This window comes from Sciurus vulgaris, assembly GCF_902686455.1.
Source record: "Sciurus vulgaris genome assembly, chromosome: X".
Classification (NCBI taxonomy): Eukaryota; Metazoa; Chordata; class Mammalia; order Rodentia; family Sciuridae; genus Sciurus; species Sciurus vulgaris.
The window spans coordinates 1,685,124-1,752,197 of NC_136471.1; the positions used below are offsets into that span (position 1 = coordinate 1,685,124).

General features: G+C 53.1%; 5 protein-coding genes and 1 long non-coding RNA gene across 13 annotated transcripts in view; 5 read left to right on the plus strand and 1 right to left on the minus strand.

Annotated features, from left to right (window-relative positions):
* The first annotated feature begins 1,524 nt into the window (after positions 1 to 1,524).
* Positions 1,525 to 7,356, plus strand: LOC306651867. The gene is made up of 3 exons (XR_013761225.1): positions 1,525 to 2,387; positions 4,278 to 4,425; positions 4,542 to 7,356. It is a non-coding gene; the product is annotated as an uncharacterized lncRNA (long non-coding RNA).
* Positions 7,357 to 10,162: 2,806 nt separating this feature from the next.
* Positions 10,163 to 16,944, minus strand: TMEM187 (transmembrane protein 187; the record flags this gene model as incomplete). The annotated part of the gene is given in 8 exon segments (XM_079123589.1): positions 10,163 to 10,456; positions 10,460 to 10,494; positions 10,754 to 10,819; positions 10,822 to 10,953; positions 10,956 to 11,040; positions 16,128 to 16,239; positions 16,403 to 16,462; positions 16,820 to 16,944. Coding segments are annotated over 8 exon segments (762 nt in total). The 3' UTR covers positions 10,163 to 10,309.
* HCFC1 (host cell factor C1) lies at positions 16,061 to 42,920 on the plus strand. Of its 5 annotated transcripts, none has more exons than XM_079124760.1 (26): positions 16,061 to 17,525; positions 24,348 to 24,496; positions 24,727 to 24,887; positions 25,594 to 25,802; positions 26,734 to 26,818; positions 27,377 to 27,483; positions 28,890 to 29,069; positions 29,156 to 29,515; positions 29,825 to 29,985; positions 30,577 to 30,774; positions 31,137 to 31,361; positions 31,502 to 31,606; positions 31,871 to 32,090; positions 32,405 to 32,547; positions 32,696 to 32,837; positions 33,067 to 33,197; positions 33,911 to 35,414; positions 35,685 to 35,848; positions 36,378 to 36,954; positions 37,331 to 37,657; positions 37,888 to 38,006; positions 38,106 to 38,243; positions 38,742 to 38,927; positions 39,893 to 40,193; positions 40,803 to 40,866; positions 41,034 to 42,920. In XM_079124760.1, the coding sequence occupies exons 1-26, from the start codon at positions 17,333 to 17,335 to the stop codon at positions 41,071 to 41,073; spliced, it is 6,189 nt and encodes a 2,062-aa protein (XP_078980886.1). In that variant the 5' UTR covers positions 16,061 to 17,332; the 3' UTR covers positions 41,074 to 42,920. The 5 variants fall into 5 exon arrangements, with proteins under 5 accessions (XP_078980886.1, XP_078980884.1, XP_078980885.1 ...); XM_079124758.1 differs by having other exon boundaries at positions 16,062 to 17,525; positions 33,067 to 33,287; XM_079124759.1 differs by having other exon boundaries at positions 16,062 to 17,525; positions 33,067 to 33,287; positions 37,334 to 37,657.
* A 2,286-nt stretch (positions 42,921 to 45,206) lies between these two features.
* Positions 45,207 to 51,212, plus strand: RENBP (renin binding protein). 4 transcript variants are annotated; one of them, XM_079124772.1, is made up of 11 exons: positions 45,207 to 45,328; positions 45,576 to 45,685; positions 45,851 to 45,926; positions 46,085 to 46,160; positions 46,294 to 46,466; positions 46,804 to 47,028; positions 47,475 to 47,556; positions 47,851 to 48,026; positions 48,476 to 48,607; positions 50,768 to 50,855; positions 50,935 to 51,212. In XM_079124772.1, the coding sequence occupies exons 1-11, from the start codon at positions 45,302 to 45,304 to the stop codon at positions 51,069 to 51,071; spliced, it is 1,302 nt and encodes a 433-aa protein (XP_078980898.1). In that variant the 5' UTR covers positions 45,207 to 45,301; the 3' UTR covers positions 51,072 to 51,212. The 4 variants fall into 4 exon arrangements, with proteins under 4 accessions (XP_078980898.1, XP_078980900.1, XP_078980899.1 ...); XM_079124774.1 differs by having other exon boundaries at positions 45,219 to 45,298; XM_079124773.1 differs by having other exon boundaries at positions 45,230 to 45,353.
* Positions 51,213 to 51,378: 166 nt separating this feature from the next.
* NAA10 (N-alpha-acetyltransferase 10, NatA catalytic subunit) lies at positions 51,379 to 56,111 on the plus strand. Its single transcript, XM_079124784.1, has 8 exons — positions 51,379 to 51,538; positions 51,957 to 52,055; positions 52,462 to 52,520; positions 53,217 to 53,262; positions 53,350 to 53,465; positions 53,668 to 53,712; positions 55,037 to 55,121; positions 55,798 to 56,111. The coding sequence occupies exons 1-8, from the start codon at positions 51,518 to 51,520 to the stop codon at positions 56,032 to 56,034; spliced, it is 708 nt and encodes a 235-aa protein (XP_078980910.1). The 5' UTR covers positions 51,379 to 51,517; the 3' UTR covers positions 56,035 to 56,111.
* Positions 56,112 to 60,794: 4,683 nt separating this feature from the next.
* Positions 60,795 to 67,074, plus strand: part of ARHGAP4 (Rho GTPase activating protein 4) — a 17,622-nt gene continuing 11,342 nt past the window's right edge. The window contains exons 1-7 of the mRNA XM_079124043.1: positions 60,795 to 60,954; positions 64,511 to 64,718; positions 64,806 to 64,968; positions 65,182 to 65,244; positions 65,553 to 65,750; positions 66,761 to 66,889; positions 66,990 to 67,074. The exon at positions 66,990 to 67,074 is cut by the window's right edge and continues 137 nt beyond it. Coding sequence (XP_078980169.1) covers positions 60,888 to 60,954; positions 64,511 to 64,718; positions 64,806 to 64,968; positions 65,182 to 65,244; positions 65,553 to 65,750; positions 66,761 to 66,889; positions 66,990 to 67,074 — 913 coding nt within the window. The 5' untranslated portion in view covers positions 60,795 to 60,887. The remainder of the gene's footprint in view (positions 60,955 to 64,510; positions 64,719 to 64,805; positions 64,969 to 65,181; positions 65,245 to 65,552; positions 65,751 to 66,760; positions 66,890 to 66,989) is intronic.

Here is a 67,074-nt window from a genome sequence, read left to right on the forward strand (position 1 = left end):
TAGTTTCAGTGGAGTGGTTGCCTAAGATAGCTGTAGATTATAATCTATTTTATCACCATAAAATATATACAGATCTATTATAAAAAGTTAGTTTATCAAAATTCATACACACATTTACAGCCCATTAAGTGTAGGGCTGCTTGTGGCTTGAGATACAGATAATTGGCTCATGAAGTTAGCAGAGTTCACTTTCTGAAAGTGGCTAGACTAATGTTTCCCCTGTCACTTGTTGTTCCAGAACATTTCCTTGAATCTGGGTGGGCCTCTGTGTCCTGCCTCTGTTTACTCTGGCAGCAGTGACACTAGTGACTTCCAAGGCTAGGTCATAAAAGACAAGAAAAGCTCCCTCTCCTGAGATTCACACCCTTGAAAGAAGACATCCCGGTGATGGCTGCTCCCACCTCCTCTAACTTCCCTGCTGATGCCACCTGAGCAGAGATGAGCTTCCCTGTGGAACCTGCTGGAAGCTGCAGTTTGTTTGGGGTTCATTTTGTTTGTTTGTTTGGTCTTGGAATTGTTTTTAGTCTTGGAGGTAGTTTGGTTTGGCAATGCTGGGGAGTGAAGACAGGGCCTTGCACATGCTAAGCAAGCACTCTACCACTAAGACACATTTCTAGCTGCTTAGAGGTAGTTTTTTTTTTTTTTTTGGGGGGGGGGTGCTGGGGATCGAACCCAGGGCCTTGTGCTTACAAGGCAAGCACTCTACCGACTGAGCTATCTCCCCAGCCCCAGAGGTAGTTTTTTTTTTATACAGTAATCATTAATCATTAAGTAGGACATCATCTATTCCAGTGCTATTCCCATGTTACGCTAATTAAAGTTTAGCTGGGCATGGTGGTGCGGGCCTGTAATCCCAGCGACTCAAAGTCAGCCTCAGCAACTTAGCAAGACCCTGTCTCTAAATAAACATAAAAAGGACTGGGGATGTGGCTCAGTTGTTAAGCACCCCTGGGTTCATTCCCTGGTACAGAGAGAGAAAGAGAGAGAGAGGGAATTGAACTTTATCAAACACCTTTTTTCCTCTTTATCTTATTTTATTGTGCTAAAACATACATGTAAAAGTTTCTATTTTGCAAACTTAAAAGCTTCTGTACAGCAAGGGGAAGGATACTCTGGTAGAGCTCCATTCCCAGCCATTTTTATTTTTTTATTTTTTTGACAGGGCCATACAAAGTTGCTGAGGCTGGCCTTGAACTTGCCATTCTCCTGCCTCAGCCTCCCAAATGACTGGGTTCACTGGCATATGCCACCTTGTCCAGCTTGAAACACTTTTTGACATCTACTTATGTCATGTTTCCCTCCTTTGAGACATTACTATTGTGATATATTTTCTAATGTCTGCATTCTTGAACTATCCTCCATTTCATGGTGGTATATTCAATTCTTAATCCCCTTTGGATTACATTAGCTAATGCGATTCCAGAAGTATGCACCAGTGTGTATAAATGATACTGATCCGTAGTTTTGTTTTTGTGCACGAGCATGTTTGTTTGTGTTATCCTTGTCAAGTTTGGAAACTTTCTTTACTCTCTTTAAAACACTGGAGTTACCTGTATCATGTACTTGATTTGATTATTAACGTACTTCTGAGTGTTTTTAACTTCTCAGTGTGTTTTCATTTTCAGTTGCAACGCTTGGAGAGTGTGCTGATTTCAAGGCCGTCTTACCTTACTGCTGCTCGTGGGTGTGGGAAGGTGTGTTTTGCACACTTGCAGGAAGCGTGCCTTTAGTCACATGCAGCTCACGTTTTATTTCTTCAGGGAGCACTTAGTTGTCTGCTTTACCAGAATACCTTTGAGGGAACCCTGTAGGCAGAAACCTCCCTCTCTGGTGCTATTATTTATCTATTTTCATGCAGTGCTGAGAATCGAACCCAGTACCTCACACACGTGAGGCAAGCACTCTACCACTGAGCCCCAGCCCCAGCCCCAGCCCTGCTCTATGGTGCTAGATTTGTCAGTTTCTCCCTAAAGAGAACTTTTGCTTGAGCTATTTTGGGTGTATTTTAACATTATTCCTAAAATGCTTTTGTTTAGTCCCAGACTCTGTTCTGACTGGTGTCAATATAGCTGTGCCAGCCTCCTATGGTAAGTAGGTGACTAGTGTATCTTTTTTCTCATTCTTTCTCATGTGATCTTTCCAAGGGCGCGTGTCTCTAGTCCACAGCATTCGCCTGAAGGCTGCTGCTTTTGATCCAGTCTCGGACAGTTCCCCATCAGAATGCCCCAAGGAGCTACTGTGGTCATTTGTTGTACCTGTCCTGGCAACAGCCTCCCAGAGGGGCCAGCTCAGCAGCCCCACATGTTCCTGTTCATTATGGGTGCCACAGACTCAGCTCCTCTACCTGTTTGGAACAATCTGGAAAGAAGCCCATGTGAAATGCCCAGGTGAAGAGTATCAAATGGCAAATATTTCTCCGCACAGCATGCCAGTCAAGGGCAGGGAATTCCCTAGTAAAGCTGAAATGCAGGGACACCGAGGCGTCCCTGTGTCCACACTCTTATTTATTTATTGGTGCCAGTCAAACACGCTATGGCTGAGCCACATCCACAGGTTCCTGTGTCCACACTCGACCTGTGATGCATTCGAAAGTAGTGTAAGGGCTGGAGGGAGTGGGAACTGGGGAGTTAGGGTTCAGCGTGGCCGCAGTTTCAGTTTTACAAGATGATAAGAGTGATAAGAGTGGGTAAAGTCACACATTGTGAACCTGTAAATAAACCGTATTTACTGTTTGTTTATTCATTTTGGCGCTGGAGCCAGGCATGGTCATGCACACCTGGAATTCCAGCTACTCAGGTAGCTGAGGCAGGAGGATCATAAGTTGGAGGCAGCCTGGGCAAAACCCTGTCTCAAAATAAAATTTAAAGGGCTGGGGATGTGACTCAGCAAGAGAATACCCCTGGGCTCAACACACACACACACACACACACACACACACACACACGTGTTTTCAAAATGAAATTTGGATCCAAAGTTCTTACAGCAAGGGCTCCCTGGAACACAGTTACAGAAAAGAGCGACAGGGAAATCCAAAGCCCCAAGGCAAACCACACCTTGGCCACTTCCTACCTCCATGAACATGAAGGTCATTCAGCTTCTCTAAACTTACTTTCCTCTACAGTAAGCCTTCTATAACTGCCAGCTAATGCCAGTGGGACTTGTGTCCCCTCATCTGTAATACAGCTGTGACACTGGAATGGTTCTTCCTTGCAACGTTGGTGTTGCCCAGCCTCAGCCTGTTACCCAGGCGTCACCACCAGCCTGCGTCCTACGAGAGAGGAAATTGAGACACCAGAAACCTCACAGTTAGTGAACAGCTGGGATCAACCTCAATTTAAAAAAAAAATCTCGTGGTTAATGGGACTGGGGGTGTAGCTCACTGGCAGAGCGTGTGCTTAGTATGTACAAGATCCTGGCTTCCATCCCCAGCACTGCAAAAAAAGACTGTGCTTAAATACATACAACATAAAATTCACCCTCTTAACCTATTGATTGCAGTGGTGGGGATTGAACCCAGCCCTTTCAATATTTTATTGAGACAAAGTCTTGCTAAGTAGCTGAGGCCAGCCTCAAATTTGCAATAGGCCTACCTCAACCTCTGAAGTGGATGGAATTTTAGGCATGTGTCTTTTTCTTTTGTACCAGGGATTGAACCTAGGGGTTCACTGAGCCACATCCCCAGCCCTTTTTTATATTTTATTTAGAGATGGGGTCTTGCAGAGTTGCTTAGGACCTGTCTAAGTTGCTGAGGCTGGCTTTGAACTCGTGATCCTCCTGCCTTACCCTCCTGAGCCACTGGAATTATAGGCATGTGCTCCCGTGCCTGGCTGGCATGTGCCATCTTAACCATTTTTAAGTGTACAGTTCAGTGGCATTATGTTCAGTGTTGTGCAAATGTCACCACTATCCATCTGTAGAAGCTTTTCATCTTGCAAAATTGAAACTCTGTGCCCATTAAATGCTAAGTCCCTGCTCTCCTCCTTCCAGCCTCTGTCACCCAGCATTCTACCCTCTGTGTCTGTGGATTTTACTACTGTGGGAACCTCCTATGAGTGGAATCATACAGTAATTGTCCTTTGGTGCCTGGTTTCTTTCACTGAGCATCATGTCCTCAGGGGTCATCCATGTTGTAGCATGTGTCAGAATTCCATGTATGTGTGTGTGTGTGTGTGTGTGTGTGTGTGTTGCTAGGGATGGAGAGCAGGATTCTGTGCATGCTAGACAAGCACTCTACCACTGATCTACATTCCAAGCCCAGAATTTTCATCCTTTTTAAGGCTGAATAACATTCCACTGTGTGGCTAGACTGCATTTTATGCATCTACTCATCCACTGATGGACACTGGGCTGCTTCTGTCTCTTGGCCAATAGCTGCTCTCAAATCTTTTGTGGTTGTACCTGGATGTAACAGTATTGGATCATATGGTAAGACTAATTTTATTTTTTTTTAAATTTTTTTGTGTGATACTGGGGATTGAATCCAGGGACACTTTATCACTGAGCTACATCCCCAACCCGTTTTATTTTCTATTTTGAGACAGGATCTTACCAAGTCGCCTGGTCTGGCCTTGAACTTGAAATCCTCCTGCCTCAGCCTCCAGAGTCGTTGGGATTACAGGCATAGCCACCACATCTGAGTATTTTTAGTTTTCTGAGGCAACCTCAGTTTTAAGCTGGGAAAGGTAAACAAGAACAAAAGGGAAATGTAGGTTATCCTGAGCAGATCAGCACGTAGCAAACCTCATGACCACACCAAGGCTCGTGGGGCACTTATTCAGCGCCTCGGGAAGCACATGGCACTAAGAGGCATGCATGGGAGCGTGCCCAAGGACAGCTATTCTGAGCAACAGCACATGAGAAACTACCCGACAGCCTCTGGAGACTAGGAAAACCTGCCATTGATCCAGTCCTTTAATGGGTTTGACAAGGCTCTGGACAGGGTGTGGCATGTAGACAAGGTCACATACCACAGGAAGGAAAGGAGCCATGCATGCTGGATGGTGGTCACCTCTGGGGCAGGAGGGCAGGGTTGGAGTCCAGCTGAATCTGTTAGGCTTCCTGTCTTTCGAGGAAAGAGACCTGAGCTGGCTGCAATGGTGGCCGCACAGACACCCTGGCCAAGGCTCCAGTCGGTGGAAGTCAGGAAAGGCAGAGAAAAAAGAGGCAGAAGTATAACCAGAAATCAGCAGCAAGTGTTCTGAAGAGAAACAGAGAAAAGAGCAAAGTGAAAGGTGGCAATGGAAGAAATGACCAGAAAAACATGAGAACGTTAGAAGGACCTGGCCTGCCACAGCAACCGGTTGCTCTCCAGACCCACAGAAGCCCAGTCCTGGGGACAGGATGGCCACACACTGCACAGAGGCACCTGCTGGTCACCTGGACAGTTAGTAAAGGAGCACCTCATACGACAGCATTCTGTCAGCACCAAAATAGAACAAGGCTGGCGGCACCTAGGACCCAAAGCTTCCATTCCAAAAGGGGAGACGTGCTCCCCAAGCACATGACTATTGAGGGGCTCACTCGAGGACAGAAACCACTCAGTTTATATTTATTCAGTGCTTTTACTAATGGACACCTTCAAAGGGGGAAGGAAATGCTTTACCTGTTGGATATGCCAATTTCTGTGTGTGTTTTGCAGCACTAGGGATTGAACACAGAGATGCTCTACCACTGAGTTCTATCCCCAGTTTTTGGTTTTTTTTTTTTTTTTTTAATTTGAGACAAGGTCTCACTCAGTTGCTGAGGCTGGCCTCCAACTCACAGTCCTCCTGTCTCAGTCTCCTGGGTTACTAGAATTGCAGATGTTCACCACCCTGCCTGGCTGGAGGTGCCTGATTTTTAGAGCCAACACATCTCCTTTGTTCTCCCAGGCTACAGTGAAATGTCTCACACATGGTGCTGGCATTTCCTGTCATCCATGAAACATGATCATGAGATGACAGTGGCACTGACTTGTTTACAAATACAAATTTGAACTTTAATAATAATTTTGAAATAATCATTATTTTAGATTAATTTGGTGGTGCTGGGATGAAACCCAGGGCCTTGTGCATGCTAAGCACATGCTCTACCACTGAGTTACTCCCCTGGCCCTTAGAATAATTTTATAATGAAAATTTTGTAGTGAACAATCTGAAGCAGCTATGGGATATGTTGATTTAACAAAGCTAGATGATGTGTAGCCAGGTCTCACTGAGCCACCGAGAAAACTGTTTTCAAGCAAGACCAGAAATCCAAAAGCTGTAAAGAAAAACACAAACATATATGAGTACATAAATGTTGGACCATTCTGTTTTAAGATTCCCACAAAGGCTGAGCACAGTTTCACGCAGCTGTAATCCCAGCAGCTCAGGAGGCTGAGGCAGGAGGATCTGAAGTTCAAAGCCAGCCTCTGCAAAAGTGAGGCGCTAAGCAACTCAGTGAGACCCTGTCTCTAAATAAAATACAAATAGAGCTGGGGATGTGGCTCAGTGGTCAAGTGCCCCTGAGTTCAATCCCTGGTACCCCCCCCCAAAAAAAAAAAGATGCCCACAAAGTCAAATGACAAAAATAGATTAAGAAAGAATATTTGTCATCTATATGACAGATGAAGACTTAATACCCATAATATAAAAAGAGCTCCTGCAAATTGATGAGAAAGACAGCGCCCAAATGGCAAAAGCTATAAACAAGCAATTTACAGAACAAAGTCAAACTTGCAGCAGACAAATGCACATGTACTAGTCGTGTGTATATGTGAGAGCGAGAAAAGAGAAATTAATGTCACAATGAGACTCCCCCCATCAGATAGGCACAACATGAAAAAAAGTGCCAACCCTTTGCTTTGGAGGAGCCTCAAGTTACTGGTAGAAATGTGAATTATGACTGTCACTGGGAAAAGCAATCTAGGGATTAAAATAAAAAACTCTTGGTTTTTTTCTTTCGTGCTGGGGATGAAACTTAGGGCCTTGTACATTCTAGACAAGGATGCTACCTCTGAGTTATATCACCAGCTCTTCTTATTTATAAATATTATTTTCATACTGGGGATTGAACTCAGGTGCTTATCCAGTCACATCCCCAGCCCTTTTTATTTTGAGACAGGACCTCACTAAGTTGCTGAGGCTGGCCTCCAACTTTCAGTCCTCCTGCCTCAGTCTCCTGAGCTGCTGGGATGACAGGTGTGTGCCACCAGTCACAGCTAAATTACAAGTGCTCTTCAGCCTTGCAATCCCTCCTCCCCAAACTGCCAAACTGAACTTGAGGAAGCTGTGCTCCAGAGCATGGAGGCAGAAGCATGCAGCTTCCAACATCTAACAAGGAGCACAGCCTGTCATTAAGGCAAACCAGGACCTGGAGAAGCAACCGCATGGGTGTGTGGGTTCTATGGATTAGTGACAATTGACCCTGTATATTCCACATGAACTGAAGGGCATGAGGATACACAGCTGTCAACTTGAGACCCAGGTTGGGGAGGAGGAAGGTGACAACCATGAATGTGTCTGGAACAAACAGTGGCCGTGTGTGAAGAGACACTTGTGAAGGCAGAGCCACCAGAATCCTGGCAGACTTAGGTGGCTGTGGGTGATGTTTACATTCTTGTCTATATTGCTTGTTTCTTTCCCTTGCAATAAGCTTTTATTACAGCACAATTAGAGCAAAAACAAAAAACATTTTTTTGGTGGAGAAAATAACCAGTCATGGTACCAGAAAGCACTTCATCCAAGGAGAGAGCTTTGGCCCCAGAGGCAGGCTGCCTGGGCTTCTGATCCTCTGGGCTGTGACTTTCGGCCAAGTGGAGCCTCTCTGGTTTCAGTTTCTTATTCTGTGAAGCAAGGGGCCCTGCACAGATGGTTTGTTTCTGAGATCCCTCCTGGCTTAGGAAGCTCTAAACCGTTAGGTCAAAGGTGGGGGGAGGCCCCATCTGGCAACCATTGGCTCCCCAGCTGTGCAAGATCAAGAGCAGTAAAGACAACAGATCCAGCAACAGGACTGAGCCCTGGGAGGGGCTGCAGACCAAAGGGCTGAGGAAGTACAGCCACAAGTCCCCATCCCCATCCTTGAGCATTTCAGGGATCACAAGCATCTGAGAGCCCCAGGCCAGGGCTGGGGCACTGAGGTCTCAGACCCAGAGATGGGGCACAGGAAACTACATGGCTAAAGCTGCCCACACTATGAGAAACACTAATCAGAAAATGGGGTGGGGCGAGAAGGTTTGAGGTCTTCTCCACCCTCTGATCAACCTTGCTTAGGTTCTGGGGCCTCTGGCTTTAGTTGGTTGACTTACTGGAGGATTGCTTGATTTATCAAGTAAAAAATACAGGATAACCAGTTAAATCTGAATTTCAGGTGGACAGTGAATAATTTTAAGTAGCATGTCTCATGCAACATTTGGGACACATTTGTGGTGCAACATTATTTGTGGAGCCTGGGTATAACCTGGGAACGTCTGAAGGGAGACTCAACAGGAGGAGAAGGGTCGAGCTTCCCACTGCCCATCCCCACTTTGGGTGGGGTCCACTCCCCTAGGGTCCCACAGTAGTAAAGGCCCTGTAGTTCCCCCTCGAAGTATTTCTCCATGAAACTGCCCTGAATCACCCAGATCTTGAGCATGCCACCTGTTTCCTGTGAGGACCCTGCCTGACACAGGAGCAAAATGAAAACTGGAAGTCTCTCAGGGTTATTACATAGGTATTGGTCAAAAGAAAAAATAAAATAGTAACTGGTGCTTTGGGCTCAAAGATATGGAATGACTACAGCCCCGCAGTTCTCAGCGGACCAATGACAGAAACAACGAAAGGAAGATGTGGCTGGGATCCGCATGAAGAGCCAGTTTCTCGCCCCTCACACTTCCCCTAACCGAACCCTCACAGAAGCATGTCTTCCCTCTCCATCCCGCCGGTCGCTGAGGTGAGGGCAGCTCTCTGGAGGTAACCACAGATTTCTTCCTCTTCTAGGGCACATGGAACATTTGAGGCCTAACTTTAAATGGAACAAAGCTGTTTCCCAAGCAAATACTGCCCTTGCTATCCACCACTGGCGCATCCTGCCTCTAGGCTGCAACCCCTGGGCCTGACAGAGGGACAAACCTTGGCTGAGGCACTGGGTTTTTCACCTACTTGAGAGGTTTCAAGAGCATCTCAGTCATCATAGCAACAGTTGCATGCCAAGCCACAAGGCTCTCGTGAGAGCGCCTTGAGGACGCTCAACAGATACACGGGTAGCCTGTCCTCAGAGGCTACTGGGCAGGAAAAAGGTGTCATCTCTCCTTTGGTCTTGATTTTGTAGCTGACCACTTATCTATATAATTTGTGGATGGCCACTCACATGGGCCTGCATTGTTGTCTACTTGTGAACAAGAAAAGCTTAAACTGGAAAATTCAACTTCTGACACTTCTATGTTTCTTCACCCAGGTGTGCCCTGCCTCATTCCACAAAGGATCTGAGGTGACATGGTTTCATATGACCTGCTGACAGCTATCATGACCATCAAGTCAGGCATTTTTTTGCGTGTGCGTGCCAGCGATTGAACCCGGGGCACTGAACCACGGAGCCACATCCCCAGTCCTTTTTATTTTTTAATTTTATTTAGAGACAGGGCCTCTCTAAGTTGCTGAGGCTGGCTTTGAACTTGCAATTTTCCTGCATCAGCCTCTTTAGCCACTGGAATTACAGACATGTGCCACTGTGCTGGCCTTAAATCAAGCATCTTGGGGAGTTAAGGGATTTCTCAGGAATCTGCTGGGTATGTGTGAAGCCAGTCATGTGCAACACTTGATGGTAGCACTACTCACTGGCTAACCAATACCCCAAAGATAATGCAGACAACCACTCTCTCCGAACTCCAGCATGGTGGAATTTTGGGGTCATTTCCTCCTTGGTACTTTATTTTGAAATATTTCAAACTACAGAAAAGTTCCAAGAACAGTCCGAGGAATCCTCGCACCCCCTGCACCTCAAGCTTCACTTTGTCTTTAAACTGCACAGAGCACTGCACACCGCTCCTAAGTTGTTTGTTTGGTTGGTTGGTTCTGGGAATTGAACTCGGGGCGCTTTACCACTGAGCTAGGTCCCAAGCCCTTTTTTTTCTTTTCAATTTTTTATTTTGACACAGGGTCTCAACTAAGTTTCCCAGGCTGACCTCGAACTTGCCGTCTTCCTGCCTCAACCTCCTGAGGTTGCTGGGATTACAGGTGGCGCTAGCATGCCTGGTTTCACATGGAAGTATTGAAGCCCAAAACTTCTCAGGGAGGGACAGTCTTCTATGAAGCCTTCACACATTGCCACATCCAGGGCATCTAACACTGATAAGACAATGTCATCCAAGAGTCTATTTTAATGCTGGGGGTTCATTGTTTTTAGGCAGCTTTTCTCCACATTGTAGGGTCTTTCCCTCAGGCCACTCCCTCGCAGGACAGTTTAAATTTGACAGAAACAAAAATGCAAATTGATACTGGAGTGCATCACGGATCTTGGATTAGAAGTGGCCTGTGAGCTGTGCACAGTTGTACACACCTGTAATCCCAGCAGCTTGGGAGGCTGAGGCAGGAGGATTGAGAGTTCCAAGCCAGCCTCAGCAAAAGCAAGGCACTAAGCAACTCAGCAACACCGTGTCTCTAAATAAAATACAAAATAGAGCTAGGGATGTGACTCAGGGGTTGAGTGCCTCGTGATTCAGTCCCCAGGACAAAAAAAAAAGTCCCTTGGACTTTTGAACCCTTGGAAGGTTGGCCAACTGTGCATACTGATGGTCACACAGCCAGTTTCCAGGTACTATCTAGGGAAAGGTCCCAGGCCACCATGCATGCGAAGATGGGCGAAGTGAGCCACTGGTCAAGACTGTCGTGGGGTGTGTCTGCATCCAGATCTGCAGCCACTGAACAGGACCATAGACCAGGGCCAGGCTGGCAAAGACTACTAGGAAGGAGGCCAGGCTGGCTCGCGGTGCAGCTTCAGCATAGTGCTTGTAGCCCCCTGCATGAAGACACCTGTGTGGGTGGCCACGCACAGGCAGCTGGCCATAGCCTCACAGAAGAGGGCCCGCCCCAACTCTGGCTCCAACTAGAACCTTCAATGTGACCAACGCTGCAGTTTTCACCTTCATTTCAAAATCTAGATAAACAGCTTCGTTTACTCCTTGGCTTCCCAGTTGAGCCAGCAGGAAAAAGTGCCCCTGATTTCTAATGCAGATGCTGCTGCCTTGCCCCAGAGTGGCAACAACAGGCCAGAGGAAGGTAGGAGTCCTGCAGATTGGCTGGCATAGAGCGGAGAACTGTTCTGCCTTTTTCCGTTGTGGTTACAAAAAGAGTGTGGGTAGAAAACAATTCCAAAAAAGAGCCTCCATCTTCCTAATCCTCAGTCTCAGGAGCCACCAGTGGTTTTCATCAGAAATAAAGGTGAAGCTGCTCACACTACATTTGCCTCCCTCAGCCTCTGGAAGCCTCTGTTGCCCAGGGCTTCGTGCCTCACTCCCGCTTCCTATGCTGCTCTTCTTTCACCTGCATATTACTCAAATCCTGCTCATTGTCCTAGTTCCCTTAAAGCCACCCCATTTGGAGACTTCCTTTCCTAAATCTGTTGTTACAACTTAGTACAGGCTTCCCCCCTGGAAAGGAGTATAAATGTGGAAGCTTCCAGGTCAGCCCAAAAGCCCTTGTTAATCAAATACTCGGATGAATTAGAGACCATCAGATGCCATCCAAGTTCTGGACTGGGGCACAGTGCTGGAGAAAGATGAGGGGTTTCCTTCCTGCCCTCCCTGAAGTGCTACACCGAGAATTACCTTCTTTCTTTGGCCTCTGACAAAACCTTCCATTTCCTTGAAGTGACAGAACCAGAGAGACAAGTTAATTATCACTGCCTGGCAAGTGCTTTGGGGCCAGCTGTGGTGTAAGTTAGTCTAGTAGTCAAGAAATGTATTAATATTGTAGGGAAAAGAGGTTCAATGCTCTGAGCATGACTCAGACCCAAGAAAGCAGACACGAAGGAGAGAGGAGATAGGGCCTCAAGTTCCTGGTACTGATGCCAGACTGTTCCACTCACTAGCCATGTAACATTGAGTAGAACCACTCTGGGTCTCAGTTTGCTCACCTGTGCAGTGGGGAAGTATCTTCCCTGCAGTGTTGTTTAGATGAAGTGGGTTTTTGGTTTTGTTTTGGTGCTGGGGATGGAACCTGGGGCCTCATGCCTGCTAGGCAAGCAGTCTCTCATTGGGCTACAACCCCAGTCCCAGAATGAGTTCTTGTACATGCAGACCACTTAGTAGCATGTATTTGGGGAGGGGTTGGTACTGAGGATTGAACCCAGGGGTACTTTACCACTGAGGTACATTCCCAGTCCTATTATTATTATTGTTATTGTTATAGGTTTATTTTGACATAGTGTCTTACTAAATTGCTTAGAGTAAGTTGCTGAGGCTGGCCTTAAACTTGGAATGCTCCTGCCTCAGCCTCCCAAATTGCTGAGATTACAGGGTACACTACCATTCCCAGCAATGCTATGTATTTTTGAGGCACAGTATTCATCTTCCTCCCAATAGTTTAGGTCCCAAAACAGTGAGGCAGGGCTCAAATACTTACTCTTCCTCTGGTGCTCCTATCCCAAACCTGCTCAGTTTCACTCAATTATATTAAAACGCAAAGTTTTGCTCTTTCTTACCAGCTGCATTTGCTCTTTCACTTCTAAGATAGGCCCTAGGGCCCCAGGTGGATGCTGAGCTTTCTTGCCTTGGAGATCTGCTGCTAAGGAGGACTACCAGGTCCAGCGTGTGGCTTTCCCATGTCCCACTGCCCTTTCAAACTCCCACCAGGGAACTGAAGCCATCAGTTTGAATCTGCCTCTCTTTCATCACACAAGCCTGAGATCTCACTGTGGGGCATCCCGGATTTATCCTTCCCCCTCCTCTCCAGCCTAGGAGGCTCCAGGTGTGGGGGCCAGCCATTCTGGGCTTCTTACCCCCAAGCCGCTGCTAACATGGTCTGTACACAGTGGCCCCAGCATTATCCTCAGGCACTCCCGAATTGGATCATGTCTGTCCCTGCTTAATATCCTTCAGTGACTGGCTCTCCACAATCATGTCCCAACCTCTAGGCCAGACTTAAAGTGCCATCTGCATCTAGTCCTGCAAGCCCCTCAGGGCCAGCTCTGTCTTCCAGCCAGAACAAGACTTTGTAGGTCTGGAAGCCCTGTGCCCTCTGCACCTGGCCAGTGCTCCTGGCCTGCTCATGCTCTCAAGCTGGCTGTCATTTCCTCCCTGGCACTTCCCCATTTGGCTCCTGGGACACTAGCTGAGGAGCTACCTCCTCATGTCTCTGGGTCCCTCCCTGCACCCATCTGGGGCCCCATGATGCATGAACTAGTCTGACTTTCCCGTCTTTCAGCAAGCCAGGTGGCAGACTGGGGACAGGAGTCAAATACTGTCAACCTGATAAAGGAGGAAACGCAGGAAGGGTGTGGAAAGCAACTCTTCTTTCCTCATATCCAGGCGGAGTCCAACTGAATCCAAGTTGAAAGTGACATGTAATCACACCAACTGCCCAAGTTCCCCAGGCTGGTTACTTAAAGGTCTAGTCCTGAAGTGCATGACCCTTGTTCTGCCACACACAACTCATCAGTTTCCCCTGGCAACTGGCAGAAGAAGGCTGATGGCTCAACAGCATGAGGCCCTCGGGTCTTTTGTTTCTTTTGTGTGTGTGTGGTGCTGGGAATTGAACCCAGCGCCTCCTGCATTCCAGGCAAGCACTCCACTACTGAGCTACATCCTCAGTCCTGGGCCTGGGGTTTTTTGGAAGGACCTGTAAAATGTGACAATCTCCCAGCCAACGGTTTTTCTTCCATAAAACATGTTCCTTAGACCCTCCTGCTTCCTGTGGCTGTATGCATTTAAGCAGCAGCCACTGTCATCTCCAAGCAAAGAAACAGTGGTGGCTTTTTGTCCTGTAACATTTTCCACAACTATTTGTTGTGCCCCAAGACACTCCTTACTGTCTTTCTGCAGATAAGAGGATATAATCTAAAACACCACTAGGTAAGGACAGCCCTGGGCCACTTGTAAGCCCAAGCAGCCCAGAACAACCACAGTGGTTCCTGAATTTGGAAGAGAAACATGCTGACTTTAGGGAAGGCCCTTGGACTAGCAGCTCAACTTCTTTATTTTACCAGGGAGCGATTGGAATTAGGTGAAGCATTGACCAAGGTCATATAGTGCAGTTGGTGAAACAATCACTTAAGTGCGGGCTTTTCTCTTTTTGCTGTGCCATAGGCCTCTTTAGACTTTCTTTTTTGGGGGTTGGGGAGTACTGGAGATTGAATCTAGGGATGCTCTACTACTGAACTACATCCCCAGTTCTTTTGTTATTTTTTTGTTTTGAGTCAGGGTCTCCCTAAATTGCTGAGGCTGGCCTTGAACTTGTGACCCTTCTTCCTCAGCTTCCTGAGTTGGTCGGATTGGGGGGGAGGGGCGGGGGGGGTGCATCACAGCTCCTGGCTCTTTGGACTTTCTCTCTCTCTCTCTTTTTTTTTTTTTGATACCGGGAATCAAACCCAGGGCCCCTTAACTACTGATCCACATCCCCAGCCCTTTTTTAAAAAATATTTTTTAGAGACAGGGCCACGCTAAATTGCTGAGGCTGGTTTCTAATTCACAATCCTCCTGCCTCAGCCTCCTGAGTCCATGAGATTATAAGGCGTGAGCCACTGTGCCTCGCATCTTTGGGCTTTTTTATTTGTACTAATTAGTTATATATGACAGTAGAATACATTTCGATACCTCATACATAAATGGAGTATACCTTGGGACTTTCTTAAATGAGTGCTTCCAACTGCATAAACTAAAATAGAACTGCCAAATAATATGTCAAAAGAGGATCATTACAATATTTTGTGATATGGTAATATAGGTGCTACTTTACTAACACATTAAATTACAAGACTACCGGAAGTTAATACAATATCTTCAAAATTGCTCAGTCTGTTACTAAATCTTGAAATTATTTAACTTCTGGACCTCTGCAAAACAGCTATAGGATCTGAAATGATGTGCAATTTCTTTTAAATCACATATATGGCTACTACCCTCCTCTGCTGCCTATATATGTAATTTCAGAAAATGTCAAATTTCTACTACAGGTTAGCGAAAATAAAGATAAAATGAAGATATGCTAAGATGAAAAAATCATCGTGTGTCTGGTTCCAAAATTCAGGACACCAGGGTAGGACCCTTGCGTTAGAGCCTGCCAGTGGCACTGAAGATGACGCTGAAGCGCCCAAGAGGCCTCCTGGGAAATCTGGGACACAGGGGCGATGCCGGTACTCGGCTCTCAAGGTGGCTGTGAGAATTTACAGTATTGGCGCGAAAAGACCAGCAAACACCATCCGGGTATTTTGCGTTGCTCGCTATGCTAGGGGAAATTCAAATCTCGAAAAAGGGCGGACCCGAAAGCTGCCGCGCGCCTGCGCAAGGGGCGGGGCTCGGAGCCCTGGGAAGCAGGCGGGGCGGGGTGACGTGAGGTGACGCGAGTGACGCAGACAGCTCCCGCCCGCCGGGTTCGGGCGCTGCCAGCCCGTTTGCCCACCCTGCGGCTGGCGGGGCAAAGGAGGGACGGTGGGGGCGGCCCGACGCATGGCGCCCCCGGGTGCGCGGTCCGGCTCATTTCGCTGGGGCGCGGAAGGAGGCGGTGGCGCCCGGGGGCGGGGCTGACGGGCCTGGGAGCCTGGGAGCTGGCGGCGGCTCCGCCCCTGGGCGCCGGGCGCTCAGCCGTGTAACCGCCCACTCTCGCCCCGCCCCGTCGGATCCCCCCGTGGCCGGTCTCGAACCGCCTACTATGGCAGTTTGGGGCGGGAAACTGCTTCCCGGTTGGAGGCGCGACTGCACTGGTTTCTATGACCCTTAACAACCTGTGCATTCGTAACCCCTGCTCGTTAAAGGCAACTCCTCAGGCACATGTCCCTTCCGCGACCCGGGAGACAGTTTCCAAAGGGGGGCGGGGCCCAGCGAGTCTGAGGGAGTTAGCATTCTCATCCGGGCATATCCAGATGCCGCCGCCATCTTTGTTTTGTGCTGAAAGTCGCTATTGACGCCCGCGGACGGCCGGGCGAGGGGAAGTGGCAAGATGGCGGCTCCCAGGGCGGAGGCGTGGAGGCGCGCTCACGGGGATCCGTGGGGCGAGATGCGCCTTCACCTGACCCAAGCGCGGCTCGAGCCCTAGCCGAGTGCGCAGCGGCACCGACCCCCACTCCCCGCCGCGAAACAGCGCGGGGATCCTTTAAGAGGCTTGGACCCAGAGACGAAGCCGTGTGAGGGCGGGGGAGTGGTGACGTCGTCAGACTCCACCCCCTCGCCCGACCGCCGCCGCCATGTTTAGTTGTTACTTCTTTACACAAGATGGCGGCTCCCAGGGAGGAGGCATGAGCGCCCTGCCGTTACCGCTCCTCCTGCCGTACAGTTGCCACTTCGGGGCCTAACTTTGGCTCTTTGGAGCGGCTCCTGTGGGAGGGAGTCATAAGGAGGGAAGCGAGGATTGGACGCTGCCTTGCATTTGGTCTGCAGTGGAAGAACTGACCAAGGAGGAAGAGAATAGGGGGGAAGGGGGAGCTAGTCTCAAGATGGCGGCTCCCAGGGCGGCAGGCGCAGCCTGAGCAGCGGAGGCGGACTCAAGAAAGAGGTGCGAGACCTCACGAGCCGTACGACGCGGGCTTCGGAGCAGCCACGGAGAGTTCGAGCTGGTTCCACTGGCCTCCGGCGTGACTCCATTCTTTAGGAGAGTCGGGGGTGTTTCGGGAGCGGCGGCTGTACTAAGTGCTAGGCGGGGAAGCGGGACGGTCTCAAGATGGCGGCTCCCACAATTGTGGTCTGAGCGCCGGCGGGGCTGAGACGACCGCGGCGCTTGTGGCTCCTTTCCACCCGCCCCGGAAGCCGGCCAGTGTTGGGGACTTGGGGGTGTGGGAACCGGGCCGGGGCTCCGCCATTTCCGGCGGGGGAGGGCTACGACTGAGGAAGGGAGGAGAGAGAGGCGGCTCAAGATGGCGGCTCCCAGGGCCTCCCGCCCGAGCTAGTAAGCGGGAGCACCCGAACAAATAGTCAGGGCGGCGGAACTCGACGGCCACCAGCTTCTCGGGCTTAGGTACTCGACAGTTTCGGGAAGCTCTTGGGGAGACGGGGCGAGCGAGAAGAAGGGGAAGAGCTAAAGGGAAGGAGGGTAGTTAAGATGGCGGCCTCCATGGAGTCGTCCACCGCTGTGTGAGGAACCGCTTCTCCGTGAGAGCTGCCTTAGGCGAAAGGGGGGGTGTGTGAGAGGAATTGAGGGGTTCCCTTCCCGCTTGGTGACTTCTTCCCACCGCACCCTTTCCTGGAACTATGGCTTCGGCCGTGTCGCCCGCCAACTCGCCAGCGGTGCTCCTGCAGCCCCGCTGGAAGCGAGTAGTGGGCTGGTCGGGTCCGGTGCCCCGACCCCGCCACGGCCACCGCGCCGTGGCCATCAAGGAGCTCATCGTGGTGTTTGGTGGCGGCAATGAAGGAATAGTGGACGAACTGCACGTGTACAACACGGGTGAGTGCAAAGCCCGCTGGGTCTTCGGATCTTTCCCTCCATCTCCTCTCCCCCCTCTTCCCTCCCTCCTTCCATCTCCTCCCTCACCACCCTCCTCCCTCCCTCCGCATCTTTTGCCCTCCTTCCCTCTCTCCTCCGTCTTCCTCTCCCTCTCCTCCCCTCCCCTCCCCTCCCTCCCCTCTTCCCTTCCTCCCATCTCTCCCTCTCCGCTGATATGCTTTCTTCTCCCCTTTGCACTGCCTGGCTTCTCCTCGTTTCCCTGGTCTTCCCCCCTGTTCTTACACCCCCGGACTTTCCTGCGTTTGAGGGTTGCTTTTCGTTACTTGGGAGAAACCCTGTAGTCGACTGGTGAGGGGGAGGTGGTGCCGCCACCGATGGTGACTTCAGACGTACGCCCTTACCTCCGCCGGCTGGACGGTGGGTGGAGGTGTCCCCTTGGCGCAGTCAGAGTCCTCCCCCCTCCCCAGCTCGCTCCACTCTTCCTCATCCCTAGTGTCTATGCCCATTCAGGAGAAATGACAATTTCTGGATTATGGATCAGTTCTGTCTCCGGAGGGAGGGAGGGAAGCGCTCTTGAGGGGCAGTTTGAGCAGCCTGATCCAGCCTGGGAGGTTGCCAGCCCTGCTGGCCACCGCCTCCTGGGTAATGCCGCTGGGTCTTTGGGGACCAATCGAACCGTGGTTGTGCTGCCTCCCCTTTTGGCATTCACTTCTGCAGTATTTTATGCCCCCTAAATAGCCTCTTTTCCTAACTGGTGCCTTGCAGTTGATGAGATGGATCCGTTTTCCCGCGGAGGGCCAGGTAGCCCCATGCCTCCCCTCTTCTATGAGCTCCAGGCAGTTGTTCTGCCCCTCCTTCTGTCTTCCCCTAAACCCAAGCCCTTGTTGGTTGGGAGGCGCCTCCATCTGCAGGCGTGACTGATGTACCAGTGGCCTCTACCCCCTCCCTCGTGGGAGCCACATGTTGTCCCTTGCCTGGTCTGGGGCGAAAAGCCTGCTGCTTTCCACCACAGCTTTGTCGCATCCTTTCCCCAAGGTAGCCTCTTGGCCCGTTTTTGTACACCTAGCACAAGGATGGGCCCAAGTCGCCTGTTGACTGCTCCTAGCCCTCAGGGCCCTGGTCTTGCCCTGAAGGAATGGTGAGCCGTCTTGCAGGTCTGTGGATTCAGTCCCAGGAGAGAGCCCCTGCAGCAGCAGTGGCCTTCAGGAAGTCCCTCAACGGCAGCAGGAGGTGCATCTTGCAGTGCTTCCCCTCTGCCATCAGAGCCTGCCCACTCCTCTCCTTCACTGGTGTCCATCCTCCCAGGGCTCTGGTGGTCCCAGCACCTCCTGTCAGCTTCAAGAGTGGGCTGTGAGGGCACGGCCAGGCTGCTGTTCCTTTGGCCAGCCCCCAGTCACCTCCTTGCTCTGGGGGTGGGAAACCGGCAGCATGTAGAAGGAGTGATTTGGGGACTGGGAGGCTTGGCACAGACTCCTCGCTGGGGGGCACCACCACTGAGAGCACAGACAGGCACCTCTGACGTTATTGGCCCCTACCAGCTTGACTTTGAAAGACTGGTGGGTTGCTGGTGATCCTTTGCATTCTTGTTTCTCAGCACCTGTTGCCTCCAGAGAACAGGGCTTCGCAGCAGGGGGGGTCTGTGGTACTCATGCCAGCCCGGGCAGCTGTGGTGGCAGGAATTAGCCCAGTAAGCTAAGGCCAAGGGCATGGATACAACTTCTCAGGTGATAGGGCTGTTTTTAGAGATGCCCTCGCCATGAGCAGCACCTTCTTGACTTCTCAGACTGACTTTCTTCTGAGGCCTTGGAGTAGGCTCCCTGGCAGGGAAATGCAATTTTAGAAAGTAGGGCAGGGGCCTAATTACAGTCAGCTCCAAAGTCCACTGCAGGCCTCTGCCTTGGCTTCCTTGGGGCCTCTGCATGTTCCTTAATTTATTAAAATGCATTGACCACTTTGGCATTAATACTTATCAAGCTGCACGAATAGATTGGCTGTTAGAGGGCAGTCAACCTTCCAAAGGGCTGCTTAGAGCAGAGCCCTGGAATCCTCCTGGGAAGCAGTTTGGAAACTTTCAGGGTCAGTTGGATAGACGACTTCTCAAGAGCAACTAGCAGACCCAGCGCTCTGTTCCTCACCCTAGTGTATCCATTATTCTGACGGACCCGGGATGTGCCTTGCACTTGGTGCCCCAGAGTCCTGACTGCCCATCTGCCCCCACAACTCCCTTTCCTGCTCACCTTGGTTTTTGTTTCCTTTTGTTTCAGTTGAGGTCAGGGCACATTTACATGCCTCTGCCTGTAGGACTTTTCCCTCTGCAGGATCAGCCCTCAAAAAGACTTGCCCCTGTGAAGAGCAGGCCAGTCTGGGCCCAATCCTTATTGTCTTATGGCGGGGCGGCTTTTCACTGTCTTGGTCAGCTCAGTGACCTGGGGTGACCGCAGGGGATGGAGTGTGTGCACTTAAGGGGGTACCTGTGTGAGTGTGAGAAAAAGTGAGTGCTTAGCTTTCCTTTTTGGTGTCAGTTAACCACAGTGATCCAGGGACACTTGACTGGCCTTTGGGAGGTCTTAAAGTAGCTATTGTCCTTGTCTTTGGAATTTTGTATTGTTTTGTTTGGTACTAGAAATTGAACCCAGAGTGCTTAACCACTGAGCCACATCCTCAGCCCTTCTTATTTTTTATTTCATTTTGACACGAGGTCTTGCTGAATTGGTGAGGCTGGCTTTGAACTTGTGATCCTCCTGCCTCAGCCTCCCAAGCTGCTGGGATTATAGGCATGCTCCTCAGAGGATTTTATTTCCATGAGGCAAAAGCAAATTACCCAAAGGCTCTGAGCCAAAGAATTCAGAGCCTACCAGGTTGGGGGTGCCCTGGTGAAGAGGGGTACAATTGCAAGTGCTTTGCACAGGCTACTTTTGCCTCAGTGATGCTTTAGTGTCATAGACATGTACAGCTAGAAGAAACTTTAAAAAAATCTAATCAGATTTCCTTGTTTCTGTAGATGAAGAAATTGGGGTCCAAGAGGGGAAGTGACAAGTCCAGGGTCACTCCTCTAGCTGGTGGCAGATTTGAACAGGAGCACAGACATTGACTGGGACTGCTCTGCCACCTGTCTTTTCATTTTTATGGGCTGTGAGCCACCACCTTGGGAACCCCCCCCCTTTCTTTTGTCTCTGTACCTAATTGGTTACTAATCCAGCTGGTATCACATCTGTTGCCCTTCCATTCCAGACCCTCCTCACTGCTCACCAGGCTCTCGCAGTCACTTCCTGATTGGCCTTGCTACTTTCGTTTGCTGGGAAATCCTGTTCATCCTTCAAGACCAGGCTCAGATGTTACCTCCTTTCCATTTGTACTATCTCCCTTGCTCTGCTCTCAAGAGTTGGGCTTGGTTTTCAGCTCTTCCAGGGTATTCTTCCCATTGCTGAAAGACTGTGCACAGCCATCCTACTAAATGGGCAATAGAGGATGTGGCTCCTTTCTGCCTTCTAGCACAGAGCCTGCCACACCGGAAATGCTCTGATGTGACAGATTGAACAAAAAAGGAAGACAATTCCTTTAACCTGACTTTCTGCCCTGATGTCTGGGTGTCAGTCTCGAGATTGTGGCATCAACAACTACAGATGGAGTTGGCAACTCACCAAGAGGGGTGGGAGAGCAGATAGAAAGCAGGCTTCAGTCTTGACCGAGGAGAGGGACAGGGAGGGTGTTTCGTATCACACCAGATCTTGTGGGCGGGTCGCCTCCTTTCCCCAAATTCCTCTGTCTGATGAGAGCCAGCGTAAAGGGCAGTGACATGCCAGGGCATATCCAAAATGAAAGGCCAAGAGATTGGGTTACATGATACCCCCAGGTGATTGAGGGATGGCTGAGAACAGCTGTCTAGTTTTAAAGATGGAGAGAAAGAGCTTATTTGCTTTTGCTCTTTCAGGCAGTGGAATGGGACTTGTGAGTTAAATGAAGAGAAGCTACGTTCTCTTTGCCAGGAACTACACTCCCTGACAGACTTTCTCCAAGGGAGTTGGGGAGGGACCCTGCCTTGCCTGGAATATTCTAGAACAAGATCATCTCTTGGGTCACCTAGAAGGAACTGGTGATCCAGAGACCCTGGGGCATCACAGGGCCCTTCTCACCTGGCCAACTGTGTCTGTGACCAGAGTGTGATGGGAAAGCTGTGGGCTGATCCATTTTGCCATTTAGCTTTCCTCACAAACTTTGATCCATGCTTCTGTAGCTACGTGCTTCTGAACAAGGGTGACCTGGTGAGGGAGGGTAGCCAGTGACTGCCTCTACATGAGACCCTCAGGTGGACACAAATAAATCACATTCAATGACCATAGTCAGTGACCAGGTTTTTGTCTCTCTTTTGACTCTGTGACCTTAGGTGAGTCACTTCTCCTGGGCTCTGTCCCTTTATCAACCTAGAGAGCTGGACTGAAGTGGCCTCAGAGGTTTCTGTTGGCTTTTATCCTGGTAACTTGGATGGAAGGAATTCCTTGCCTGGATTTTGGGAGGCTGTCTCTCCCTGTTTGTTCAGGGTTGATTTGCCTGGGCGTTGAAAGCTCCTGCTTTTCTTGGTTTGCATTTGCACTGGGAATGAGGAGGCAGAGAGCTGGTAAAATGCTGTACCTGTCTTACAAGAAGATGGCAGAGACCATGGTGCTAGCAGCCTGGAGTCCCAGTGACTCAGCTGAACAGCCGAGGAGCGAGCAGCTGTTCAATCCACCTGTGGCATCAGTGGGACTGGGGAGGCCCTGTTCCCTCAGGCGTGGCCCAGGGCACAGTGGTGTGCTGCCTGTGGAGTCTTGGGACAGGACATGGGTTATTCAGGATACGGTGGCAGTTGTATAAATGACCACGAACAGCCCGTTTTCCTCAAATGCATCTGAATAAAGAAAAAAATAGGGACTCGGGTTGTGGCTCAGTGGCAGAGTACTTACTTGCCTAGCATTATGAGGCACTGGGTTCGAGTCTCAGTACCACATAAAAAAATAAGTTAATTAAAAGTCCATTGAATGCTAAAAAAAAAATTAAGAAAAAGAAAAATCTGTTCTTCCTCTTCCCAAATCTCAAAATACTTTTCATCCCCGTCAAATGTATATTTCTTACTGTCATGGTATTCCAGTGTGGAAGGTCAGGCTGAGAAGCAGTGAGCAGCCCAAACCAGTCCTCAGAAGCCTCCTGGAACATCTCCTCCCCACAGGAATATCCTGGACCCCCCCCCCCACACACACACACACCAGCAAGTTGATGGGGACCACTGTTTTTATTTTTTCTGTCCTTTTTTATTTTTTGGAATTGGGAATTGATCTCAGGGTCGTTTTACCACTGAGCCACACGCCCAGTCCTTTGTATTTTTTGAGACAGGGTCTCGCTAAGTTGCCAAGGCTGGCTTTAAATTTGTGATTCTTCTGCCCCAGCCTCCCAACTCACTGGGATTACAGGTGTGAGCCACCACCACACCCTACCTAGGGGAACAATCTTGATTCAAGCCTTTGTCCAGATGATGCCCTGGAGCTGAGATCTGATTGACTGGGGTGCATAATTAGATTTACATCTGTCCCTCAGTTTGGGGTTTGAGAGGGATTGATGTATTTTTGGGGGGTCAGCCCTTTGGTTAATAAGTCATGGTAGAAGAATATTTCTCCCATCCCGCCCCCCCCCCCCCCCAAGTGTTGGGAATTGATCCCAGGGGCACTCTTCCACTGAGCTACATCCCCAGCCCTTTATTGTTTTATTTTGAAACAAGGTCTTACTGAGTTCTTGAGGCTGACCTCAAACTTGGGATCCTCTTACCCTAGCCTCATGAGTCATTGGGATTAGAGGCATGTGCCACTGTGCCTGGATCCCTGGCCACTTTCCGGGAAACCCTAGCACCACAGGTGTAGGGGACATGGGAACCTGGATCAAGGAGCCAGACATACCAGGCAGTCTAGGGAAAAGCACGTTTCCACTAGAGACTGTCGTGCATTGGGGATCCAGGCAGTGCATGGGGTTTGATTTGCCCTCTGTCTTGGTGGCCTCCCTACCCTGCCCCCAGCCAGAAGTGTGAAGGGTTTTGGAGAAGCTTCTGTCATAGAAGCTCTGCTGCGGTTGCCACCTCTGGCTTGAGAATGTTCTGGAGCAGCATAGGCGTAGGCGTGGTGGTGGGGGAGGGGTACTGGCGCTGCCACTGAGCCTGTGGACCATCACCTAGGAGACGAGAACAGCGGGGAAGTCAGAGCAGACAGTGAGGCCCGGGAGGTCAGAGCAGAGACCAATTCTTGCCCCATCTCTCCCTTGCCAGCAAGCTGGGGCTGGTTTGTGTCCTCCCTTGCCTGCCTGCTTGGAGGGAAGACATAGGCCTGCAGCAGTCACTGTTTTGCTGCAAAGAGGCAGCCGTGGGCTCTGACTGTCTTGACCCAGTGATGGCAGGGAGAGAAATGTAGGCTACTAGGAGGAGTGTGGGGCTCATAGAGGACGTTTTGGTTATAGAAGTTTATTGTGATGATCCTACAAGCAGTAGGGAAGGAAGTCAGTGTCCACATTCCCAGAAGCTGATGGATTGTCTTGGCCAGTGATTTCCTGCTTGCCGAAATGACCTTGATAAGAAGCAGGGTGATCACAGGCATGTGTGCAGTAATCTTTCATCCAGGGCTCCAGCAGACAGCCTGGCCAGTGTAGCTGGAGGTGCAGGGTGATAGGACTCGCAAGGGATACAATGGCCCAGCTTCTCCTTTCTCTGACCACATCTGAAGGTTGGGGGACTTGGGGAAAATGAGGAATAAGGGTCAGACTCTAGAAGCTCCTGGGTGTTTTGACTTTCCTTCTTTTGTTCTTCAGCGACCAACCAGTGGTTCATCCCAGCTGTGAGAGGGGACATCCCTCCGGGGTGCGCAGCCTATGGCTTCGTCTGTGATGGTACTCGCCTGCTGGTGTTTGGTGGGATGGTGGAGTACGGGAAATACAGCAATGATCTCTATGAGCTCCAGGTAACAGTGTAGAGCCCCTGGGACCTTCCTCCTTCACAGATCTATGTTCTCACACTGTCTCCTAGTCCCCATATGACCTCCTATACTGCTCCTTTACATTGGTGGCTTGGGAGCTTGAGATGAGTGAGACAGTGGAGGAGACCATGTCTTCCTTAAGCCACAAATCGCCCCAGACTCGCTACTTGGGGCTTCTTATCCCAGGAGCCAATCTCCAAGTCTTGCTTTTGCAGGCAAGCCGGTGGGAGTGGAAGAGACTCAAAGCAAAAACGCCCAAAAATGGCCCCCCTCCATGTCCTCGGCTTGGGCACAGCTTCTCCCTTGTGGGCAACAAATGCTACCTGTTCGGGGGTCTGGCCAATGATAGTGAGGACCCTAAGAACAACATTCCAAGGTAAAGCTCTTGAGTTCATTTTTCTGTAGAACTCCACCAGGGTGGGTCTACTTGCCCAGGTAGAGGGCTCACTGGAATCCTAATGTCAGATAGGCCAGCCATCCTCACTGCAGTGTTGTCCCTTTCCTGTGCTAGGTTGTTAAATGAGAGATTTGGCACTAGATGCTGTCTGAGGACCTTTTCTACTCTGAAATCTGAAACCCTGAGTAGCCCTCATGGGAGGAGGCCTGGGAAGGAGGTGGAAGCCTGCTTTGCCTTGGGCTGGCTCCTGTACCTCGGACTCAGTTTAGAACTGGTGCTTTCCCTCTCATCCTTCGCTGCCTGCAAGTTTCCTGATGGGAATTTTCCAAGGCCTGTGGCCAAGGGCCTTTCTGTCTGGAGGTAGTCCCAGGCCAACACCCGCTTCTTGCCCTAGGAGGCCCTTGTATAATGCCCAGCTTTGTGAGCTCAGCAGCCTGGAGGGGCCTGCTGCTGGGTCTGAACTCGACATGGCCACGTGGCCTCACCCTGTCCCACTGTTCCAGTTAGGCTTGCCTTCAGGAGTTTTTGGCAGCACCTTCCTCAGGGTCAAGGGTAGAAGAACAACATGGAGTTGACACAGACTTTGCCCCTTTATGGTCCCAAGAGTCTACTGCTTATTGATAGGTGCCCATTGAGGCCTCTGGCATGTGGAATCAAGGCTCACTAACCGATCTTTCTTCATCAGGTACCTGAATGACTTATATATCCTGGAATTACGGCCAGGCTCTGGAGTGGTAGCCTGGGATATCCCCATCACTTACGGAGTCCTGCCCCCACCTCGAGAGTCACATACTGCTGTGGTCTACACTGAAAAAGACAATAAGAAGTCCAAGCTGGTGATCTATGGAGGGATGAGTGGCTGCAGACTAGGGGATCTCTGGACCCTGGATATTGGTAAGAAGCCCTTGCTGCTCTAGTAGACTTGGAGCAAAGTCTGGGCTGCCATCATCACACAGTGAGGTGGGGCTCACAGGGAGGTGGTGTCCCTCTTAGCTCTTTCCACTCCTCATGACATGGTGAAGGTAGGATACTTGATAGTCCCTAGGTTTGTGAGCTGGTATCTTTGTCCTGTGTTGGTGATATTCCTTTTAAGAAAGAGTAAGGCTTAGTTGGCTGAGTTGGTTAACTAGCTTATAGGAGAATAAGGAGGGAGATTGGGGCTTTTCTAGAGTGGAATTACTCTTGATTTGGGAAGCATTAGTGCTTATTGACTTACCATTGGTTAGTCTACATGTGAATAATGCATCCTGGTCTGGCTGTTGTGGTAAAATTGGATGTCCATAGACCATTAAGCCTTTGGGGGATACTTGGGCAGGTAGCCAGGTGGTGGTATCAGAGATGATTGGGAGAAGATTGCCAACTACAGATTTCTGGAAGGTCTGCTGATGGGAGAGTAGATATTGGTTATATTGCCCCATAGATCAGAGCACTCAAAAGAAACAGTTGAGGATGAGAGAAACATCAGCATAGACCAAAACATGGTCTGTAGAGCAAGGAGGTGGTATGAGGTAAGTGTGTTCCATGACGAGTAGGAAGTGGAGTGGCTGAAGTGGGAGCTCAGCCTGCCAACTCCAGCCCCAGAAGCATTGCTGGCTTGTAGGAGGCACTTAGTACTTTTTGAAAGAAACTGTCTTGCCGGGATGGTTAAAATCACTTTGGAAATGCTAGAATTTGGCTGCTAGGGTAACAATCGGAGGGCCTCCTATGGGCTATAGGAAGGTCAGGAATGCAGTTTTCGCATCAGGTCGTACCTGCCACACTTGAGTCCAGGGAGTATCCTCTGTCTGGTCCAGTGTGGGTGATCCTTTCTCTTTCATCTCTGCAGAGACGCTGACATGGAATAAGCCCAGTCTCAGTGGGGTGGCACCCCTTCCTCGCAGTCTACACTCTGCAACCACCATAGGAAACAAGTGAGTGGCTACTCTTTCTCTTTCCTGGCCTGGAATTGTTCCCACCCCTGCAGGGTTCCCTGTCAGTTTTATTGTGACAGTCCCTAATGCCCAAGGAGGCTGGCTGCTGCTTGGCTGGGTTGGCCTTGGGTAGCCCCGTTTTTCCATTATAATCTTGGGGGATCCAGAGAAGATAAATTCAGGGTGGAGGGTGCTACCCATGAAACTCAGCCCAAAACCCTTCTTGGGCTGAGGCTCCAGCCCATCAAGGGTACGGATCCTCCCCAAAAGCAGCTATCTTTTTGAATGCCAAGGTCCTAAAGGGAGTCTAGGGACGATGGAAACTAAGGTGAGTCTTAGACAAAAACAGTGGTTTCCTGCTGGAGAGGTGACGCAGTTCTTGTGAGAGCTGAGCCACCAGGTAGGAAAGGGCTGTGTCCAAAGGCTTTGTATGCCCTGGGGGACTCCTGGGGAGATCTAGAAGACTGAGCATGTTTGGAACTTCCTGAGTAGAAGAGGTGGCCTCTAGCTTGGCACCTCCTCTACAATCCTCTCCTGCTTTTCCCTCCCTCCTCTCAGAATGTATGTGTTTGGTGGCTGGGTGCCTCTCGTCATGGATGATGTCAAAGTGGCCACACACGAGAAGGAGTGGAAGTGTACCAACACGCTGGCTTGTCTCAACCTGGGTATGGCCTCCTCGGGCTCGGAGTGGCCTGGGGGAGGCTGACCCTCCTCAGCCCTGAGAGCTGTGTGGGGTGTGCGGGGAGTGAGGCTGGGCCCATGGCTCCTTTTAGAATCCACAGAAGTACCCACTGGGTAGAGCACTCCAGAGCAGTGCTCTCCTCTCTTATTTGAATAGTCTCTTCATATATGTGGTCTTGTATCCAAAAGTCCAAAAGGATATTTGGTGCAGAGCCTCCCCCCATCTCAGGCAGCCACGTGGGTGGTTTCTTGTGCCCCCTGCAGGAACTCTTCTACACACAAAGGCAGTAACTCTAGGTGTGTCTGTAGCCTGCTATACACAGGGCCACACTGGCACATTTCATTTGGAGATCATTCCATGTCCCCTCACAGTGAGCAGCTGCATTCTTTTGAATTGTTATTGTGGCACCGAAACTTGTACAGATGCTGCTCCTGTGGGTATCCTTTCACCGTTTTCATCCAAATGCAAGTGCATTGAAAGGGTAAACAAACCTGGAGGTAGGTAGCCAGGTATGTGGTGCAGGCCTGTAGTCCCAGGTACTCCAGAGCTGAGGCAGGAGAGTGGCTTAAGCTTGGGCAACAAAGCAAGAAAAAAATCTCAAAGGAAAAAAAATGTCTAGAGGGAAAGTTGCCATCAGATGTTGCCACGCCACCCTGACTATACCAGTGTAGATAACCCTGGTGATGCCTAAGTTCCTGGAACCTGGCCCTCAGCACACAGTCAGACTCTCCCAACCTGCCAAATGGCAGAGCTCCCCACCAGCCAGTCCCCGGCCTTGGTTCACCCTGAGCCCCAGTTGCAGCAGGCACAGAACTCAAACTGCCAGGTGCCTTGCGGTTTATGTTTCTCTTATTTTGACTGAAGGGTGCATTTTTGTTTAAAGGCCCTTCTATTCAATTTTTTTTGTACACTGCATTCCCTTTTGCCTTCTCTATCTCTGGCAGATGTGTTGTTTGATGTGCAAGGAGTTAAACCTTCACCTTTTATTTTTCTAATAGTTTTCTCTCTCTCTCTCTCTCTTTTTTTGTACTGGGGATTGAACCCAGGGGTTCTCTACCATTGAGTTACATTCCTAGCCCTTATTTTTTTGAGACAGGGTCTTGCTATGTTGCCCAGGCTGACTTTGAACTTGCAATGTCTTCCTGTCTCAGCCTCTTGAATAACTGGGATTACAGGTGTACGCCACTGCACCCAGCATCATATTATTTTTTTTTTATAGTGCTTTTGGCGGATGGAGTTTGCTTGTTTTTAATTTAGTACACTGACAATTTTCCGGTTTTAATTCCCCATCCTTGACAATGAAAAGACAAGGGGGCAACTGGGAATCAAGGGAAGAGGGTGGGTTTCCTCTGCCCTCCCTGTTAACCTCCAGCACCTACCAACCCCTAGATACCATGGCCTGGGAGACCATCCTGATGGACACACTGGAGGACAACATTCCCCGCGCTCGAGCTGGCCACTGTGCAGTCGCCATCAACACCCGCCTGTATATTTGGAGTGGGCGCGATGGCTACCGGAAGGCCTGGAACAACCAGGTCTGCTGCAAGGACCTCTGGTACTTGGAGACAGGTAAAGGCATCATCCAGCAGGGCCAGCGCCAATCCAGCACCCAAAGCTTCCCCTCCTCTCATCTTACAACCTATGTTCTCTTACAGAAAAGCCACCACCCCCGGCCCGGGTACAACTGGTACGAGCCAACACCAACTCCCTGGAGGTGAGCTGGGGGGCAGTGGCAACAGCCGACAGTTATCTTCTGCAGCTCCAGAAATATGACATTCCTGCCACGGCTGCTACTGCCACCTCCCCCACACCCAATCCAGTCCCATCTGTGCCTGCCAACCCTCCCAAGAGCCCTGCCCCAGCAGCAGCCGCACCTGCTGTGCAGCCGCTGACCCAAGTAGGCATCACGCTCCTGCCCCAGGCTGCTGCCGCGCCCCCGACCACCACCACCATCCAGGTTTTGCCGACGGTGCCAGGCAGCTCCATTTCTGTGCCTGCTGCAGCCAGGACTCAAGGTAAGCTGGGGGGCCAGGGGCATTGAGGGTAGGGGCTGATCCTTGGGGACATTCAGTGCCTAAGTAGGGGTCACTGCCCTGATTCCTGGGGGGGGGGGGGGGGGGTTAAATAGCAGCTCAGTCGCAGTTGATTTGGGGCTTATCGTAAGGGGATGAGGGGGAGAACGTGCCTGAAGGCACAGAAGATCCACACGCAAACTAAAGCACAGACCTGTCTAGGAGTAGCTCAGGTCTGTGTACTGAAATACAGAGGGCCTGGGACATGGTGTGGAAGGTGACTTGCTGATGGCCAACCCCCTCTCTCATCAGGTGTCCCTGCTGTTCTCAAAGTGACTGGTCCTCAGGCTACAACAGGAACCCCATTGGTCACCATGCGACCTGCCAGCCAGGCTGGGAAGGCCCCTGTCACTGTGACCTCCCTGCCTGCTGGTGTGCGAATGGTTGTTCCCACGCAGAGTGCCCAGGGGACGGTGAGGACTTGTCACTGGGCTGGGCTAAGGGAATGGGTGCGGGACTTTCTGATGACCAAGTCAAAAAAATGGAGCTCTCCCACCCAGCTCCTGTACTGTGCATCATACGCCTTTCTTGTCTGTAAAGTGCTGGTGGTGAGATTTCTGGCACGATTGAGAATTAATAAGTTAATGCTTCAAAAGAACCTAACCTGCTATATGATCCTCAGGGCATTTTAAATGTGGACTTCCTTGTCCTGTAGCCTGAGGGAGAATCTGGCCAGCTGGGTCTGACCCAGGCCAACAAGAAAGTGAGGTGTATGTGACTCTGTTGGCATTTGAACCCAGGGCCTTGTGCATGTTAGCATGTGCACTAGCACTGAACTACACTCCCAGCCCTGACTCTGTTGTCTTTGAAAAAGATCCAGAGTGCCTGACAAATTCCTACCACAGGGGTTTCTGTGCTTTCTCATTGGTGGGGATACTTCTCATTTGGGGCTAGGAGAGAGGGGCCAGCAGTAGGAAAAGCTCAGGGATGCTGCTGAGCCCCCTTGGCAGGTTCCAGGCAGACAGGTGGTGCCACATGGCTCACACACCCTGTACCTGCCACAGGTGATTGGTAGCAGCCCACAGATGAGTGGGATGGCCGCGTTGGCAGCTGCTGCTGCTGCCACCCAGAAAATCCCTCCTTCTTCAGCGCCTACGGTGCTGAGTGTCCCAGCGGGCACTACTATCGTCAAGACTGTGGCTGTGACACCTGGCACGACCACCCTCCCAGCCACTGTGAAGGTGGCCTCCTCTCCAGTCATGGTGAGCATCTGTCTTCTGGGCCTGGTTCTAAGCCAGCAACCTCAGGGCCAGGGGTTTCTGGTCACTGCAATCTTATAAAACAGCAGTCACTTCTTCTGAGCTTTTGACCAACCCTTGAGGCCATTGGTCCATTCTTGGTACTGGTGTGGGCTGTGGCATAGGCAGTTACTTTCAGGGGGAATGGGCAACCTTAGGGCTAGACTTGTGGACATTCAGGCCGCTCCCTGGTATCATTAAAAAGAAAAGTAAACCAGTCTATTCTGTTCTGGAGGTGGGGTTGGGTGAGCATCAGCTAGATCCATGGGCATTCCAAATGGCAACTTGGTCTCAACCCTGTTTATCACTCATCTCTATCCCTCAAGGTGAGCAATCCTGCCACTCGTATGCTGAAGACTGCAGCTGCCCAAGTGGGGACATCTGTCTCCTCTGCCGCTAACACATCTACCCGCCCTATCATCACGGTGCACAAGTCAGGGACTGTGACTGTGGCCCAGCAAGCCCAGGTGGTGACCACAGTTGTAGGTGGGGTTACCAAGACCATCACCCTCGTGAAGAGCCCCATCTCAGTTCCAGGAGGCAGTGCTTTGGTGAGTGTGTGTGATAGCTGCCAGGCCATGGTGACTGCCAGGGGTGAGTTGCTGCCCCTGGTATGCCAGTAGAGTCCCAACCCAGTCCATGACCTTGTTTGGTTTCTGGATCACTCTCTGCTCCATCCTTTCCTTCTTAGATTTCCAATCTGGGCAAAGTGATGTCAGTGGTCCAGACCAAACCAGTTCAGACTTCAGCAGTCACCGGCCAGGCATCTACGGGTCCTGTAACTCAGATCATCCAGGTGAGCTCTCAGTATATACTGAAAATGATCCCCAGGCTCAGAGCCCCATAGGCAAGAACAGGTGCTGTGCCACGAGGACAACTCACGCCTCTGCCTATGGAAGACCCCAGGAGCATGTGTTGCTCAGAGTCCTGGTGTTTAGTCCCATTACCTGCAGTATCCAGAACATTCCCTAAGCTACTTAGAGTGCCATTGGATAGTAATCAGAGCAAACATTCTTTCCTTATAGTGGTGCCCATTCATCCACCTACTTCCCCATTTCAGACCAAAGGACCCCTGCCAGCGGGGACAATTCTGAAGCTGGTGACCTCAGCAGACGGAAAACCTACCACCATCATCACCACCACACAGGCCAGTGGGGCAGGGACCAAGCCCACCATCCTAGGCATCAGCAGCGTCTCTCCCAGCACCACCAAACCTGGCACGACCACCATCATCAAGACCATCCCCATGTCCGCCATCATCACCCAGGCAGGCGCCACAGGTAGGGACCTCCCTAACACAGGTTCCTGAAGGTCCTTGCTGACAAGTAACTGTCATGAGGCAGAAGCAGGAAGAAGAAAGGGGGGCCAGTAATAGTGTGTTCCCTGATTTTGTTTTCCCCTTTCCTGCCTCCTTTAGCTTTTTTGGGTTTTGAGATTTCTAGGGAGCTGGCAGGCTTCTGACCCTGATTAGTAGTTCTTTTTATCTTTGGGGCTGCAGATGTGACTGCTTTAAAAGGGGGCCCAAGGAAGATGGGATATGGGAAGTCCTCAGTTGAACTCGTCTTCCCTGGCTCCCCCTGTGTCTCCTATGCAGGTGTGACTAGCAGTCCTGGCATCAAGTCCCCTATCACCATTATCACCACCAAGGTTATGACTTCAGGAACTGGAGCACCCGCTAAAATCATCACTGCTGTCCCCAAGATTGCTACTGGCCATGGGCAGCAAGGAGTGACACAGGTGAGGCACACATAACCCTCTCTTCACCCTGGTCTCGAGTGCAGTCCACCCAGCAGGGCACACATGTCCTCCTGACAGGTCTGGGAAGGGCAACACAGTCCAGCCAGCCTGGGAGTGATGTTGGTGGCGCTTTGCTCTGGTGTTCTAGGTGGTGCTAAAGGGGGCCCCTGGACAGCCAGGCACCATCCTCCGCACCGTGCCCACCGTGGGGGGCGTTCGCCTGGTCACCCCTGTCACCGTCTCTGCCATCAAGCCAGCCGTCACCACATTGGTTGTGAAGGGCACCACAGGTGTGTAGCCCACAGGCTAGGGCCTCAACAATGGCTGGGCTCCATCCCTACAGGCTTCCTGTGGCCACCTCCCCATAGTCCAGCTGGGGGAGGATGGCAGGTGCTCTTTCCGGGGCCTTCGGTCCTTAGTAGCTGCACTCCAGAGCTCCTAGTCCCTTAGCCCCATCCATGGAGAGAGATTGCTGGAAAGGAGGTGGTAGCAGCTTTACCTCTGCTTCCTTTCCTTTAGGTGTTACAACCTTAGGCACGGTGACAGGCACTGTTTCCACCAGCCTTGCTGGAGCTGGGGGCCATAGCACCAGCGCCTCCCTGGCCACGCCCATCACCACACTGGGTACCATTGCCACCCTCTCAAGCCAGGTGATTAACCCCACCGCCATTACTGTGTCAGCTGCGCAGACCACACTGACGGCCGCTGGCGGGCTCACCACACCCACTATCACAATGCAGGTAGGGTGGGGCCCAAGGATGAGCCTTCGCACGCAGCAGTGACCCAGGTGAAAGTATGGGAGAAGTAGGCCCTTTTCCTGAAGTTGTGCGGCCCTGGCGCTTTTCCAACATGTGGTGTGATTTCCTTGTCGATGTGTCGTCTTGTCCGTAGGGTGTTGTGGTGCGACCTTATTTGCGCCAACGCTTAATCTCTCAGCCTTATAGAGGATGTGATAGTTCACCTTCATGTACGTGTAGCATCGTCTTCTCTCCATATGTTTCCTTAAGCTGAATTCCTAGAAGCAATGAGGCGTCTATTGATGGCCTTTGTACATCATGAAGTGATTCCATTCCCCCCGAAGGGCTCGACTCTAGCCTAGCCTCCTCTCCTGTCCTGGCCCTGTCTCAACCCCTTCCTTGGTCCCAGTTGTCCTTGAGGCAAAGCAGTGCCTCTTCCCTGGTCTTTCAGCAAGTCAGTGTTGAGATCAGAGGATAGGCACATTTTGGATTTGCCAGGGCTGGTTAGGAGCAGAATTTGTGGTCCCATTTGGCATGGGTGACTATGTAGGATGGTAGGAGAGAGAGACAGATGGGAAGTCATGTAACTAATGGTATTAACTCTTCTGGTTTCATGTCTCCCCCAGCCTGTCTCCCAGCCCACCCAGGTGACTCTGATTACAGCACCCAGCGGGGTTGAGGCCCAGCCTGTGCACGACCTCCCTGTGTCCATTCTGGCCTCACCTACTACAGAGCAGCCCACGGCCACAGTCACCATCGCCGACTCTGGTCAGGGTGATGTGCAGCCTGGCACTGTGACACTGGTGTGCTCCAATCCACCCTGTGAGACCCACGAGACAGGCACTACCAACACGGCCACCACCACTGTTGTGGCCAACCTTGGGGGACACCCCCAGCCCACCCAAGTGCAGTTTGTCTGTGATAGGCAGGAGGCAGCTGCTTCTCTTGTGACCTCAACTGTGGGGCAGCAGAATGGTAGTGTGGTCCGCGTCTGCTCGAACCCACCCTGTGAAACCCATGAGACAGGAACCACCAACACTGCCACCACTGCCACCTCCAACATGGCTGGGCAGCACGGCTGCTCCAACCCCCCCTGTGAGACCCATGAGACGGGCACCACCAGCACCGCCACGACGGCCATGTCCAACATTGGCGCTGGCCAGCAACGAGATACCCGTCGTGCCTCTAGCACCCCCACTGTGGTCCGGATCAGTGTGGTTCCTGGGGCATTGGAGGGAGCCCAGGGTTCTGTCAAGCCCCAGTGCCAAACCCGCCAGACCAGCGCAACCAGCACCACCATGACTGTGATGGCCACCGGGGCCCCATGCTCAACTGGTCCTCTGCTGAGGCCAAGCATGGCCCTGGAGGCTGGGGTCCATAGCCCTGCTTTTGTGCAGTTGGCCCCTCTGAGTGGTAAAGTTGGGCCAGGTGGCCCCAGCAACAAGGACATGCTCCTGGGGCGCCAGCTGGAGACGCATCACACACACACAACCAATACCCCGACCACAGCACGCTCCATCATGGGTACTGGGGAGCCCAGTGCAGCTCGCGTGGTCTCCATGCCTGCGTACGAGAGCCTCCAAACCAGTTCACCCAGCACCACTGTAACTGTGACGGCCCTGGAGGCTCTGCTGTGCCCCTCAGCCACAGTGACCCAAGTCTGCTCCAACCCGCCATGCGAGACCCATGAGACGGGCACCACCAACACCGCCACTACCTCCAACGCAGGCAGCGCCCAGCGGGCGTGTTCCAACCCACCTTGTGAGACCCACGAGACGGGTACCACACACACGGCCACCACCGCCACCTCCAGTGGGGGGGCAGGTCAGCCTGAGGGTGGGCAGCAGCCCCCTGCTGGCCGACCCTGTGAGACGCACCAGACCACTTCCACAGGCACCACTATGTCAGTCAGCGTGGGTGCCCTGCTCCCTGATGCTGCCCCATCCCACAGGACCCTGGAGTCCAGCTTGGAGGCAGCGGCAGCGCCCACCATCACTTCCCAGGCTGGTGCTGCATTGCTGGCTCCTTTCCCAACACAGAGGGTGTGCTCCAACCCCCCCTGTGAGACCCACGAGACGGGCACCACACACACAGCCACCACCGTCACCTCCAACATGAGCTCAAATCAAGGTGAGTGAAGGCGTTCATCCTTGCATTCATATCCCCCGGACCCCAAGGCTCAGAGGGAAAAGAGAAGGTGACAAAAACCTGTCCAGAGTCCATTGAAGCTGTGGCACCCAATCTGCGAGTGGGGTGAGGTGGAGATGTCTTTGATGTGTTGGTCACATATAGGGGGTCTCCAGGAGACTGTCTCATCCTCTGGTCCTCCCTTGAGGACAACAGAAGCCTGTGGTGGTAAAGCCAAGCCGAAGCCGACCATTCTGCCTGTCACCTCCACAGACCCCCCACCAGCTGCCAGCGATCAGGGAGAGGTGGAGAGCACCCAGGGTGATAATGTGAACATCGCCAGCGCCAGTGCCATCACAACAACCGTGTCCTCCACACTGCCACGGGCAGTGACTACCGTGACACAGTCCACACCTGTTCCAGGCCCCTCCGTGCCGGTAAGAGCCAGAGGGGACCCCCCCTTCCTTGTCCACTGCACCTTTGGCCCGTGCTGTTCCAGAGTCAGACACCAGATGTCGCTCTTGTACCAGGCACAGTGCTGCTCCTGACTCCTTTTCCAGACCATAAAAGGGCAGCCTCCGTGCTTGATGGGCAGGAGGCGGCAGTCCGACAGTTCTCAGCCACTCCAGGGCGCTTTGTCTCCGTACTGTTTCCAGTCGCTTGTCGTTTCACTGTAGCCTGTAAAAGTGAGATGGTGGGGATCTGAGTGCTTTTTTCTATATATACTGTGAAGCCTCTCTGAAGACTAGTTAAACATGACTGAGGGTCTCAAGGGTCTACCCTTCTCACTGCACCCCCCTCGTCCTGCTTAGTGACCCACCATCCCCATTCCCATTTATCATGGGTTCAAGATGGCCCGTCATGCGTGACACCATAGGCACAAAGGAGAAGACGAAGGCTATCTTGCTTTAGCCCCACTTCCGGCTTCCCTCTCCTCCTCTGACGGGAGCTTCTCTCCCTTTCTAGAAGATTTCATCACTGACTGAGACTACCCCAGGGGCTCTGACTTCCGAAGTCCCCATCCCAGCCACGATAACAGTGACCATAGCCAACACAGAAACTTCTGACATGCCCTTCTCTGCTGTTGACATCCTGCAGCCCCCAGAGGAACTCCAGGTCTCGCCAGGACCTCGCCAGCAGCTGCCACCACGGCAACTCCTGCAGTCTTCCTCCACACCTCTGATGGGGGAGTCCACCGAGGTCCTGTCAACCTCCCAGACCCCTGAGCTCCAGACCGCCGTGGATCTGAGCAGCACAGGGGACCCATCTTCAGGCCAGGAGCCTGCCAGCTCAGCGGTAGTGGCCACTGTGGTGGTCCAGCCACCTCAGCCCACACAGTCTGAAGTAGACCAGTTAACACTTCCCCAAGAGCTGATGGCTGAGGCCCAGGCGGGCACCACCACCCTCATGGTAACAGGGCTCACCCCTGAGGAACTTGCAGTGACTGCTGCTGCAGAAGCAGCTGCCCAGGCTGCAGCCACCGAGGAGGCCCAGGCCCTGGCCATCCAGGCAGTGCTCCAGGCTGCACAGCAGGCTGTCATGGGTAGGTGCTAGCCAGGAGCCCCAAGGGAAGACAGGCCCCTCAGGAGGAATGACAGCCCTGAATGGAGGGCTAAGGTGACCAGCAGTGGGTCAGCTGATGAGAGAAGGCCCACTTCCTGTAAGAGTGGCACAGTGGACCTTGGGCAGGCCCGTAGAGGGGATACCTGTGTTGACTGGGCAGACTGGAACTGATATCTGGGAAGGAGGTGGGGCTCAGTGGCCAGGGTGTAACCCATAGTGGGGAATGGGTGGGACAAAACCCACCAGGGAAATGAGGTCTCAAAACAGTTCCGAGCGCTTCCCTTGGACAGCATCCCTGTCTGTTGGGCCAAGTGAATTGGCGTTCCTTTTGAGTTGTATTTTTCTTGGCCTTGGAGCAGGCACCGGGGAGCCCATGGACACATCTGAGGCGGCAGCAGCTGTGACACAGGCAGAGCTGGGTCACCTTTCAGCTGAGGGCCAGGAGGGCCAGGCCACCACCATCCCTATTGTGCTGACACAGCAGGAATTGGCTGCCTTGGTGCAGCAGCAGCAGCAGCTACAGGAGGCCCAGGCCCAGGCCCAGCAGCAGCACCACCTCCCCACCGAGGCCCTGGCCCCAGCCGACAGCCTCAATGACCCGACCATCGAGAGCAACTGCCTCAATGAGCTGTCTGGTGCTGTCCCCAGTACTGTGGCCCTGTTACCCTCGACGGCCACTGAGAGTAAGCAGGGCCCTGCCTTGGCTTTGAGCCCTATGCCTGGGGAACTCAAGTTATTTGGGGAGAGAAATCTGGTTGGGGGTAACCACTCTGGTGCTAGAGTGCATGCATAGAAGGTGGCCGGGGGAAACAGGAGGTGAGGGTAGCATGAGGGTGCCATTTCAGGAGGTCCAGGCCCTGAAGAGAAGGCAGGTTTCCAGAACCTTTGCTGCTGACACCTCCTTTCTTCCCAGGCCTGGCTCCGTCCAACACCTTTGTGGCCCCCCAGCCAGTTGTGGTAGCAAGCCCAGCGAAGCTACAGGCTGCAGCTACCCTAACTGAAGTGGCCAATGGCATAGAGTCCCTGGGTGTGGTGAGTTGGGTGTGATGGGACCCTGAGGGACAGGGATTAGCACTGCCTCCAGACCCTGAGGGCTGAGGACGTGATCTCATCTCCTTGTTTGTTTTCCAGAAGCCAGACCTGCCACCCCCGCCCAGCAAAGCCCCCGTGAAGAAGGAGAACCAGTGGTTTGATGTGGGGGTCATTAAGGGCACCAATGTGATGGTGACACACTATTTCCTGCCACCAGATGATGCTGTCCCATCAGATGTAAGTGTCCCCAGGAACTGGCACCCTCAGGTGGGTAGATCTTCTAAGTATTTAGAAGCAGGCTTGGCTCTGCTGCCTTGAGTTGAGGCTTACAAGAAACTCCCATCAGGAAGCTGAGTTGAGTGATCAGGAAACATGAGGATGACCAGCTGGAGACCCTTCCCCCCTGCTAAGCAGTAGGAAAGTGACACCTTTTGGGGTCCTTTCCTGACAGTGCCTGGCCTCAGCCTCATTGGGCAACCATTGGTGACCTCACTCCCCTTCGCCACATAGTCCCCATGAACCTATACTGTTCCCAAGATGGAAAACTGCTCTGTGGACCCCCGAGCTGCCTTTTTAATTTTTGTGGTGCTGGGGATGGAACCCAGGGCCTTGAGGGCATACTAGGCAAATGCTCTGCCACTGAGCTTCACCTCAGCCCATAGAGCCACCTTGACAGCAAGCTTCATGCCAGTTTTTTTCTCTTTCTTCACCTGTTTTTCCATTTTCTTTCCCCAGGATGACTCGGGCACTGTCCCTGATTATAACCAGCTGAAGAAGCAGGAGCTGCAGCCAGGCACAGCCTATAAGTTTCGTGTTGCTGGTATCAACGCCTGTGGCCGGGGGCCCTTCAGCGAGATCTCAGCCTTTAAGACGTGTCTGCCTGGTTTCCCAGGGGCCCCTTGTGCCATTAAAATCAGCAAAGTGAGTCTTCCTCGCTTCCCACTTCGTGGGGTGGCCTGTCCCCACCATTGATCAGAGCAGACTTCAGCTGAGTGCACATGCAAGGCCCAGATGGGAGGGTGGGGCCAGATGTGGGCATGGTAGCTGGGCCCACCCTGGTAGACAGAGGCTGCTGCCTTGTGGGTAATGAGTGCCAAGACCCTGGCTTCTGGTCCTGGCTATGTCATCGATTGCCAGGGTGACAAGGTGAAGTTCCTTTCTATTCCCCAGCCTCAATTTCTTTCTCTGTAGCCTGGCAGCTAGTGTCCTCGAGTAGCCCGTTTCTGCCAAGCTCTGTACTGCTCCATGTTTTATTTTTTCCCCTAGTACTGGGGATTGAACCTAAGGCCTTGTGCATGCCATGCAACTGCTCTACTACCGAGCTACATCCTTAGAATTTCCTTTCCTTTCCTTTCCTTTTTCCTTTCCTTCCTTTCTTTCTTTCTCATTCATTCATTCATTCATTTTTATTTTGAGACAGGGTCTCTCTAAGTTGCCCAGGCTGACCTAGAACTTTTCCTGCTTCAGCCTCCCAAGTAGCTGGCATTATAGGCGTGTGCCAGCAGGCTTGCCCTTCAACATGTTCTTTTATCCCAAAAACATTCCAAGGAGGTCTGAGTTGTCTTGTTAGCTCCGTTTCTCAGATGCAGAAACTCAGACGCCAAGAGGCCAAGTGACAGGTCACATATTAAGTAGCAGAGGAGATTCAGGAAGCTGTTTTGAGTCCCAGTTCCTTTTATTCTTTCCACTTGGGGGCAGATCTCTTTAAAGTTCTTTGAACTCCAATGTGGAATATCTCTATTGTGTTAAGGAAGAAAGGCTCATGCCAGGTAGGAGCAGTCAGTACTGCAGGCTTCTTGGCCCCCTGTTGTTCTGGAGACAGGCAGGGTGGGCAGAGGCCCCAGTGACTGAAGAAGGCAAGGCTTGACCTTCTGTCTGGCTTCTAGAGTCCAGACGGTGCTCACCTCACCTGGGAGCCGCCCTCTGTGACCTCCGGCAAGATCATCGAGTACTCTGTGTACCTGGCCATCCAGAGCTCACAGGCTGGTGGGGAGCCCAAGAGCTCCACCCCAGCCCAGCTGGCCTTCATGCGAGTGTACTGCGGGCCCAGCCCCTCTTGCCTTGTGCAGTCCTCCAGCCTCTCCAATGCCCACATTGACTACACCACCAAGCCCGCCATCATCTTCCGCATCGCTGCCCGCAATGAGAAGGGCTATGGCCCAGCCACACAAGTGAGGTGGTTACAAGGTAAGTAGCATTTGGGGCAGCTTATGGGGAAGCTGGGCACAGCAGGAGGTTGGTACTGACCTACCATAATATTCATCTGAGATGTTGCCCCCTCTTCATCCTGAGTATCCTGTCCTCCCCCAGTTCCTGCTAATTCTGTGCACAGAGCTCCCATGGGGGTAGGCAGCAAGTGGGGCAGGGGGAGACCCAGCTTGAAGCTAGACTTGGAGCTCTACAATATGGGGGCACGATGGCGTAGGGTGGTATGGAGGGACAAAGATTTCCAGGCCCGAGAACAGCCTGTTCCAAAAAGTAGGAGGCCCAGGCTGAGTCCAGAGCCCTGTGGGTGGCGGACAGGGGTGGAGTGGGCTGGTGGCAGCCATGGGAGGGCAGCTTATCTTCCCTAGCAGCATTCCAGCTCCCCTGAGGCTGGAGAAAGCAGCAACAGAGGCAAGATTAAAGCCCAGAGGGCTTCTGACCTGTGTCTTGGGGAGATCTGATGGGAGTGTCCTCTCTTCTGGGCCCTGTAGGGCAGCACAGAGGTGGCCAGGACTGTTTGGGGGTGGGTCAGGGTTATAAATGCGTTCCATGCTCTTTGCCAGACTGCTCACCATCTCCTGTTCTTTTCAGAAACCAGTAAAGACAGCTCAGGCACCAAGCCAGCCAGCAAGCGGCCTATGTCCTCTCCGGAAATGTAAGTAGATCATCCCTTTCAGGAACATTCTGAGGCAGGGGGTGGAAATAGTAGGGCTCAGCCTCTCATCAGTTAGCTTGGGACTGGATCTGCCAGGTGTCCCATATTGCTAGTTCTTGGAGTGCTGGCCGGAACTTGGAGCCTAACTCTCTGTCTCTCTCCTCAAGGAAATCTGCTCCAAAGAAATCTAAGGCAGATGGTCAGTGAGAGTAAGCTGACCAGCACTTGGATTCTTCTCCAGACCCCCTCTGCTTCAGGAACCACCCATCAGGGGCTGCCCTGCTCGCCCCGCCTGCTCGGCGTTCGCACTTCACCCTCACCAGCCACTGGCCACCGTTCATCCTCCCTCTTTCTGTCTGTTTTTACAATAAAGAAAGCACATTTTACCATTGCTGTTGGGAGGGAGCAGAAGGCAGATTGGAAAGAGCAGTGAGCCAGGAGCAGGAGCATAGCGCTCCTCCTTTCCCCCTCCCTCCAGCCCCTGCCCCTGGGGCTACAGAGCCCTTTGAGGGAAAGAAATTGAAACTCAAAGGAGGTAGACCTCACCCACATTTCAAAGCCTGCACATGTTTCCTGCGGTTCATCACTCTTGGCCTGAGGGGCAGCCTAGGGCTGGGTGGGGGTGGGTAGTGGAGCCAAGGAAAGGCGCCCCGTATTGGGTGTCTGTCTGATTCTATTTTACTTTGTTACCCTTGTGTTTCCAGTCACCTCTCATCCCTTCCTCAGGCTTAGCCGGTCCTATCTCGCCCAGCGAGCCCACAGGAAGCTTACAAATCTTCTCTGAGGCCTTTGTGCTCCCACTTCTTCTTCCCCGCTTCCCCTTTATAAAGAGAAAAGAAAGAAGGAAATAGAAGGAGGGGAAAGGAGGAGCCCCTGGGTAGCCTGAGCAGCGGCTGTGGAATCCTGAAATCTCCCAGTGGGGAATGGAGTGGCCCCTGGCTTTGGCCCTGCCTGACTTGAGGCTGGGGCCACATCACCAACTGCTGCATTTGTTGTATTTTTCTTTTTAAGTTGAAATTGATGAAGTTAACATTTTTATTGTAATTTTAGCCTTAGCGTGTGGGGTTTTGTCCCTTTTTGTTGTTAGCTGTGTACAGAATGTTTATCCTTTTTTTAATTTTTTTTTTCTTTTTTTTTTTTTTTTTTTTTTTTTTTTTTTTTTTTACTTTTTTCTCCTTGACTAATCCTTGGCAGGGATCTTTCTGGAGGAAAAGTTGGGGGCACTTGGTGCAGGAGAGGTGTGGAATCTCCCACATGGGACTGGTGTTTACTGCCCAGCCCAATTTCCAATTGCCCGCCCCTGCCCTCTGCCCCCTTTGCCTGTCCCCACGCCTCTAGGTCAAAGGAAGGCTGAGCTGTCAAACCTTACTCCCCATGGGTGAGCACTTCACACCTAGAGGGTCAAGCTTGAGGGAGCTTGAGAGTGGGCCTGCCTCCTTCAGCATTACCCTCTCAGAGACTGACATCTGAAGGAAAAGAATGGGAATGAGGTCTCCTTGGAGGCCATTCCACAGGGCAGGAGAGCATATCATGTAATCCAGAAGGAGGCTGAAGCTAACAGCACTGGCCATCAGCTCTGAATCTTGCAGCATTGTTCTCAGGCTGAGTCCATCCTACCCCCAAAGGGCCAGACTTGGGGAGTTAGAGCTGTGTTTGGATTTTTTTGCCCCACACCCAGGCTTTAGGTGATGAGCAAAGGTTGCAAAAAGGTCATGGAAGGATTAAAACGAGCAGCCTCTCTTCAGTCCCCTCATCTCTGAAGGCATGGTGGGAAGGGAGAAGGCAGCCCCCCACCCCACCTCTGGCCTGCACCCTCTGGGGCCTCTGGTTTGTTGTATTATATTTCGCTGTGGAAAATGTCACGTTTAGTCACCTTGGAGCCCACTCGCCTGGTCCCACTGTTTTACCCCTGTTCCTTCTCCCGAACGCCCTTTGATTTCTCGTTTCTGAGAACCCGTTCATCTATTGTAGAGTAACCCCTGTGACTCAATATTACCATAGTGCGATGTCGTTTTGTGCTATTTTGAACAATTAAAAGACTTTTTTTGAAATAACTATCTGGTGTCTGACTGTCCGGGTTTCCCACGGCCTCTGGAAGAGGGGGAAGCTGGGACCTTCCCAAGGCTCACTTGAGCCCCCTGGGGGCCTCTCGTTCCTTGGGATTGCAGGTGAGGGATTCTGCTTCCCAGTTTTTCCAGAGTATGGAAGGTTCCAGAGCAAGTCCCCCCACTGTGGCCTGAGCTGCCTTTGCAACAAGCCTGGATGTAACCAGCAGGTTGCACAATAGCTGTCTTACAGGGTGAGGTCTGGGGGCCTTATAGGCAACTGCTGCCCATACCATGTGTCTGGGGGTGGGACCACCTTCCCTCTTCCTCACTGGAGGATGGCACCAGAGCATGGTTACCAGCAGCCAGCTCCCTTGGACCCTTCCTCTCTGGTACCAGAAGATCCTTGTGTGGGGCACCAAAACCTGCCTATATCTTGGCTTGTGGCACTCGTGTGCATTTGGTGCACTCTGGTGACAACAAAGGCCAATGCAATGGATGTCTCTTGGGAAGCTCTATCCCTGGTGCTCACACCACTGGGCTCTACAGTATCTCCTATAATGGGACAACATGTCTACCCACCTAATGTGTTGGTCTTGACACAAGGAATCATGGCTATCTTCCCTACCTTGGGTGGAGTCTGGCACCCAGTATCTGCTCCTCAAGTTGCTCAGGACAGCAGCTTCACAGGTAGGGGCCCAGGATAGGGGTGAGAAAACATTCAGATGGAGAACTGTGGGAGCCATGCCCAGGGGTGGGAGAGCACCAGCCAGCTGGGGTGAAGGGTTCATGTGGAGCTGGCCTCCGAAGGGGAGGAGCCTATGTAATCGCTAGACTTGTGGATGCTTAGCTTGAGAGGGTTGCAGTGGTTCTTCCCATCCACTCCTGTAGCCTATACCTGTGGGGCCACCCATCCTCCCCCTTCCCTGGACTCACCCGCTTCATGACAGCCTGCATTGCACTCCAGAAGGCAAAGGCCACACCTGTTGTGTCTTTGGTGCTGGTCTTTGGGCTTGAGTCTGAGCACATCACTCTTCAGTTTTCTGGAAGACAGCAAGGAGAGGCAGCATGACCCTGTCTTGCCCTGTTCTTGGGCTGTGGATGGAAGCTATTCCAGTTCTCCACCTCTAGACTAACCAAGGCGGAGACCACCCATAGAAACCTAGAACTCTCCACATACCAAGACTTGTCCTTGGCTGGGTCGGAAGAGAGGCAGTATGTACAGAGAGGCAGAACACGAACTGATACAAGTGGACACAAGACTGTGAATACAAAGCCAGGTCCCCCAAGCATAATCTAAAGCTGAGAGGTGAACACAGAACAGCTGCAGTAGACAGCCACCTACTGGCCACAGAGCCACGCTTACTCCCAAGCCCCGTAAAGGGAAACTGGTGTTGGAAGAGTCAGTCTGCAGCAGGAGCTAAGTAGCCATAGCCTGAAAGGAAACAACCATCATGACACCAAAGGCCAGCACACAGCAGTGGGAACCCCAGTACGATGCCATGCTCAAGGACTGGAACCTCTCCATGCTGGCCATCTCCCAGAGCTGCACCGATGAGGCAGAAAGACCTAGTTATGCTACTGGGCTGGAATCCATCCTTCTGGAAAATGTCTAAGCTCCCATAAACCACACTAGGAGCCCAGGGAGCTCAGACATTCTGGCTCCTGGAACCGCCCCCCCACCATGCGCATACTACCCACATAATTCGACTGAGCAGTGAGGCTGGCCAATTGGCAGGGAGCGTGAAGAACAGTTCAGTCAGCTTGCCTTGGAGCACCTGATGGGGTCAGTCACTGAACAATGCAAACCAGACTGGGTGGCTGGAAGACAGGCCCAGAGAGCTGGAGGCACGCCTGCTCTGTTCTGCAGTTACCATCTGGCCTGCCAGCAGCATCTCCTGAGTGAAGTGAGCACCAATGGTTGCCCAGTGCTGACTGCTGAAGGCTAGAGAAGAACTAACTCAACAAAAAGGACTTGTCCACCTTGTGGGGTCATGGGTCAGAAGGGCTTCTAGATTCAGGCATTTTCAGTTGTCCCCTCTCCTGCTGCACCCAGCCACACAAACCTGCCAGGGCCACCACCCTGCTCAGACCCAGTTCCCCGCCCCACTCCTGCACTCCCCGCCGTCCCAGACTGTCCTGCCAACTCAACCAGCATTGCCCACCAAGAGGATCTCCAGCAGAGGGTGCCCAGCAGAAGCAATCGCAAGCCCAAGGGTCGTTGCAGGGCTCAGCACGGGGGCGGGGCTACTCCCCGCCCTCGCCCAGGCCCCACCCCCTGGCCCAGCGGAACCTGGAGAAGGGGCGGGTGAGTGGGGCGCAGCTCGGTCAGCTGAGTGACAGTCACGGGACCGCTACCAGCTCCGTCTGGCTTCCTGGAGGAGAGGGTGATGAGCGGGGGTCTCCGAGTGCGACAGGCCAGTGGTGGGACTGACCGGGGAGGTGCGGTCCTGGAGAGGGCCCGAGCCGAGGTGGGGTCAGAAGTCCAGCGCAGAGGTGGTGGTGGGGGAGCCCAGAGCGCTGTGTCCCGAGACTTTGCGTCCTATGGGGGCACGGGTCCGGCAGCTCTGGGGTCCGCTCGAGCCCTCTGAGGAAGCTGGGACCCAGGGGGATTGGGAAGTCCTCCTGGGTAGCTGTGCCTACAAGCCCTGAGTCCCCCTTCAGGACATGGAAAAGGAGTGGGAGACTCTTCGTGCCTGGAAGGAGCGTGTGGGGCAGGAGCTGGATCGAGTGGTGGCTTTCTGGATGGAGCATTCCCATGACCAGGAGCATGGGTGCGTGGCCCTCCCGGTGTCCTCAGCAGGGTGTTTGCCCCTCCCAAGCCTCTACCTCACTCAAATGCGACTCACAGAAGAATGGCCCCAGCCTGGCTGTGCACCTGTGTGCCTGTGTAGAGGTGTGAGGCTCCTCCCTGCTCACTAACCCTTTGTGTCTCACAGGGGCTTCTTCACATGCCTTGGCCGCGATGGGCAGGTGTATGACAACCTCAAATATGTTTGGCTGCAGGGGAGGCAGGTAGGGGTGTCCCCAGCCTCATGGCTCACACGGTACCCCTGGGCCCTTCCTGACAGTCCACGCAGGCCTGTCATTTCAACACTCTTCTTCCCACAATGGGAACCTCTAGGCTTCCCCCAAACCCAAGCCACTCCCCTCTTGGCCCCATCCCCCTACAGGTATGGATGTATTGTCGTTTGTACCGAAAGTTCCAGCGCTTCCGCCATTCCGAACTTCTGGACTCAGCCAAAGCAGGTGCCTCCTCTTACCCTCATCTCCCCAGGACTCAGTAAGGCCTGCAGGGGCATTCCTAGAGGGGTCTAGAAGCAGTAAGGGATCTGGGAAAGGGCCTCACCGAGTCCTCGCCTGCCAACTCCCCAACCACCAGGTGGCGAGTTTTTGCTGCGTTATGCCCGGGTTGCACCTCCTGGCAAGAAGTGTGCCTTTGTGCTGACTCAGAGTGGCCTCCCGGTCAAGGTGCAGAGGACCATCTTCAGCGAGTGTTTCTACACCATGGCCATGAATGAGCTGTGGAGGGTGACAGGGGAAGAGCGTTACCAGGTCTGTGGGAGGGGGACTGCCTAATTAGACTGATGGGCCTAAGGGTGCATCCTGAAGAGGTGCCCCACCTTATGTATCACCGCAGGGGCCTGGGGCAGAAAGGGCTTGATCCACACCCTGTGCCTAGCTGGGATGGGTCCTTCCCCTCCTCCCTAGGCCCCTAGGCTGATCCTAAAGCAGAGCTGGGAGAAGTGTCCTTGGAGTGCATGAGAGGACACAACCCTCCTGCCACAGGGCTGTATCCGCAGGACCCTGCAGGTTCCTAGGAGACAGGACAGCTGAGTCAGAAGCAAAACAGCCTTCACCCGGGCCTTCCTTTCTTCACCTCTCCCTGCAGAATGAAGCAGTGGAGATGATGGATCAGATCATCCACTGGGTTCGAGAGGACCCATCGGGGCTTGGCCGGCCCCAGCTGCCAGGCACTCCACCTGCAGAATCCATGGCAGTGCCCATGATGCTGCTCAACCTGGTGGAGCAGCTTGGGGAGGCAGATGAAGAGCTGGCAGGCAAATATGCAGAGCTGGGCGACTGGTGTGCCCAGAGGATTCTGCAGCACGTCCAGGTGTGTGTTGAGGGGGCAGGATGACACCTGCTCTCCTACTCCCTGGGGTGATTCTTCTGCCCCACCCACCTGCCATCCGGCTTTACAGACAAGGAAGCCAGGGGAGACTTACTGGGGGAGGTGCGGCCCAGAGCCCTTGGGAAGATAGACTCCAAGCAGGCCTCATGGGTGTGGCCAAAGGCGGAAGGGAGGGAGCCAGAGTCCCTGGGCAGAAAACCCAGACTTGGTCCAGTCCCTCCCCAGCCTGTGGGCATCCGCTCCTGCACTGTGAGACCCCATTGACTATTTTACCCTTCCCCCTCAGGAGGCTCAGGCCTGAGGCAAGGATTAGAACCCACAGGCCCAAGGGAGGGAATCCAGTGGGTGGCTAGGCAGGCAAAAGGGAGGGGTTGCTTGGAGCCGGGAGCTAGAGACAGAGTTGGCTGCTCCTGCCTCTTTCCCGGCAGAGGGATGGACAAGCTGTGCTGGAGAATGTGTCAGAAGATGGCAAAGAACTCTCTGGTTGCTTGGGAAGACACCAGAACCCAGGTGAGGGGCAGAATACACTGAGTCGATCCTAGAGGAAGGCACAACCTCAGGCTCGAGGCCTCGGGTGAGGGGAGTTGCCTTCCTCCCACCACTCTCCACAGAGGAGCAGGAGACCGCAGGAGCATAAGTAGTAAGTCAGGGGAGCTTGCGGCAGGATTGTAGAGCTCAAGCAGACTATCCCTTGGGGGCGAACACAACTGTCAAGGTTATGGACGGAGGAAGGGTGGTGCCACGGACTTGACTTCCCCATGCCTGGGGAGGGTCTGGTTCCTGCCTTACCTTACCCCTCCCCAGGACACGCCTTGGAAGCTGGCTGGTTCCTGCTTCGTCATGCCATCAGAAAAGGTGACCCTGAACTTCAAGCTCACGTTATTGACAAATTCCTACTGTTGCCCTTCCACTCCGGGTGGGACCCTAAGCATGGAGGCCTCTTCTACTTCCAGGATGCTGACAACCTCTGCCCCACCCAGGTTGGTGCTCCCAGGGGCATGGATTAACAGCCTCTTTGCTAAGGCTTTCTTCCCTGTCATCAGCCACATCTTGGAGTGATTCTTGCTTTGCAGCAACCAGGAGTGGAATTACTCCCTGGTGCTATGGCCTTGTGACTACTGAGGATGGCTGTGCTGGTCATGGGTGGGAACAGTGTCCAAGGGGCTTAAAGACAGGTAGACAAGAGAGACAGAGTTTTGATTCAAGGGCTAAAAGGGAAGCCTGTCCTTCCACTTAGTCCTAAGGAGACTCTTGGGATATGTCCTGGTCAGAGGGGCCATTCAGAGCCACCCACAGATATCTCACAATTGAACGCCAAGTGCCTGAGCCAGAGGGAAATTGAGCTGGGACCAGAGGATGGGAATATGTCCTACTGAGAAGGCTGTAGGGAACCCAGGCTCTCAGCCACCTGCCTCTGCTTTGCTTTTAGCTGGAGTGGGACATGAAGCTCTGGTGGCCACACAGTGAGGCCATGATTGCCTTCCTCATGGGTTACAGTTACAGTGGGGACCCTACCTTGCTACGTGTCTTCTACCAGGTGGCTGAGTACACCTTCCGCCAGGTGAGTGCTGCCCCCTTGTCCCCTGAAAGCCCACAGTGGGTTTCCAGGGAGAAGGATCTGAGGCAATGGAGGATAGAGTAGGGCAGGGTTCAACCTGGACAAGGAGCATGGCAGGACCATATATGACCTGCTTGGCCTTGGGACAAGGAGGCTGGTGGAGCTGCAGATGGGTCTCTGAGTCTCTAATTCAGAGGGAGGGGTCTGGGCTGGCTACAGATATTTAGGTACCATAAGAATATAGATAATACTGAGAACTGTGGGACAACAAAATGAAAGAAAGCAAACAAACAAAACAAAACAAGGAGGGACCAGCAAAGGAGACAAAAGTCAGTGATGAGGTAGTAAGGAAACCAAGCCAGGAGTTCCCCAGAAGCCCAAGTAGTGGGGAAAGAATGAAGATTGGTTATGTGTTTCCAAAGCTATGATCACTTTGATGCTAAATCTGGAACTGTAGCAGAGGCCCTTATCCTGGGGTCTGTGGGCTATGGAAGCTAGGAGAAAAATTACTTTGCACTGATCTCTAACTGAAATCTAGTACTGCTTCCATTGGGACTGGAGGCAAGGGAATCCCAGATTTATTTACATTACGTTGTGGTTAGAGACATTGCCAACTATCTCACATGCTTGTTATGACTTTCTAAATACTAGGAATCATTACACCTGTGACTCTGTCTTAATACTGAATGTATTCATAAAGGGCATGAATTAGAGGCCACCAGTTATAACTATAAATTGAAATAGGATACATTTGAACAAGATAGAGATGACGTTAAGCCGTTATAAAATTCATAATTAACATGTAAATCAGTATGCACTAAGGAACATAACGATAAAGAGAAGAAAAATCTGGATGGTCAAGAAAAGAAAAAGTAGATGAAAACAGTGGGAAGGTTTTTACTAACATTTTGCTTTTTTATTTTTGTGTGGTGCTGGAGCATTATCTTCCTGTGTCACATCAAGTAGTCAAACAATAAGGACATGAGCAATGTAACTCAAAAGTTAGTTTTAACTCCCATGAACTCTTTTATTCCTTGGTAGTGGGCATCAAACCCAGGGGCACTCTACCAGTCATATCCCCAGCCTTTTTTCTTTTTGAGACAGGGTCTTCCCAAGTTGTTGTGGCTGGCCTTGAACTTGAGATCCTCTTGCCTCACTGTCCTGAGTTGCTGAGATTGCAGATGTGCATCACTTGACCAGGGGCTATGAACTCATAGGTTGCAATTTAAATGGACATTTCTTTTGCAGTTCTGGAAGTCAAACCCAGAGCCCTGTGCATGCCACTCAAGTGTGCTCCAGCACTAGCTACACCCTCTAACCCCTAAAGGGACACTCTGATGGTAGACTTTAATGTCATTGTTTTGCTCTATGATCCTTCTGAGAAGGGCCTCCACTTAAACTCTTATCAGTGAGGAAAAAGAGAAGGACCTAGGCTAGGGCCCTGTAGTGTATCTATCTTGGAGAGTATGAAAGGAAGCAGTGACAAGTGTCCTTTGGACAGACGTGGGATGAGATGCAGGCAGGACACGAGTGGGGGAATGGGTCAGCTCAGCAGCTGAGCTGCTGTTCCCTGTCTGGGAAGCAGTGGGGTACTGGGCAGGGGCATACTGAACCCATGGTATAAGAGCAGGAGTCTGATCTCTGTGCAGGATGCGCACAAAGTCATCTGGACCACAGACCTGTGAAGCAGGAAACACGGTACTCAGTTGTTACAAAGTTTCCTGTCAGGTCAAACCTCCCTCAAGTTTCTTTAAGTGGATTGACCAGAAGTACAATTCACATTCACTAAAATGTATCCATTTTAACGATTCAGTTCCTGGAGTTATGAGAATGTAGTACACCTGTGTAACCGCCACCACAATGGAGCTACGGAGTGTGACTATGGTTCCAGAGTAGGGTTTTTGTTCCATCGCCTCACCAGCAGACCCTTCTCTAGTCAGTTACACAGCTGCAGATCGCCTGCTGCCTCCCACTCCCCGGCTTTCATCTTTGTCTAGGACGCCTTGTAGCTGTTAAAAACACTGATTCTTGAGCAGTGACACCTGGGGTCAACCGGGGCTCTAATCCCCCGCAGCGGGGGAACCACGATCGCTCCTTCCTCAGACGGTGACATTGGGGCAGGTTCTGCCGGGTCTAGCTGTCATTGTCTCATTGTTATTCCAGTTTCGCGATCCTGAGTATGGGGAGTGGTTTGGCTATCTAAATCGAGAGGGAAAGGTCGCCCTCACCATTAAGGGGGGTCCTTTCAAAGGTAAGTGTGGGACAGCGGGGATGCAGGGGTTCGTGGACTCGGCTCCCCTCCCCTCCCAACCATCCTCCTCTCCCTGCAGGCTGCTTCCACGTGCCGCGGTGCCTAGCCATGTGCGAAGAGATGCTGGGCGCTCTGCTGAGCCGCCTCGCCTCGGCCCCCGCCCCCGCCCCCACCTGCTCCCCGCCTGCTGTCCCCGCCCGCTGCGGCGTGGAATAAAGCTGAGCCTGCTCCACCTGCCCGTGTGCGCGAGTCTGTGGGTACGCGGGAGGGGGCGGCCACCGCGTCTCGCAAGCGTCCCGCAGCCCGCAGGCACCAGCTCACAGGGCTGGTGCTTCGCCCCTCCCGCTCGGCGCCTGGGTCTGTTCAGTTCATTGGCTTGTGCGCACAGTAGCCCGCCCCGCGGACAGGCCCGCCCCGCACGCTGGACCGCCCCGCACATTGGCCTAGCGGCCAGGAGGGCGGGTCCGGTAGCCGCGCACTTCCGGCCGGCGGCCGGCCCGCAGCGCACCGCCTCTTCCGCCGCCGCCCCCGCGAGCCCTTCCCCAGCTCCAGCCCCAGTCCCAGCCCCGGCCTGGCCCCAACCGCCCAGCATCGCTTCGGAGCGCGGCGGCAGCTGACTGCGCGTTCACGACCCGCTGGGACCCGCGAGCCCCGCCGCCGTTATGAACATCCGCAATGCAAGGGTGAGGGGCCGGGGCGGGCGGCTGTCCGCGCCGCGTGGGCGCCGGACCGGGTGGCCGCGTGCGCATGCTCCCGAGGGACCCAGCCCTGCGGCCCTGCGCGCCGGCAGCTGCGAGTGCCGTGAGGCTGGACCCGCCCGCGGAGGCGGTCAGGGACGCAGGGTTTAGGGCTGCGAATCTCTTCTGTTTGCGTGATGTCAGGACCCGGTTGGGTGGGCTCCAGGAACCTCCCAGCTCTCACTCTTTCCTGGAACAGCGGCTGTGGACCAGGCCCTGTGCAAAGTCAGATATTTACAACCCTGTCCGGCCCCGGGGGAGGGGAGGCCGAGAAGACCGACGGGGAGCTGGGTTCTCACCTGACCGAGGTCTACTTAGTCACCCCAGCCCTGAACTGACCGCGTCCTGCTGCCCTCCCCTGCAGCCTGAGGACCTGATGAACATGCAGCACTGCAACCTCCTCTGCCTGCCTGAGAACTACCAGATGAAATACTACTTCTACCATGGCCTCTCTTGGCCCCAGGTGGGAAGTGCTTGAATTTGGGAGCGGGGGACCCCAGGCCGAGGAAAATCCAACCCCACTGGGCAAGGCCACGAGAGCTCCGAGAGCTGTGTGGTCGGCCGAGGTGCGGATGTTCTCAGCTGGTGGGGACAGGGGCAGACGGAAAGGAGGTGCCTGAAGGGAACGTAGAATAGGGACAGGGTGGGGACAGGATTCCTACCTTCTGTCTTTTCTCTTCTGGATCAAGGACAGAGCACAGTGTGGTGCAGGGAAAACTGTGCGACTTGGCCCAAAGGTCAGGAGCTGTCACAGAACTCACCACTTGAGCTGCTTCCAGCTGTCAGGCACACAGCAGGAGGTGGGCTGTGGGTTCTTCTGGCTCCTACATGGAGTTGTTTACTGACTTCCTTTTCCTCTCTGTCACCAGCTCTCTTACATTGCTGAGGATGAGAATGGGAAGATTGTGGGGTATGTCCTGGCCAAAATGTGAGTCACCAAGGAGGAAGAGAAGTCTAGTGCTGGGACTGTGGGAGCACCTTATGTCTGACAGATACCGATTGTGTGGTTTTAAAAAGTGAAATAGGCTGCTTTTTAGGTCAGCTTAAAGTTTAAAGAATTAAGCAGATAGTACAGATTTCCCATAAGATCCCTTACCCTCAATTTCCTCTGTTATTAACATGTCCCACTAAGTACATTTCTTATAAGTAAGAGACCAACACTGATACTTTGTTAACTAAGTTCCCTAGTTTATATTCTATGGTTCTCTCTGTGTTGTGTGCTCTGGGGGTTATAGGTACAACTAGGACTTGTTTCCTTGTACTCTGCCAATTCTTCCCTCCCTGCCCACTAACCCCTGACAACCACTGATCTTTTTGCCAGCCCCACAGTCTTGCCATTTCCAGAATGTCATATAGTTGAAATCAGACAGTCTGTAGACTTCAGACTGGGTTTTTATCACTTAGTAATGTGCATTTAAGTTTCCTTCCTGTCCTTTTGTGGCTTGTGAGCTCTTTATTTTTGTCATAGAACAATATTCTGTTGATACTGTACATATCTGGTTGCCTGGATCTTGGGGTGCTACGAGACCAGCCTCAAAGAATTTGCACACCCACTGTGCATAGATGCTTGGGGGTGGCTGTGCCTGCACCAGGCTCCTTTCTAGCTCTCTCCTTTCTCCTCCAGGGAAGAGGACCCAGATGATGTGCCTCATGGACATATCACCTCACTGGTGAGTGGGACTCACCAAGGCTCTGAAAATGAGGGGTAGTCGGGGCAGCCTTTAATATCCCACCCCCACCCACCCTTCTCTCACCAGGCTGTGAAGCGTTCCCACCGGCGCCTTGGCCTGGCTCAAAAGCTGATGGACCAGGCCTCTCGAGCCATGATAGAGAACTTCAATGCCAAATACGTCTCCCTGCATGTCAGAAAGAGGTGGAAGCTAAGCTGAGGGAAGGGGGGATGCGGGGAGGGGGAAGAAGAGACATTTAAAAGTGGGTTTTGGGGTGCTCGACCTTTTGGAGAAAATCTGGGAAGTAGGATTAGTGGGAAGGGGGGACCAGGAGGAGGGGTCGGACCTGGACATGGCCTGCGGGGCCAAGTCTGTGCAGTTCAGCAGTGCCTTATTCCCCTGCAGTAACCGAGCCGCCCTGCACCTCTATTCCAACACCCTCAACTTTCAGTAAGTAGATCTACATTTTTCTAAGGGGCTGGGGCTGGTCTCAGATCTGGCCTATCCAGTTGGTTGAAATGGGCTGAGCTGCCTTTCAGGCACAGTGGCGGGGTGGGGGGGTGCTAAGAGGGGGAGGTGGCCATGGACCCCAGATATTGCCAGGAATCCTTCTCCGTACTCAGTGCTGCTGACTGAAAAGCTGACATGGAGACGGCACCTGCCTGTTCAGATCTGCTCACTGCACGTTCTGGTGGAAGAGATAATGGCTTGCTACTGGCCAAGGCTGGTGAAGGGCAGTGTGGCAAAGAACATGCGAGGCTTCTTTGTTCAAGTTTGGGAGTAGATAGATATGGTCCCCAGGCATGAGCAGAGGCTAAGAAGCAGGACTCCCAAGTGACCAGGTACCTGGAAGCATCTTCGAGAGCAGAAGGAAGGAGGACACAGGAAGGAAGGGCCACCAGCTAGAGCAGCAAGAGGCCTAGAGCTGTGAGCATCCTTGGTGGATGAGGGTGGGTTGGCTCAGGATGTGGGCATCTTCATGTGCCCAACATAGGCAAGAGAACCTGGACGTGTTCAGTAGACAGTGGCAAAAAGTACTTGAAAGTGAGGCTGGGATGGGCTACCCATGGAGGGCCCTTGGAGACATAATTAGCTTCAGTTTGGCGGGGTTGGGGGTAAAGAGAAAGGAGTGTTGGGTAGGGCAGTGCCCTCTAGGCTGGGTTGAACACCCAGATCAGGGAGGGACCTTTGACCCAGTTAAGGATGCCTCTGATGGGAGCTGCTTCCTATGCTAAGCCAACAATTCCCAGGTTTTAGGGCTGGCAGGGCCTTTCTAGGCCAATGAGTGCAGCTTTCTTTCCAGTGTCAGGGCCACTGCACCTAAGCTGCTTGGGCAGGGGCCACACTGTGTGGGGATGAGTACTCAGAGGCCACAGCACTCCTTGCCCCCAGTTCCCATTGCTCTTAGGCAGAGGAACTGGCTATGTGCTCAGGGAGTGACAGGGAGCAGAGCAGGTAGGGAAGGGGAAGGCTAACCCAGGGTTTAAGCTCATGGGAAGCCACAGACAGACCTTGGTGGCTGGACTGGGTACAGCAGTGGCAGGCCTGGGGTGAGTGATGTAAAGGCAGTGGGTGCCGCCTGCTGCTGGGCTTTGCTGGAGACAGCAGAGGGAAGGCCATGTTGGAAATGGGGCTACTGGAAAGGAGCTCCTTTCTGCCGGGCTTGCTGCCTCCAAAAGGATCCTTCAGGGGAAATGGCACCTATCCATTAGCCTATGATACCAGGAGACCAAGAGAATTTGCCCCCAGGTTTGGGTTTTCTTTCTACCCCCAGGATCAGCGAAGTGGAGCCCAAGTACTATGCAGATGGTGAAGATGCGTATGCGATGAAGCGGGACCTCACCCAGATGGCTGATGAGGTAAGAGTTCAGCCCGCTGGGCTGGAGCGGCAGTCCTGGAAGTGAAGGGGAGCCCCTGCTGGGGAAGGTGGCTGGTTGCTCAGGACTCCTGAGACAGGAGGCTGGAAGAATACCAACTTTTAGTGCCAGCCCTTGTGGCGCTAGTGCTGGGGGTCAAGGCCCCTCTTTTACCTTTGTTCCCTAAGTGGTCAAGTGGGGAGCTTGGCCTTGGGTGGCTCTAGAGGAGGCCGTCCGTCCAAGATTCTGTTGTCTGGGAGAGAAGCCTATAGGTGGGAAATGAAATGCTTTCCAGAGGGGGTGTGGGATGCCCAGGGGACAGCTGTGACCTACCTGCTCAGAGGTAAAACCAAACTGGGCTGTGGAGAAAGTTGGGGTCCTGGCCATGCCTCCTCAGAGGGCAGGGCTCTTCAAAGGGCACTGCTGTCTTGGGGGCTTCCCAGCGGCTGGTTTGAGGGAGGCACAATCACTCTCATTTTGCAGGCAAGGAAACAGGCCTAGAGAAGGACAGAGCCAGAACTCAAGTCAGGTCTTCCCACCTGGTCTGTCAGGGTTCCTGCTCTGGCCCTGCTGCCTCTCACTGTGCCCCTCCCCCAGCCAGTGACTGGACATAGCTTCCCTTGCCCTGTGACTACAGGCTTAAGTCTTGTCTTTTTCTACCCATTTCTCCTGGTGGCAGCTGAGGCGGCATCTGGAGCTGAAGGAAAAGGGCAGGCACGTGGTCCTGGGTGCCATCGAGAACAAGGTGGAGAGCAAAGGCAATTCAATTCCCAGCTCAGGAGAGGTCTGTCGTGAGGAGAAGGGCCTGGCTGCTGAGGATAGTGGTGGGGACAGCAAGGACCTCAGCGAAGTCAGCGAGACCACAGAGAGCACGGACGTCAAGGACAGCTCAGAGGCCTCTGACTCGGCCTCCTAGAGCCTGCCCCAGCCCATCCTCACCCACAGGTTTCCACAATAAACCTCAGCCTGTGGCCTTGGGCATTTGTTTCTTGAGCATGGCACACTTCACAAGTTTGTGTATCATCCTTGCACAGGCCCAAGCTAATACTCTGTATTGTTCTAATTTGTGTATGTGCTGCTGAAGCCTTGGGGAATGTGTGCGCGTGTGTTGCAGATTCTTGGGGAGGTACCTCTCTCCAGCTCCTGTGTTCAGGGGATAACAACTTTACAATCTTTGGGCCCTAGAGCCACAAGTCCAATAAAAGGGAAGGGTTTCTTTCAGGGCTGTGGAGGTGGGACTCCCAAGACCAATGGCTTTCAGCAGCTTTGTGTGAGGGGAGGGAGAAACCCCCCATGGAAGTAGACACTGCCTTTGGAGCCCTGCTACATGTTTCCTATCTGGATCATGTCCCAACCTGCCATCCAGTTCAAGCCTTGTCAACTATCCCAACTACTTCCCTTGCCATGTGAAAGGTTAGCAAGCCCTGTGTGTTCAGCCACCTTGATACCTCTTGAATCTTCTCCCTCACCTGAGCTTTCATTTAGAAGAATAGACCACAGTAGTTTTTTTTTTTTTTTTTTTTACAGAAAAATTGATCCCATAGTACTTACCCCCTCTTTCCCCGTCAGTTTCCCTATGAACATTTTCTACTAAGTGGTATATTTGTTACTATTGATGAGCCAATTTGGTACATTATTTTTTTTTTTCTTTTTGGTACATTACTGTTAACTACAGCTCATAGTTTGCATTAGGGTTCCCTGTGTTACATTATTTTTTTTTTCTTTTTGGTACATTACTGTTAACTACAGCTCATAGTTTGCATTAGGGTTCCCTGTGTTACATTATTTTTTTTTTTCTTTTTGGTACATTACTGTTAACTACAGCTCATAGTTTGCATTAGGGTTCCCTGTGTTATGCAGTTTCTATGAGTTTTAGCAAATGCATAAAGTCACATATCCACCATTAGTTCCATGCAGAATATAAACCCTCGGAGGTTTTGTGTTTTTGTTTTCTGTAGCCATTTATCTCCTTTGAATAAAAAGACAAAAAGCAAATCCTTCCCAAGCCCTCAGGTTTTCATGGCCTCACCTTAACCTTAACTTCAGCTCCCTCGCCTTTCCTCCCTGCCCTTCTGGCTGCAACGCCATCATTTGTTGTTGCTAGTCCCTGAGCGGGTTCTGCCTGGGCCTCCCGGCGGAGCTCCGCACTCCTGAGCTGTCACTATGCTTAATGCTCCCGCTATTGCGGGTGGCACACTGCTCCCCCGCTAGGTTGAATAATTCACCACCCAGGCCAGAGCTTTCTCTCTTTGGCTGGCGCCTGACGCGTGACCAACAAGCAACTGCGGACACCGTGACGGGTGCAGCTCCGCAGCGCCTGGGCAGGAAAGGCGCCGGCGCGCCGCTGGATCAGGCGAGGCTGCGTTAATTGGCTGAAGTCTCAGGCTTCTCTTTGTGTGGGTCCAAGTGGCGCTTCGTCCCGCCCACTTCGCCTACGTCAGTGTCTTCGCAAGCCGGCGGCGGGCTAAGTTCCCAGGCTCTGATTGGTCCGGCGGCGCCTATGTGCTAGAGGACGGGCATGCGCGCTAACTAGGCCGCGCCCCAGCTCTGGAGGGAGGGAGTCGCTAGACGCTCCCACGGCGTCCTGCGGAACTCTTCTTTCGCCTCGTCCTGTGTCCTCGGTGCTCTGCGCCCTAGCGGCCGGTAGACGCGCAGCCGCCCCCTCCTCCCCGAGGCAGTTAGGTTTCCTGGGCGGAGGTGGGACCTGCGGAGCGGGGGAGAAAAAGGGAGGAGGGAAACCGAAACCGCAGGCCCGCTTGGCCCTAGAGGCCCCGCACTTCCCCTGCCTCTGCAGTATCCGCCTCCTAGGAGCGGCAGCTTTTGAGCCAATGAACAGAGGCTGGAGACAGGGTGGGAAAGCAGGTCCCTCGCTTCCTCCCTGTGTGGCTTGAGGGTGGATTCTAGGGAGGCTTTCCCAGGAGATGAACCCTTACACATTCAAGGTGCACAGCCTTGACCTCTGAATCCCCATTATTAAACTTGTCCTGGAAAACTGACAAAGGAATGGGAAGCGGGGCTCACTGCCTAATTCTTGCTCTCATTTCCATGTGGACATATGGTGACAAACTTCACCATTGGTCTAATCTCCCTCTGGTCTACTTTCACAGTTTACCTAACTACATCAGCTCTGCGATCACCCCTCAGGGCCAAGGGTACATGCGACGGGCTTAGAGAGATCCTGCAGTCCTGGCCCTCACTTTATGTGAAATAATTGGCTTTTGGATTCTTTGCAGAGGAATAGTACAGCTAAAGATAGAGCCAGCAATAGGGTGCTGTTTCATTCAGGGCCTTAAATGCCAAACAAGTGTCTTAAAAGCCGGACTAATCACTCAAGGGTTTGGTTGGTTGGTTGGTTGGTTGTCTTTTGCTTTTCACTCAAGGTTTCAAAGCAGGGGCGGAAGCCAGGCGCAGTGATGCCTGTCTGTAATCCCAGGGACTCAGGAGGCTGAGGCAGGAGGATGGCAAGGTCGAGGCCAGTTCGAAATACATGTATGTACATGTATAAATACACCATAGTGAATCCTACCATTGTGTACATCCATAAGAATGGGGTCCTAATTAGAATAAGATATATTCTGTGCATAATTATATCAAAATGAATTCTGTCATATATAACTAAAAAGAACAACAAAAAAAAGTTCAAGGTCAGCCTCAGCAACTTAGCAAGACCCTGTGTCAAAATTAAAAAATAATAAAAAGAGCTGGGGTTGTAGCTCAGTGATAAAGCTCCCCTGGGTTCAGTCCCCAATGAGAGAGAGAAAGAGGAGGGGAGGAGAGGAGAAGGGGAGAGGAAACAGGAGCTGAAAGGGGCACCATATGGTATTTCTGGAGTCCGAAAAGGACTGAGGAAAGCATTTGAAAGCAGGGGCTGAGCCCAGTTTAGCAGCCGTTTCCTGTGTGGTTGAGTTCTGTGCCTGGCTCTGCTGAATGGATGAAGGACCTTTGGGGACCAATCAGGGCCCAGAGGCATAGGAGGAAGGCAGGATGTGTTGGGTTAGCTAATGAAGGGAATGGGTGCCTGGTTCCCTTAGCATGAGGCAATGGTGGGGTGTGTGGGTCTCACCTAACACAGGAACAGGTTCCAGTGTGCATGTGCTTGCATGTGTGTTGGGAAGGGATGCAAGCTTACCAGCTTTGCTCGAGGACTCCAGCATTGGTACCAGCGACTGGAAGGTCCTGGGCCTACCAGATTTTGATTAACTCCCATGTCTTCCTTCAAGGTCCTGTGAGCATGTGGCAAAATCTTAGAGAAAGGCTTTGGTACTTGGGGTGTATGTGTTGGGGGGCGCATAGCTGAGGGAATGTATTTTTTCCTTCTGGGAAAGAGAATTTATTGCTTAAAGCTGCAAGACAGGAAGTACCTGCATGGCCTCTCTTCCCCTCGGATCTGTAGGTCAAGGTTATATGTACCCATGTGTGCACTTCTTTCCCCAGTACTGGGAGTGAACCCAGGGCCTTGTGTATGTAGGCAAGCATTCTATCACTGAGCTACACCCCCACACTTGGGGCAGGGTCTTGCTTGTGCAGACTGGGCTTGAACTTGCAGTCCTTCCTGCCTCAGTTTCCCCAATAGTTGAGATTACAGATGCACCATTGTAGCAGGCCAATACGTGCATTTTTTTTTTTTTTTTGTACTGGGGACTGAACCCAGGGGCACATGACCACTGAGTCACATCCCCAGCCCTATTTTATATTTTATTTAGAGACAGGGTCTCTCTGAGTTGCTTAGCGCCTCATTGTTGCCGAGGCTCGTTTTGAACTCATGATCCTCCTGCCTCAGCCTCCTGAGCCACTGCACCTGAGTAAATATGTGCATTTTGACATCCATGCACACACCTGGACCCCTTGCTCTAATGCCTGCAGGCTTCCTGTCTGGAGACAAGCAGTGCCTAACTGCTTTGCCTCTTGCCCATCACCCGTACCCCAGGGATTTATCTCTTACCAAAGGAGACATTGTCTAGTCTTGCTTGTCACCACCTGCCACCTGCCTTCCCAATTTACCAGAGAAAACTGTTGCCACTATGGCACAGAGTTGGTACAGAGGGATGGAGGGAAACCCCATCATCCCTGGGAGGCCCCAGGGCTTGCCTTTAGGCTGGCTAAGACCTAGCTCTGGGGGGTTGTCCCCCAAGCCCAGGACAGGGCAGGTGCAAGCTGCAGGGGAAAGGAGGCAGGAGAGTGTCTTCCGGCAGCAGGAAGTGGTAACCACCTATGGGGAAATGAGGCGTGTTCCTCCCTCTGGGGTTGAGCAGAAGGGGAACCATAGTTGAACCCTGCTCCCTCCCCCAGCCTGGAGGGAAGGAAGGCCTAAGGCTGCCTGCAGAACTTCCCACTCCGGTTCTCCAAGCTCCTTAGGCCTCTCCCAGGGCTGGGATGTCCAGGGAGGGTGGGGGACACAGGCAACTCGGGAGAGGCCGGGGCTCAGAGCAGCTATGGTGTACTGTCCACTGCTGTTGAGGGCCAGTGACGCCCAAAGACTGCCTCCTGAGGGCAGAGGAGACAGCAGGGGGTGTCAGCTGGCCTGGCACCTGGGAGCTGTCGCCCATACCCTGGTTGCTTGGCGCGGGGCGCGGGTTCGGAGGGAGGGAGGGGCCCGGGGGCACCGTCCGGCCGAGCGCCCCGCCCCGCCCCGCCCGCCGGGGACAGCTCAGGGGGCGGGGTTGGGCGGGGCTGGCGCGAGGTGCTGGCGGTGGCGCCCCAGGTCCCAGCGCCCGGCCGCTCGCCGCCGCGCGGGAGCAGCGGGCTCGACGGCGCGGCCGCCCAGCCGCTATGGCGGCGCACGGGAAGCTGCGGCGGGAGCGGGGGCTGCAGGCCGACTACGAGGCGCAAGTGAAAGGTGAGAGGGGCCGAGACCCCCAGGTTGTGATGGATCCCGAAGCGTCCTCAGGAGAGGGGCGGAGGGAGCCCGAGCCCCAGCCTGTGTCGTGGGTCCCCTTCACCCCGAGCGCCCACCAGCCCCCTGCCTCCCGTCCGTCTGCCCGAATTGGGTCTCCCTGTGCCTCACCCAGGGAGCAGTGAAGACCCTGGTGGCCCAAAGGAGGGGACACTGGGAAGACAGCATCCCCGCTAGAGTGTAACGGGCCACCTTGACTTTGCTGGGGGGTGGGGCGGGTAAGGGCGTCGCGTGAGTCGCTTGGTTGGGTTGGTGGTCACCTCACCCTAACACCACTGCAGGTCCCGACACTTTTGCCTCCCTTTGGAGGTGGCGGCGGCTGCCTCTGGGTCAGGCCGGTGCAGTGAATCTTGGCTTGGGAGAGTCCACAGGGCTGTTTTACAAATGAAACCTCTCTGATAAACACCCTGTGCAAATCACATGCAAATCAGCTTTGCAAATGCTCAGCGCCAGCTTCTGTTAATTCAGGGCATGGTAACTCTTGGCAAGGAAAGAAGGCAGCTCGGAAGAGCCAGCAGTTCCCTGCTGCTTTTCAATGCATGATCCTCATATCGCTCTCTGTCACTCCAGTTTACTTATTGTGGTAACAGCCCAGAGAGGTACGGTGACTTTCCATGGGAACACAGCACAACAGCTCCCAAGAGGTAGATTGAATGACCCTTGAAGTGTCTTCCAACCTGATTGTGCTGGTTCCAATGTAATTATTCAATGCAAGCAATTGATACCAAAGTGAACCCTAGTCCTTCCACTCTGGGAGAGGCCAACTGGTGTTCAGTGTCAGCTGGAGAAGATTTCTGAGTGGGCGAGCCTTCATCACCTCTCAGTAATCCTCAACCTACTTCCTCAAAATGTCATGAAATTCAAGGACTTTGAAAGCTCTTCAGTCAGTAAATAGGGTCATTTATTCACACTGAAAAAGAGGGGTTCTGAACCAGACTTATTTAAGGTGTAACTTGTGTGCTGTGGGTCTCCAGTGTTTTGTGCCTCTATTTCCCATCTTTTCCCTGGCAACAGACCTTTTGACCATGGTAGACAAACAGGGTCCCTGTTCTAACACCCTAAATTCTGAAAGGTCAGCATAACCATGGATTGGGAGGCCATCTTTTCTTCTGCTTCTCTTGTCAGCAGAAGTGAGAGCGAATGCCTGGCTTACAGGAAGTGCTGGTGGGGCCCATGGCTCAGCTTTACAATTCAAACATATGGGGGATTCCGGATTCAATCCCTCCTTTTGCCACATGTTTTGTATACATCTGTTTTGACTCAGGCACTAGGAGTATGTTGCTGTACAACGAAGAACCAGCCCCTGCTGTCACATGGTTCATGGGTCCAGTGAGAGAGACAAATAGTAAACAACCCAATGCGCAATTAACTTCGAGTACAACTACCGCAAAACAGGGTCCTCTGAGCTGCAAGCTGACTTCAAATGCAGTCGGCTTGCAATTTGCAGCTACTTGATGCCAGCCAGTGCGCATGTCGGCATCCTGATGGGGTGCGATTCTCCAGTCAGTTTTTGCTGGTGGTAGTAGAGAATAAATGCGGCGCTGCGGTCTGCTGGTCCATTCAGCGCTGTTCGGTTGTGATAGGTCCCCAGGGAACATAGTCCTCCCAAAGGGCAGGACAGGTGCCAGAGGACAGGCAAGGCCAGCTGGGTCATCTAAAACCTTGCTTGGAATGAAATTAAATTCATTTTTATTCAAAAATGTCATCCTGATTAAATGAAAACTCTCCTGGTTGAAATCATGGCATGTACCCACATAGCACACATCAGCCACAGGAGGTTGACTGGGATGGTTAAGAACCTCCTGCTATCTCACATGGTATCATGTCGTGAGCTCTGGCCTGTTGTGCGCTGGCTTCACTCTTGGGAAGTCCTCCCCGTTCCAGGCTTCCATTTGCCCAGCTTGTCCCATTGGTGGAAAGAGAGTGCCCCTGCTCAGTATTTTCAGTGAAATAAACAGTCAGGGGTGTGGCCCCTAGGCCCATCCCCGAGCCAGGCCGGTGGGGGTGGTGTGCAGGACTGAGGGATGGTGACACCTGCAGTTGATTCTGGGGTTCCTGGAGTCAGGGAGAGAGAAAGGTCAATCCCGCCCAAACCTCAGGGCTGAGGACTGGTAGGGGACATTCTGCAAGAGGAAATCGGAGGAAATAAGGATGCCTGGGCAGGCAAAGCCCACCAAGGCCGCTTGCTCCACAGGCCCTGGAAAGTCACTAGCAGAACAGAAATCTGCCTGTACTGAGCTGTTCAGAATGGAATCCTCCCCAACAGCCCCTTGAGTCCTGCCATCTCTGACCTGGACTAGTACAATATTTGCCACCTGGGCTCCACATGGCAGCCAGAGAGGGCCCTGAAGATGAAGCTCCCCTCTCCCTCAGGTCCAGCTGGAAATCTTCCCTGGACCATGGGCTCTGGGCATCTGCCCTACCCACTTGTCAGACTCATTCTCTGACCTTGCCTTGTGCACCTGTTGTTCCTGGACATTCTTGTATGTCTGTCCTTTTGCTCTCTGTTCTCCCACTCGAATCCTAGCTTCAGGAGGGCAGGCACTGACTTGGCTGTCCTCACCACTCTATCTAGGATGTGTCTGCCACACACTGGGTAGGATGTTGCGTTGTGCTGAGTGAAGAGATGAATTAGTGTTGTGCCCCAGGGAACATGGACAGAGACTAGTGTGTGGCAGCCTGCTTGCCGGAAGCCACGACTGTGGCTTTTTGCTCAGGACCCCTAGCGTCTACCTGTACATTTAATGGGGCAGAACTGCAGCCAGCGAGTTGCTTAAGCTTTCTGTCTGTGTGGGGGAAGCAGTGTTGCCCAATGGAACCAGCGATAAGCTGTCAAGAGGCTGGCAGTGTGGGGCCCCGGGTGTGGTTCTCCTCTGTTTTGGGGAAGCCCTGAGGTGGGTGATCAGAAGTGGGAACTGCCCCTCTGTCCCTTCACTTATCAGCCCAGATCAGCTCACCCTTCGCCATGAGACTGCCCTTTCCCCTGGGGCTCGAGGACAGGGCTCCCTGGCCACTGAGGCCACGAGTTCACTGGAGGCTTGCCAGAGTGCCACAGAGGTCTGAGCAGCCAGCCTGGTGTGTGTGTGTGTATCTGTTCAGAAGAAGCTGCAGCGCCAGAATCCTGGGGGCCGAGGGGAAGGAAGTGGCAGGGGGAACCACTGGGGGCTTTCCAGCAACCAAAGAAGGATAAGAAGCCAAACTGAAAGGCGCCTGGCTGGAGATGGGGCAGGATGGGGCTGAGTAGCCCTGTGTTCTGCCCGCCGTAGATGGTTCCAGCCTTCCCACCCTTGGGCATGTGCACCGCTCTCCCCTCTGGCTGGGACACGCCTGGCACAGAGCTCCCACGAAGACTTCCCTGAGCCCAGCTCCCTGTGGGGCTGCCTCTTCCCTGTACTTGGCTTTAGTCTTAGCCTAGGCCAGGCATGCAGGAGCCCTCTGGGCAGATGGGGTGACCACACCTGCTGACCAGGTCTGAACTGTAGTCCCTCTGGTCCTGCAGAGATGCGCTGGCAGCTGAGTGAGCAGCTGCGCTGCCTGGAGTTGCAGGGCGAGCTGCGGAGGGAGCTGCTGCAGGAGCTGGCTGAGTTCATGCGGCGGCGAGCCGAGGTGGAGCTGGAGTACTCCCGGGGCCTGGACAAGCTGGCCGAGCGCTTTGCCAGCCGTGGAGGTCGCCTGGGGGGCAGCAGCCGGGAGCAGCACAGCTTCCGGTAGGTGCTGCACTAGAAGAGATGCCACAGCGGGGCCCAGGGACCAGGCACCCTGGTCTGAGTGCCCCTGTGCCCCCGTGCCCCCAGGAAGGAGCCATCCCTCCTGTCCCCCTTGCATTGCTGGGCTGTGTTGCTGCAGCAAACGCGGCAGCAGAGCCGGGACAGCGCGGCCCTCAGTGAGGTGCTGGCCGGGCCTCTGGCCCAGCGCCTGAGTCACATCGCAGAGGACGTGGGGCGCATTGTCAGGAAGGTGGGTTCATGCATGGGCCATGTGAGGTGTAGGGGGCCCTCAGGATCTAGCAGGGGCAGCCTGTGGGGTCTTGATCCAGAGGCACTGTGGCTGAAAGCACAGGAGGCCCAGGGGTCATTGGGCAGAGGGGACCTGTGTGGCTCAAGCTGAGGTAGGGTGGTTCATCTGGGACTGTGGTGGGCACTGTGGTCACACTCCCCCCTCCACCTCTAGAGTAAGGACCTGGTGCAACAGCTGCAGGATGAGCTCCTGGAAGTGGTCTCAGAGCTCCAGACGGTAAAGGACAGGGCAGGGGCAGGGCCACAGCAGTGGCCCAGGGAGACATCAGTCAGAGGCGAGAACACCCCCAAGCTATCACATCTCCCCATATCAGGCTAAAGGAAAGCAGGGTGCCCAGGGAGACCTGGTTTTGGGGGACCGTGGGCAAGGCCCCTTCTCAGCTCTGGGGACAGGGTAGTTAGACTAAGTGCTCATGTGGAATTGCCCAGATCCCTGGTCCAAGTCCCAGGCGGGCTGGGATGGGGGAGGAGCTGGCTGTGGCCATGATCTTCAGCAGGGCTGCCTTGCCTGGGGCCTCCCTGCAGGCCAAGAAGACATACCAGGTGTACCATGTGGACAGCATGAATGCAGAGGCGAAGCTCCGGGAAGCCGAGCGGCAAGAGGAGAAGCGGGCAGGTCGGAGTGCCCCTGTGGCCACTGCTGCCACCGCCACCACCACCACTGCTGAGACAGGGCCCCTCCGCAAGAGCTCCCTCAAGAAGGGGGGGAAGCTGGTGGAGAAGGTGGGCCTGGAGGGCTCCTGGCCTTCATCCCTGCAAGCCTTTGGCTCTTCCTGGGGTCTGCTGGGTGGAGGGGGAGCTGTAGGCCTCCAGTGAGGCTCTTGCCTCCTGTAAAGGAAGGATTCTGGCTCTGAAGGGTTCCCCAAACTAGGGATCACATACAGAATGCTCCATGAGCCTGAGAGACAGAGGGGGAAGGACAGTCAAACAGTCACAGGGCCCAGGACAGCCCAGTGCAGTCCCCCATGCTTCAAGCTGTCCCCCCCCCCCCCCCACATCCCCACCAGAGTACAGAGAGCTTTGGTGTTGCCAAGTCTGGGGGTCTCTCCTCCCAGCCATCCTGTGAGGTGTCAGAGAGCAAGAAGACTCAGGATGAGTGATCAAGTGACGTGTAAGAAAGGACATTTGAGGTGATCCCAAAGAGAATGGAGAGGGTGTGAAATAGCAGGAGGGAGCCCCCACAATGGCTGGGGCTGAGTGTGCCGATCCAGTCCCTTCTACCCAGGATGTGCCTTCTCCTCTTTTCAGTCCCCCTGTTGGGTCCAAGTGGAGTTTCTTGTGCATCTTCCAGGTCCTCCTGCCCTGGCTCCCACCTCCATTGTGGGGTGTGTGCATTTGGGCCTTTTATTTATCAGGTATCTGGTTGTTGTCCTTCCCCTTGGCTGTGAGGAATGACAATGAAGCAGATTGGGGCCTGGACTAAGGCGACAGGCAGATTTGCAGAGGGCAGGAAAGCGAGTGGGATGGACTAGAAGTAGCTGGAAAGAGCTGGGAAGTCAAGTCAGGCTCGGCTGGGCACCCCATGGTTGGTGAGCCCACACACTGAGCCCTGAGGGTTAAGGTGTGACAAGGTGAGGAGGGAAAGACAATAGGAACTTGCTAAGGGACTCGCCCATGGGACATGGTGTGCTTGTCCACAATGGAAGGGGAGGGAAAGGGAGCTATATGGAAGGCTGGAGATGGGGGTGGGCTGGGGAGTGGGTCACCCCCGTGTGCCCCATTGTCTTGAGCAGCGTCAGGCCAAGTTCTTGGAGCACAGACTCAAGTGCACCAAGGCGCGCAATGAATACCTGCTCAGCTTGGCCAGCGTCAATGCTGCCGTCAGCAACTACTACTTGCATGATGTCTTGGACCTCATGGATGTGAGTCTTGGGCAGGTGTATGGGTGAGAGGAGCCCCACAAACTGGGGCTCAGGGACCATGGCTGTAGGCCCACCTGAGCGTCTGCTTGCTTCTCCACAGTGCTGTGACACAGGCTTCCACTTGGCCCTGGGGCAGGTGCTCCGGAGCTACACAACCGCAGAGAGCCGCACCCAAGCCTCCCAGA

Bases quoted from the DNA above. Each gene is read 5' to 3' on its own strand.
- RENBP (XM_079124771.1), top strand. From the start codon at position 45,302: ATGAGCGGGGGTCTCCGAGTGCGACAGGCCAGTGGTGGGACTGACCGG. The intron at 46,467-46,803 runs GTCTGTGGGAGG...CTCTCCCTGCAG, and splicing joins CAGGGGAAGAGCGTTACCAG to AATGAAGCAGTGGAGATGAT. The intron at 47,557-47,850 runs GTGAGGGGCAGA...ACCCCTCCCCAG, and splicing joins GGGAAGACACCAGAACCCAG to GACACGCCTTGGAAGCTGGC.
- NAA10 (XM_079124784.1), top strand. From the start codon at position 51,518: ATGAACATCCGCAATGCAAGG. The intron at 52,056-52,461 runs GTGGGAAGTGCT...CTCTGTCACCAG, and splicing joins ATGGCCTCTCTTGGCCCCAG to CTCTCTTACATTGCTGAGGA. The intron at 53,713-55,036 runs GTAAGTAGATCT...TTCTACCCCCAG, and splicing joins TCCAACACCCTCAACTTTCA to GATCAGCGAAGTGGAGCCCA.
- HCFC1 (XM_079124758.1), top strand. From the start codon at position 17,333: ATGGCTTCGGCCGTGTCGCCCGCCAACTCGCCAGCGGTGCTCCTGCAG. The intron at 31,362-31,501 runs GTGAGTGTGTGT...TTTCCTTCTTAG, and splicing joins TTCCAGGAGGCAGTGCTTTG to ATTTCCAATCTGGGCAAAGT. The intron at 33,288-33,910 runs GTAGGGTGGGGC...TGTCTCCCCCAG, and splicing joins CACCCACTATCACAATGCAG to CCTGTCTCCCAGCCCACCCA.